We start from the raw sequence: 69806 nt of genomic DNA on the forward strand, positions 1-69806 counted from the left end.
GTACGAAAATGTCATTGAAAGTGTTGAGTTTCTGGTTGTGTCTTAAAAATGGCTGCTGTAAGTTCTCATGGGCAGTCCCAGTACACGCCTCAGTTTGTCCTGTGCTTTGTAATTCCTTCCTCCTCTCTTTCTGCCATTTCCCCACGGCTGCTTGTATCAAATTCAAAAGCCTGATGCCAATGCCAATGTAACCTTGTATTGTCCAGTTTTCAGTCAAGCTTTACACTGCAGCCCTCTTCCATCTGCTCTACCTTCCCCACTGTGGCCTGCAGATCATTCCACATTCTACTCGACGCTGCATTTGAGAGAACCGCTCTATATTAACTACTGGAAGTAAGACAAGGTACATGAGCCGGTTCTAAACACCGTCATGGCAGGAAAATACCTCCTCTGACAGGAAATGAGAGAATGAAACAACTCATCAGCGGCGATGACGGACTGCTCCATTCAAAGTAAGTGGGAGTCACAACATTGGATCATTCCGAAACCGTGTTTGCGCAATCCTTTTATCATCAAGCATCACATCAGTTCAGCTCAGTACTGACATCACCTCACATCATTTTAGGGTAATGAGAATGAAAATGTCTTAACTGCTTCTTCTTCCCTTAGCTATTTTGCAATGCAGATTTCCTGGTTTGACTATTGAAAGCTGCCGAAATGAGTCCTAAAAGTTGCAAATGATTAAAAAATGTTTTAACTTCCAGTTCCCTCATTTAAAAGTCAATGAGTTTCTTTTTTGGTACAATGCCTGAAATTACATCTGTGGTTAACAAAAGCTGAGGAGATTTTAACATTTTGTTCTACAATATAAAATACGTCAGAATATATACCCTCACAAATTTGGAAGCATTTACATGCCTTTTAAAAAAGGCTATTGCTAACAAGCGGATCAAGGAGACGACTGAACATCATCACGGTGAACACCATGTTTGCATTCTTTCATTTATCTCATGATGAAGAGTTAAGGAGCAGGAGTTACAGCAGTTCTATGAGTTCAATAAGAACTAATACAGCACGTATGCACTCTCACCTGTCATGGTTCTCAGTGTCAACTCAACTTCACTATCGCCTTCTCACATTTTTCAGAAAGGGTAGTGTTCAATCAGACACCTGAATATTTCTTTTATCAGTTATAATATACTTTTAACAGCATAACCATCACACCAGGAACACTAGCTCAGCTCATTTAATACCGCCAACCCCTAAAACAAACCTCCTTAAACATAGTTATTTTTCGTGCATTTACTGCTTGGAATTTACTTGCTCCTCATATAACTCATACAGATAATAATCTGTCATTTAAAATACAATTAAAGGCGCACCTCAGGACATTAACCACTTGACGTTTTCCTTTGCTTAAATTATGGCTGACCTGCATAATATACATCTTAGCCCTCCACTGCAGGTATCTGACTACTATTTTTATTCTGTTTGTACTATTCTGTTTGTTTCACGTTATGTTTTGCACATTTTTGTATGTATTATATTTTGTCCTTTCTGTGGATCCCATGAAGATTAGCAGCAGCTAAGGAGTCAGCTAATGGGGATCCAGTAAATAAACTAAACAGAACTATAGACGTCTATATTGTGACACGTGTGTTCCTGAAAAAGGAAAAAATATTACAGATCTTTTTTTTTCTCTTGACTTTCTTAAAAGGGAACTATGCTCCTTTTTCAACAATTCATACATGTTGCTCATATTGTCTAAGGCAGTCCAAGAATATCAGTAAAGACCACCAACTATTTTCCAAAACTAAAAGAGTGCTAAGACACAAATATATGAAGTGAAGCTTGGAGCTCCATAGACGATGAAAGATGTTGGAGATGACACCCAGGGGAGTGTCTGGGTACATGTTCTGTTTCAAAAGGGAGAACACTACAAAAGAATAAAGCTCATTTGGGTATTGAAAAGAAATAAACATTCTTTGGGGTCCATAAAATCAGTCTCCCATTCATTGTTTATGACGCAGTTACACATTTTACACTTCATGACTTGTCGAGTTTCAGACTTACTTCTCTGGATTCTGGTTTTGAAAGAAACCACCTCATGTTCTCAATTGTTTGAACGTTCCCAGGCCACAGGGAAAACTGAATTATTAATTTCGCTGGTCTTCCTATTCAACTCTGTCCCCTCTATTTTCTCCTGGTATCAGAAACCTGTAGGAGCAAACAAATCAATCACAGCTCGAGTTTGACTCGATGTCTCCAAAGCAACCGTAGCCCTAACGTTTAGTTAAATTTTTTTGATGACATCCATTTTAGCTAAATGGTGTCTATGTGCATCGGATCAGAATCCCTGCTGTAGCGATGAATCCACCTTCACACAGAGTCAAGGCAATTTACTGCTGATGGTTTGATATTGTAGCTTCAGGACATTGATGAATTATTGAAGAAGAAAAAAATTCAAGCAAGCAATGCCAACTGTTGTCTGGTTCAGCTGCACAAATATGAGAAATGCGATCTTCTCTGTTATTGTTTTTATTGTAAATTCAATGTCCTTCGATATATGTAGTTGAGCATTTAAAGACCTGAGACAAACTTTTTCTTTGACATCTTATAGCTTAAGCGATTAATAAATGATCACAAAAAAGCTACTTGTGCTATCTATCCAAGAGGCTTTTTTATCATCTTACTTTGTTTCAATAAAATAATGAAATCCCCCAGCCTGTGACATTTCGTAAGTGTTTTGTAGCACTACCAATTATTAAAAAATCTTTTTATACCTCTCCTGCAGAGAACAGTATCGAGCTATTAATTTGCTCATAAACATTCTATATAATGCTCAATGAATGGAGTGAAGAAGACTTTGTCCTGGGTTGATCGTGGCTGTTATTGCGAGTAGCACAAAAGGATCAATAAACTTTATCCGGTCGTTGGCGGCTCTTGTGTAATTTATTTCGTCACATATCATATCCAAAGATCAAGTAGAAACCAATACACTAGACACTGCACAGCACTCCCTCTTATAATATTAACTTAGTATCCATTAAAGCAGTGGTTCTCAACTGGTCTTGCTCCGGGACTCACCGTCACCCTGAATGACAAGCTGCGACCCAAATCGAGAAACATTCTTAACATCTCCAATGTATTTAATGAAAAGATGGTGCAGTTTGAACCTGAGATAGTATGGAGACAGTAGTGCTACATGCCGGGTGTGTGAAAACAAGATAAGTAACAGAACCTAAACTAACTCTGCGGCCCATGTGCAGAATAGTCACATAGGATAAAAAAAACAATATCAGTATACTCCTTTAAAGGATTTACATTTTGGGGCCATGCTTGTGAATCACTCTCAAAAACGTCTTCATCTGTGAGCGAGTGACACAACGTCCCCAAAAATGTATAAAAATAAAGAAACAATGAAACCAACGCCGGTTTTATTTTGAAAAATGACTGCGTACATCCGTCTGTGCGTCTGAGCCTCTTACTCTCGACACATGTCAGAGGCTACGCGATAACGTTTCCCCAAAAATGAAACTTAAATGTACGTTTCGAGTCTGCCGGAGTGCCGGTGTTCTGGATTAAAATCAAGGCAGAATGTCTTAAAATCGTCAGAAAGCTTTGAAAACCTGCAAGAAACATCCAAACCATGAGTGTGAATACAGATGGCGATCAGTAGTGTAGCATAATTGGTATGGAAACCATGAGTGTGAATACAGATCGCTCGGAGTAGTATAAAAGTCAGTCAGTCAGTAATTTCTGGAGTTTAAGTTTTAGAGTCAATTTAACGTATTCTGTCTAAGCACAGAAAGTAGTCGGGCCGGCGATGTCTGAGGGAGGGCCAGTTGGTGATGGAAGTGGGCCGGCTCCCAACCCCGTCGGCCCACCGGGGCAGGTATCCCCCTGGTTTGACCCAACCTGGAACAGGCTGCTGAAAACACGGAGGGACGAGCCAGCGATCAAAACGACACTGCGCTGCATAAAAGTCCCTTCAAAATAAAATCACAGCATTTAAAAAAAAGAAAAATCTTTTTTTTTTCCCAAGCAAAGGCCTGTGACAAACAGGTCCGCGACCCACCAGTTGAGTACCATTGCATTAAAGCCTTGTATACATTGTTGTCTGTATCTGCCACCTTGTGAGTCCTGTGCTGTAGTGCTTAAAAGACACAAGCACTTATTCTTTAAATTCTCTAAAGAGGTCAAAAATCATGAGGAGCAATTATTTACCTCAATTGGCACATGATTCGTCCATTTGCACTGTTTTCTCATATATTTTTAAGTGCAGCATTTTTCGCCCTTAAGAGACAAGTTGAAAAGCTTTGGCATGTTAAGATTAGCAGGAATAACAGACTTTTAGTGTCTGAGTAAAACACACTCAACACTTTGTGGTCATTGGCTAAGACTTTTGAAATATTTTGATGTGAAGCAGAACAGCCTGTTTAAACCTCCAAAGACTCTTCATTCAGTACATCCTTCACTGGTTATGCATCCACAGTAACATTTTATGAAGTGCAACTGCAAGCTGCTGCTGCTACACTAAAGGCACAACTTTCAGAAGCAATGGAAGAATTCAAGCTTGGCTGCTTCCTGGTCTCAGCGTTATTACCTCTGGAGGAAGGGGGCATCAATCGTGCTTGTCTGAAGGAACAAAAGCCTGTGTCTGCAGTCAGGGAGTTTTTTTTGTGTGTTTTTTATTTAATTTATTTATTTCCATTTTCCATCCTTTTCCTCAAACCTCCTCTTCTGACTTGTATTACGAACTCAGTCGGGTTTTGCAATGTTCCAGATTGCTTCAAAAAAACATCAAAAAGCAAAATAGAAAAACATCTCCTTTTGTTTTTGTCATGTTAGTCATATTTTTTTATACATGCATCTTGGGAGGAGGTTGTGGGATGTTCATTCATCTTGTTTCAGTTCTCTGTCGGACACAAAATTCAACAAAAAAAAAATGCAGCAGCTGATGAATAAATTATCATTGAGCCACAGGCATCAAGAAGAAAATTAATGTAATTTTAATCTCTGATGTATCTACCAGCAAGATGCTTTACTCGGTTCATTTTCTCAAATAAAGTTAATAATGGACCCACAGATTTCGAAAGATTTGGCTGAGTCATGCTACAGATGTTCCATTTCACTCGCTGTTTTTCAACTTTGTTTTCAGCCACATTCTCACTTTGTATTTGTCTCCTATTTCTTCCACCATTCTTCTTCCTCTGACATCCACTTGACCCCTTGATGACCACCTTCCTCTGGTACTCCATGCAATTATAAAACATGATGAATTTACCTGGAACTCGGGCTGGTGTGGTACATGCTGGGGCCCGATGAATATGATGCAGTCTGTGTCTCCTTTTTTCATCACTGTGCACTCCTTCTCATTACCATGCACAACAACCTTTCCATCACAAGGTTAACGTTTGCATGTCATGTACAACAGTGACTACAGTTCACCATTCCCACTCTGGAGAGATAATGAAGTCTGTTTGCAAAAAAAATGGGGCCACATCATTCTTGGTTTATTCTAATTATCCCGTCTGTCTTCCCATGAATACATCGAATCAGTATTCACTGGAGAAGTTGAGAGGGGAAGAGAAGTTGAGGTACTGGGAAGGACAGAAAGAGAAGTGGAGGAGCGTAAAAGACGAAGCAGGAAGTGACAAAGCAAGCAGACGAGTGGGAGGGTGGAGATAAGTGAAGGTGTGAAAAGACGTGGCAAGGGGAGGAGAGCGGGTTGAAAGACGGAAAGAATGACAAAACCACTGAATACTCTGAGAATCAAATGTATCTTTCTGCTAAAAACTCGATTACATTCTCATCCAAACAACTTGGCTACACAGGGTTTGGCTTATTCCCAGCACTGTACCTCCAAGCTGCTTTTTTTTCCTCTCAACATAAACTCTCCTAAACTCTCTGCACTGGAAGTAGGACTAACGGAGGGCGAAATGTTGCTCCTCCGCTGTGCAGCTTCTCTTATACAAACCCTTCTTGCATTTTGGGAGATATTTCAATAAGTAGCCTTCACACAAAGTGCCTTCAACTAGAAAGAAACAAAACAAAGCCTAACACCGCCGTGTGTATTTACTTCCTCTGTTGAATTTGGTCATTATTCTGCACGGAGCTGAGAGGAAGCCGAGTGTGGCAGGTGAGAGCTTCTCGACTCAGACAGCTGTCAGAGCCACTCCGGCTGCAAGGGCAGTGCAGGAGAGACGCAGCATCGCCGGCGGAGGCCCCAGCGGGTACAGTCGGCGTGCACAAGCCAGCACGCAAACGTCGAAGCGAACGAGTCACGCGAACGCATACACCTGCATGGGTGTTTTTTTCCCCGTTTCCATGGCAACTGGTGATTGATCCCCTGAGTTATGCAGCGAGAGAGAGAATATTAATGACAGCTGGAAGAAAGAAGAAAAAAAAGGAGCAGCGGAGGATTGGAAAGTGACAGCATAGTGGATGAGAAAACAGCTAATATACACACACAGAGGCGCACACTAATATGCCGATGGAAGGATCAAAGGAAACAGCATGTAGAAGGATTTGTGCTTGGCCATGTCTGCAAGGCAACGCTGTCACACTGCAAGCTTTCATGCTCGATTTCAAACTGCTGCTCGCTGCTGATTGTGCGGATGGCTGTTGGTACTGTATGAACTGTTGGTTGTAACCCACATATGCTTGTGGTGACTGTAAAGAAGAAAAACAAATACGAGTCGCCCCTCGCTATGATGCGGTTCACCTTTCGTGGACTCGCTTTTTTGCGGATTTCTTTTTTTTTGTTTCTTTTATTTTGTACAGCGTACAGTATGAACGCACATTGTGTTCTGTGCTCTCATTCAGCTGAGGGGCTGTACTGTACACCTTGTCAATCAGTCTCCTCCGGGCAGTGTCTCCTGTACAGGACAGAATACGTCCGGACAAAGAGGCGCGGTCACAGGACCTCGTAGATTGATCATTAAAATGAAATTTGTTAAACATGTTCAAGCTTATTTTTTTAAATCCGCGAAACTTTGAGCGTGTTTAAATAAGACAGAAATGTGAGAAAATGTTAATGCCTGTCTGAGAAAAGTGTACAATAGTGTGAGGTTAGGGGTTTTACGGCCTTAAAACATGTATAATAATGGTAAAAAAATAAAGCTGACTACTTCGCGGATTTCGTCTATCGTGGGTTATTTTTGGAACGTATCCCCCACGATAAACGAGGGACCACTGTAGATTGTTAAAAGGGCGCTACAAAGATTTTACAATGAGGAGTGGCTAACTGGCATTTTGGTTAACGTAACTTGAATACCTCGTTGAATATAGCACAGTAACGAGTCGGTCTATGTGTTGGGCAACCAGAGGAGGGGGGCGACTCCTTTGGTTGTATAGAAGATGACACTTCATGTGTTAAAGCCGCATTCTCTCTACTGACCACCAGGGGCGACTCATCTGGTTGTATAGAAGATTATGCTTAATTAGTTAAAGCCGCATTCTCTCTACTGACCACCAGGGAGTGACTCCTCTAGTTCTATCGAAGTCTATACTTCATGCGTTAAAGCTACATTCTCTCTATTGACCGCCACAGAGTGACTCTTGCGGTTTTATAAAAGTCTATGCCAAATGTGTGAATGCTGACCACCAGGGGGCGACTCCTGTGGTTGCAAAACTATAGAAGTGTATGAGAAAAAGACCCCACTTTTCACTTAATTCATAACCTCAGGAAACATTGTAAACATAAGTTCATGGTTGTACATCTTCATAATTCAGCATGAAGCTCATTTAGTAAATAATTATCTCTTTTAAAGTAAAGTGGACATTAAAGCAATATATGCTCTAGGGTGTGGCTGCCTTGTGATTGACAGGTTGCTACCACAGTGGTGTTTGTTTCTTACAATTTCAACCTTTTCTCAGTGTCTGTCCACTTCATGAAAGTTAATTGTAACGGTTTGGTCACCGACATATTTAAACTTTTTCAGCGTTTGGTTGTACTAAATCCAACCTCTTGTGTTATCTTTGTTTGCTAAATTAAAAAAAGATGGCGACGGCTAAAATTTCTAACTTTTTGCCCCAAAACTGCAGTCTACAAAACCAAGCCACTGTGACTATGTCCACTTTGTATTTCCAGTCTAGGAACAATAGGCCCATTTAAAAACAACTTCATTTTTAACGGAAAGGTGGCACAAAATCAAAGCGATAACCCTCCGGCTGTGGACGATTGTTGAAGTAATGATTATTGCAATGGCATGAAGCTGTAAGGTTGAGAATCATTACAATATTTCGGACTATTTCATCGAGGTACAGTACATCGTAATATTGAATAACATGCCTAAAACCATAATTGGATCATTCGGTCCCACACACTGGAGAGAGAAACTTGAGATAAGGACATCAACCTTTGTTTGAGAAATCTTGTTTCCTCCACAAACGCTCTTTGTCGTAACACTATTGACATAACATGTGTTATTATAGCCAAAACTTTATTATTAATCAGACAGGGGCTGAGACCATCCCAGCACAAATTGGGATATTAGCAGGGTACTTGATGGGCAGCGCGAGCCCATCACATACAAAGTTTCACCCCTCCAAGACATCTGCAGGTGCCATTTAACCTTATTGTGGAAAGACCTTGGAGAAAACCGGTAACGGAAACATTTTAACTCTGTTTCCCCCTTCGTCTGCATTTCTTTGAACCACGGCACAGAGAGCATAAAGTCCACACAGCCCTTGTTTCATTGTTTAAAGAATGCTAATGATTAGTTGGAACTTGCACATGATTCACTTTCTGAAAGAATGATGAAAAAACCTTAACAGCAGTGCTGCTGCTGACGTCCCGACACACCAGAGATGCTCTTGGCGGGTAAAAGAGAAGTCGTTTAAAAAAGAGAGAGAGAGATGAAGACACATTTTTCTCATTTAAAAAATTGATTGTTTTTCTCTTGCAGGCAAATCAATTAATTGACTGATTGTTTCAGCAGTAGTCTCCGATATTTGTCTTTCCACGTCGCATCTTCCAGGCAAAATGCTGCACATCCAGTCATTGCTTCTCTTTGACATTCATGCAGCACATTCTGTCTCCTCGTATCATCTCGCCCGTGCCACCTGTGAAGGGAAAAAAAACAGAGTTGCAACAACTTTAAAATGCAGTGAGAATGTAGTCAGCAAACCTGGCGTGGGATAGAACAAGAAATGGTGTCTGCAGATATAAGAAGTACCGGCAGAGAAGGGTTCGTACGGTCATGAAAAACCTGGAAAATGGTCCTTGAAAAAAATAAAGATAAGCGGGCATACATACGCTCATTTTCATTGTCAACTTGAATACTACATTTTCATGTATACCGGGAGTTCACAAAATCTTTGGTCATTGAAATTTGGTTTTAAGTCATGGAAATCCATTCATCGAAATGTGTATGAACCCTGTAGAATCGTCTCCCAGATGCATTGTGAAAGGGGGGCTTATCACAGAGGACTTGGAACAATTATTATTATTTCTTTTTAAATTGGGAATTACAAAAAAAAAGGAAATCTGTCAATCACCAGTCCAGGAACAGACACCGCGGTCCGTTCATTCTGATCAAACACTTGTAATCCTGTTGAAGAAAATCAGCAACACCACATGTAAAAATAACACGGGTAACATGAAAGAATTCCCTGTCACACTTTCTTTTCAAAAGGAAGAAATAATATGCATAATAATGACAGAACACTTTCTTACATATGGAAGACATTCATTATTAATGTGTGTCTTCCTCTGTGGCAATTATGGATTGATTCAATTGCTGTTATGAAGAGCACTTTTGTTGTTGTTGTTGTTGTTTTCTTCCTTGAGGACAATGAAGCTCAGTGTGCTGGAAGCTCGCTGTCCCCGTCTCCGTCTTCCAGCCAGCAGCACTGAAACCCCACGGCGCCAAACCGGACCCCCGTCGGCCCCGCATCTCGTTTAATTCTTCGTGCTGATTCGCTTTCCCGCGAAGAAGATTATTGTGCTCGTGATAAAGTGTTTAAGACGCCCACAAGGTCAACGTAATTCCTGCTCCAGATAAAGCGACACATAGAGACCTGGCGCTTGGCTTCGGGGCTTTTTTTGAAGCCCGCTGATAATACAGGATTCTTTTTAAAAAAAAAAAAAAAAAAGATAAGAGAAAGAGAGAGAAATGAAAAAGGAAGAAGGGAGAGTTGGGCGAAGATGGATCGCCAGGTCCCGTAGCCAACAGGAAGTCATCTGTGATTGCTGCAGGCCACCCACACAGGAACAGTGGCAGCGACAGGCTGTTTACTTATCTACTTTGGCCTACCGAGCCTCAGGGGTCGAGGATTATTAGAGATAAATGCTACATTTCCTCATTGATGTGTGGCACTACTGTGCACTACTTAACCATTTTATTGTGTTTTTGTCCCGCCCGTGCCTATTTTGCAAACACAAATCGGGTGTTGAATTTCAAAAACGCATGTGGCAGGTAATTAAACCAAAAGATAATGTGTGTTGACTGCAAGAACAAACAGACTAATAACACTACAGTGTCAGTTGTTTCGGCTTCAAACACAGTTTTTCACTTCTAAATTGATTGGATCTTCCTTGCTGGAGTATTCACTGTCTGGCTTTGTCACAATACAATGGGCAATACAACAAAGCTGCTCTGCCCTCTTCAGGTTAAAACCGGCATTACACAGACCTGACTTCTCCCGTTTGACACAGTGCAGTCAGGAAACGGCTCAACCGTGTGTCAGGTCTTCTCACTTTCTTTTTATAGGCCAAATTAACATGTGCGTGTGTGTTTTTATAAGGATTTAATTAATCTGTCAAATATGTCTGAGCCATTTGCATTTGTATAATATATCCATACCTTGTTCTGTACATTGTGCCATTGCAATATCAATCAAGTGTGAAGAAAAAACGCAATGCTTTTTGATAGAGTTTAATGGCTCAACTCTCAAGACTTTAAAATAGTCATAATGAATAGTCTGGTTGCGCTGCCTCTGATTTAAATGTCAATCAGACATAACTGACACAATTAATCCACAAATGTGCACATTTTACGAATGCATTAGCATCATAACGCACAGCTTGAATGAGTGTTTGATGAAAACAAATGAACGCATTCAAAGTAACTCCGTATATAGCAAGATGTTGTTGACCTCATTTGTAGGGTAGTAGTAGACAAGAGCACTTCACGTTGCCGAGCGATACAGATCAGTGGAAGTAGGGTTCAGTAAGTGTTTCAGCATCGTTCAGGGGGCCGTTTTATTTGCCATCTTGTATCAAGAGCTCCAGGATTACTGTGCTCAAGGAGCTGTGAAATCTCTTCCGACACCTTGAGCCACTGAAACAACCGGTGTCCGCCTCTCCTATCACAGAAACACACACTGGCCAGAGTCCATCCTGAATAACAAGGAGAGTCCACACACACACACACACACACACACACACACACACACACACACACAGCCATAAGAATTGGAACCTGTCCCTTTTCGACTTCTAAACACTAACCTGACATGCCACCAATCCAATTTGTGTCACCAGCGGTCCCTCCGCCCGTCCTCTCGACAACAGCAACAAAAACAACAATTCGTGTTGACAGCAGTCGAGAGAATACTTACTTGACACTTTGTCGTAACCTTGCCTAAAACAAATGTCACCATCAATAGAACGCCCGTCTCCGCTGACACGAGCCATGTCCAATCTTTCAACAGAGACATTTTAAAAACCAAAGATGACACATGGGCAGCAGAGCAGCGCAGGATTCATTTAAACCCGACAAATAGAATTCCGGTCGCGTGTTTCTGATTTTCTTTGATTCTTTCTACTAAATTACAACTTAGTGGGCTTCTGTAAAATAAGAAAAACATATTTACAAACATATAAGTCGTTCACCTTTATTTTCTCATGCCCTTAGGTCTACTGCATCCCTCGCAATACTTAGACATGAAGACGCCAACCGTACACACATGTACTATTCAGAAGGAAACATTGGGACGCTCGCATCCGGACTAAAATCAAATAGTTAAACGTGCTTTTTCATAAGTCATAGGCATTATCTTCTTGGAGTTGATTAATCTATCCTGATCTATTTTATGTCTTAGAAGTGACTAGATTACGATTTGTATTAATCTGATGACATTTAAAATGTCAGAGCATTAACATGAAATAAATTCACATTAAGCAGACTGTCAGCAGGTTTTATGCTTTTCTTACAGTTTTTTTCATTTTTATCGTAAGCGTTGAAACCTTATACCTTTTGTAACCATGCCCAAAATAAACCTTTTTTTCTGCCTACAGCACAACACACTGTTTATTACATTAGACACAAATCTCTTGCATTCATTGGAAAAAAAAAACACATCTATTCAAAATGCAAAACTTACCAGGAATTGGCAACAAACACACAAAAACTATTACACACTAATTAAGCACCAATCAGTTTAAGCTTTAGCACTACAAACAGACAGGTACAGGTAAGCACGTCAAGTTTGTGAGAGCTTTGCAAACATTGAGGCAGAAAGAGAGAGAGAGAGAGAGAGAGAGAGAGAGAGAAAGAGAGAGAGAGAGAGAGAGAGAGAGAGAGAGAGAGAGAGAGAGAGAGAGAGAGAGAGAGAGTAAAGAAAGGGACCAGATGTGACATCACTTATGATGTGGCCCAGACCCAGAAGGCGGGATCCAAAAACCATCCCCCATCCTTTACAATACTTTTATTTTGTTGTTAACCATTGCACTGCACTACTATTTCACTATGATATATTTTCTTGAGTTTAAAGAAAACATTTTATTGATTACTGCCATTCTACTTTTTTGTTTTGCTTACTTGCAATGGAATGAAAAATAGTCAAACTATATTTTTATTCTGAAAGCTTTCCATTTGTGTGTTCACTGAAATGTGAGTAGCTTTACTGTACTGGAACAATCTTTCACAGAAGCCTGTGTGAGAAAATTGACATGGTATACAAAAGATTGTTTTGTGTTTTCAAGACATATATTGATGTGTTTTGTAATAGAAATGGCATTTTGAAAAAGGTTTGTGAGGTTTTGATTGCAGAGTTTGTGTACTGCAAGTTTGTAAAAAATGGTCAAAAGCAAACAAAAAAGCTGCCATAGGGTTGAGGGGAGAAACACCCTGCCTCCACCCACACAGGTGTTTTCACTTACCATGCCTGATTGGACCTCTTGTCAGGTCTTTGTGGGCGTGAACTGACTTGATTGACGCGCATCTCCACCCAATGTCAGCCTGAGTAGAGGTCTCGAAGGGACAGGGCGGGTTAAGTTGGTCACAATGACACTACATTAAACTCATCAGCTTCATCTGACTCAACTGATGCACTCTCTCCAGACTACTTTGTCTTGAGATACATTTCTTTGAAACGAAAGGAAAGTTTGCTCTTATTGTAAGTTAACTTATCATTTTATTATAGTATTATAAAGACCTGCGCCACCCAGCTGTCTGGTGTCCTGCAGCACCTCTTCAACCTGAGCCTGAGGCAGGAGGAAGTCCCGGTGCTGTGGAAGACGTCGTGCCTGGTCCCTGTCCCAAAGAAGTCGTTGCCATCTGGCCTCAAGGACTACCGACCAGTTGCCCTCACTTCCCACGTGATGAAGGTGCTGGAGAGACTGGTCTTGGCCCACCTCAGGCCGCAGGTGAAATCGTCGCTGGACCCTCTGCAATTTGCTTACCAGCCTCATGTGGGAGTGGATGACGCCATCATCTACCTGCTGCAACGAGCTCTGTCGCACCTGGATGGAACCGGTGTCTCTGTGAGAGTCACTTTCTTTGACTTCTCCAGTGCATTTAACACCATTCAACCATTGCTACTGAGTGAGAAGCTGCGGGGGGTGGGGGTAGACTCGTCCACCATCTCCTGGATCACTGACTACCTCACAGGCAGACCACAGTTTGTCAGAATGGGCCGTGTGCTGTCTGAAACGGTGGTCAGTGATGTTGGAGCCCCACAGGGAACTGTTCTGTCTCCCTTCCTGTTCACCCTGTACACCAATGACTTCCAGTACAACACGGGGTCATGCCATCTGCAGAAGTATTCTGATGACTCTGCAGTGGTCGGGTGTATTAAGGATGGACAGGAGGAGGAGTACAGAGCAGTGGTGAGTGACTTTGTGGAGTGGGCCGGTGAGAATCACCTGCTTCTGAACGTGAGCAAGACCAGAGAGATGGTGGTGGACTTCAGGAGGAAGACAACAGCTCCGAGACCTCTGAGCGTCCTGGGAGAGGACGTGGACATGGTGGAGGAGTACAAGTACCTGGGTGTCTCCATCGACAGCCGACTGAACTGGAAGGCCAACATCAACGCTGTCTACAAGAAGGGGATGAGTCGACTCTTTTTCCTGAGGAAGCTTCGATCCTTCAACGTGTGCAGCAAGATGCTGGAGTTGTTCTATCAGTCGGTTGTGGCCAGCGTCTTGTACTTCGCCATTGTCTGCTGGGGGAGCAGCATTGGAGCCGGTGACACCAACAGACTTAACAAGCTGGTTAAGAAAGCCGGCTCCATCATCGGCTGCAAGCAGGAGCATTTGGAACAGGTGGTGGAGGGGAGGACACTAAAGAAACTATTGTCCATATTAGACAACTCGGACCACCCTCTCCACCAGCTCCTGCAGGGTCAGCGGAGCACTTTTTCAAAAAGACTCATCACGCTCCGCTGCCACAAGGACCGCTACAGGAAGGCATTCCTACCCTCGGCCATAAGGCTATACAATAAATCCCTCGAGTCCAGATCTGTGGACTAAGTCACACTGTACACTGTACATGTATATAGATATTGATGTATATATGTTATGTTATGTATGCTGCATACATATATTTTGCATTTTGTGATGTATATATGTTATGTATGCTGCATACATATATTTTGCATTTTGCACTTTTTGCACATTTCAGTTTACATTTAATTTAAATCAAACCTCTGAATACACTGAATACACTGAATACACTAATTTATCCTCCGAATACACTGCTGTGTTTTGCTTGTTGTGTATGTTTTGCACATGTGTATGTGTATATGTATGTGTACATGTGAGTATGTGTATGTATGTATGTATGTATGTATGTATGTATGTATGTATGTATGTATGCATGCATGCATGCATATGTATGTATGTGTATGTATGTATGTATATGTGTATGTATGTGTATGTATGTATATGTGTATGCGTGTATATGTGTATAGATATGTATATGTGTGTATGTATATATGTGTACATGTATGTGTGTGGGCCACGGGTGGGTGTGTATGTGTAGGTATGTGTATGTGTATGTATGTATATATGTATATGTGTATATGTATATGTTTGTATATATGTATATGTATGTGTATGTGTATATGTATGTATGTGTGTATATATGCATATGTAGATATGTATGTATGTGTGTATGTATATGTGTGCGGATGTATGTATATATATATATATATGTATCCATTCCGCTTGCTTGCATGTATGTGTATATATATGTTTATACTTATTTCTTACTTATGCATACATCTGTTACCCGCTGTTCCTGTTATTATTTATTTTATTTTATCATCTGTGTGTTTAACTTAGTTTACGGCATTGGGATGCTGCTAGTACGACAAAAAATTTCTCCTTGGAGATTAATAAAGTACTTTTCATTCATTCATTATACCTCATTAAAATTACCCAAATGATAACTTTTTAAAGAAATTATCAATAACATGTTACCATTTCAATAATGTCCATCACAATGACACTATTAGTGTCATCTTAATGTGTTGCAGGTTTTTTTTCTAACCAACAGTACAAAACCCAAAAGCTTCTTGAAAATGGACTTCCCATGATTATCAAAATGGCTGCCAATAATGTTCTTTCAATGACCTCGTCATTTCCGCTCTAGTTCTTTTTTTGACTGGACTCTGGTAAATAGCCGGCCATGCAGGATTCCACACAAAGACTTCAAAACACTCTGGTTTCTCTCTGCGCTCTTGAGCAGTGAGTCACCCGATATGCCATCGGAGATGAGTTTAGGTAAAGATTACGAAAAAACATTTTGTTCCAGGTATTGTCACGAGTCAGGAGCGGACGGCAGGTTGTCAAGAGTTTAATGGCCCATTCACACTCATGCTCAAACAACAAAACACTATTCCCTGTGATAGGAACCTGGGGAAAACTGATAATCGTGACTCAAAGACTCAAGCTGAGTGGGCATCGCAAAGTTAAGAAAGGTTCAACTTAATGCAGATGTCCACTAATATATGGTAGAAACAATAACAACTATCTGCTCCTTGATTCCTTCATATATCAGCACGTGCAGTAGTTGTGTTTTGCTCCAACTTATCGATTTAAAAGAACTTCAAAACAATAAAGATAATCAGATTTTTTAAAATTGCAATATAACTTTATCAGACAACCTGAACTGCCGCTTGGGATATTAAGTTGTTCGTCATGTGTCAGTATGGTGGCAGTGTGAAAAAATAAAACTATGTAAATTACATGCACAACACAAACACGCAAGTGTCAGGCTTGTGAGAGCCAAGACACATCCTGCCAGTCTCGATCCATGTAACATCTTGATGTCAGTTTTAAAACTACAGCCCTCTGTCCTGTAATGTTTTCTCCATGCTTTTCAATACTGTGTAATCATTTTTGGACCGAATGTCCAAAGACAATGCTTTGCACCAAAGAGAACTCAAAAAAAGAAAACAAATGTTCATGCGCAATTGCATCTTGACAGCCAATCGACATCCTGAGTCATGAGTGTAATCAAGAATAGCTGTTGGATCTGCCATGTCCTGCTGGCGAGCTGGTGATTGTCCACTGGAGGAGAAGGGGTTGGAAGGGAGGGCAGGTGGGGGGGTAGCAGTACAGCCGACGAGATTCGAGACAGCCTCGCACGGAACCTTGTGGACTGATTACACGTCCAGGAAAATGCATGCCGCAAACGGATATTAAATCAACACAGCTTATTGCCATGCCAGTGTCGGGCCGAGCCCGAGACCGGGCAGAATGCATCTGTAGCTCGCCTGTATAAGCACTTTAGGCAGTGGGACAATTACATTTCTATGGGGGGCTCCGGATGAGTTAGGCAATCCTCCTTTCCATGGCGATGATTAATAGTGATACTCCTATAAATTGTTCCGTCTGAGAAATATATTGCTGCCATAGTATCTTTTGTTTTGCACCAGAAGGCCGCTCTGCCTTTTGAGGGCAGTGGTTGGATAAGCTGTCGACAATAGAGTCCAGAAAAAAAGAACAATCCACTTGAGCTCGGCCTGATCCATCAAAACCGTTATTTGCCATGCACAGATTTTTTTAAGCTCTTTTTGATGCAGAATTAAGCTCCCAGAGACCAAACAAATCAGAAAGAAATCTGGCAGCGTTATCTCATGTTATCTGGCTGACCCCGTACGCTCGCTGTCATTGGAACAAAGGAGTCTGTATTTTTGGCTGAGTGGAGGCCTGTACTCGTTCTTGGTCACTTGTCACGCACTTCTGTTTATTTGACCATAACTTGCAGTCTAGATCACTCAAAGTTGAGTCAATTATTTATTTTCTTACTTGCACACAGTATTTTCCTTTTAAACTACACTACTTAAGTCAAGGTACTTTATTATTTTCATCACTAGCAGCAGTAAATTAATAAATGGAAACATGCCACCACTGGCAGCAAACACTAAAAAGAGAAATTCATGTATTCCTAAATTCTATTTTTTTTGACCATGATGGGTTTTTAAAAAAAAAGTAATTTAAGGTTAGTTTTAGCCTATTTTGAGACTTCATCAGTTGATAATTAATGTCACATATTTCATGGTATTTCAAGGAATATATATTTTTTACCCTCTTAAAACTGCATGAATACATTTTTGGCCACTATAGAAGAATAATGTACATCTGACAAAAGCACAGCCTGCTCATGGCTTAAAGGTTAATTTTTTTTAACCAGTAACACATAGACTGATTTCCACATCTGAGCAAAACTTAACATTATACTTGTTTATTAACTCCAAGATTATTCAAATAGCTCTACTGGTTGCAGAGACACACCCATTTTAGTTTGGGTATGTCATTTTCAAGCAGAAAAAGAGGGTCGGTGTTTAAAAGTTTAATGGATCTAACTTTTTTTCCAGCTTGCCAGAGGATAAATAAAGTAAACAATTGACAGAAATGGAAGCTTTCAAAATCCAGCACTTTGGATTTTGAAAGCAATCTCAATTCGTATTCATGTCAATACCCTCCAAAATAGATGTACAATAGACCACTGAGCATAACGTATAGAGGAGGTTGTCGATGGTCAGTTTTTTAGGAAGAGCGACGTTAGCACATCCACCGCAGTCCAGGCTTCATAGCAGTCTGTGGATGTATTATAAGATAATAAAAGTGATGAATTACAGCAAATAAATCTATTTGTACAGCCACATAGAGAAGTAGGCAAAACTGTCAAGTGAGCGTACTAAGTGGCGCAGTCCCATGAATCAGCATGAATGTTACCGTAAAAGTCAGGTTACAAGCCGCTACTACCTTCAGTGGGTTTCCCCACTGTAGCCAGCTAGCGCTGCTGCTAGCTCCCCGACAACCACCGAAGGTAGCGAAACCAGCCGCGGCTTGACGCCCGAAGCAGGGACGCGGGCAATAGTAGTAGTAGCAGCAGCAGCAGCAGCAGCAGCAGCGGGGAGCTAGCAACAGCGCTAGCTTACTACAGCGGGGACACCCACCGATGGCAGGAGCGGCTTGTATTACGGTAATGATTTAAAGGAGGGCTAATTCAGTGTTTGTACTGGGAATTTTCATGCCTTTCTTTTCTCTGTTACAGTATCCGTTAACTTCTGTTCAAATTGAAAATGCTAGAGCTGCATAGTAATTTTACTCTTGAAAAAAAAAGAGAAAACGACAGTACAGTTTTTTTTGCAGTTCATGGCTTTGCATAGGTCCTGATTTTCTCTGGCCAGAGTGTTGGCACAGTCTTGACCCCTTTGGCATTCAGCAGATTTGGAATTGGCCCAGGCCTTCCTGACTGCAGCCAGGCCTGACTGACAGTTTTCTCAACACATAAATAATTGTCGAGCCTGGCTGAAGCTCAGCTCCATTCCTGACTGAAACTCACATGGAGTGAAAAATCACAGTGACACACACTTTACTTATCCGCATGATAAGTGCTATAGATTTTAGTGTTAGCTTATTGATGAACTGACTAAAAATGAGTTATTATGCACTTTTGCCAATTGCCAGTTAAGCAGAAACTCCACAGCACTCAATCAAGCTATGGATAAGAGAACTATGCTTTAATCAATGGAGACTACAATTGAGAATTTTTTTTTGGTATCAGATTGCTTGGCCTCCAGAAACTGCGAACTGCACAGAAAATATAATCATGTGCGAAGAGACTGAGAAAGAAAGCAACTTATGACTCGCCACTTTCTGTCCTCAAAGGTTTTTCGATGGCAGAAATGGAACGATTCATGTCTTCAAGATATAACAACTTGATAGCTACCTATTATCGGCAATGATGTTTTTTTTCTTCTCCACAGGAATGCCGAGGAGGAGCACAGTGTACCAGACAGTGGGGAGAAGTCTGACTCATCATCAGTCTCACATTTCACACATAAAAAGGTGTTTGTGTGTTTAATTAAAGCTGCCAGTATGCCTCCTCAGAAGTGCTTGTCAAATCCCCCCTGCCCCTCTCAATCCGACATTCACGCCTAATTTACGCTGTGGTGAGCCAGCTCGGGTGTCTCTCTCTTTTCTCCTGATTTACGTAATTGTTTCGGTCACTTTTTATGAGGACAACCAAGTGCAATACCATGACCCCTCCACCCAATCCCCTCCACATGTTCCAGGTGTTTGTGTACATTTTCTAACAATCCAAAAGATGAAGGATTTGAAGGATCTGAGCGTGAATTGATGAATGTGACGGGTCTATTTGTACTATCGCCATGATGGGAAGGTTTCCAGTCCATGAACCAGGGGGAAAAAATAGTCCATGAACGCATTGTGATTTGCATTCACAAACAGATGTTAAACCAGAAGAAGCGATGTCAACAAAATCACCCTGTGCTGCCTCTAATTTGTCAAAGTGAAGCATCAGAGTCCTGATGCCAATGAGATGTGTAATATAGATCACACTAATGGCTGCGCAGTCTTTTGCAAAGACGAATTATCCACAGAACGACACGGAGTCCCTTTTCTGAATAACATTAGAGTTCCTGATATAGTCCGGACCTGATCCTCTAATCTATTCTTAATGTATGGCTGTCTATTAAAGCAAACTGTGTTATCTATATCACATATTAACAATTTGCACAAAGGCATATTAAATGTGTTTGGGTAATTCTGTATACGTGGATATGTACGTCTAAATCAGGAGGCAGTATAGCAGTTAGAGCGGCATTACAGATTAGATGGCTCTGTGGCAGCCAGTGGTGCGAATACGTCCACTAACAATTTGTCAATAAATTTCAGTTCCAGGTGTCAGAATTTCATTGCAGCTTGAAATGTTTTCCCCATGCCTCATTACCAATGAGTTTTACATGAGGGGGAGCGCACACATTTTCCTGACTGTGCCCAAGATGTTACACAAAATGGGATTTTTCTTACAATTCTTGTCACTTTTAAGATTATTAGCCTGTCGTTATTGTATGTGGCGGGCTAGGCTATCAGCATGTGTGCCTCATGGGGGTCTTTCTACAGCTGGAAGAGAGAAATAATGCAGGGCCAGAATGAGCTCAATGTGCCTCTACAATGACCAGTAATGGAGGATTTGTCTCTTTTTCTTTTCAGGACCACAGAATTTAATGATAAGACTCTATTCAGAGGTCAGTGAGGGGTTACTGTTGCCATGGAAACATCCGGCGAGCCAGTGGGACTCATTTTTACTCTTGCCCCATGACCAGTGTTAGGTGAAGGCACGATGATAACCCCGGTACAGGTGATGTTGGTGTGGTCTATAGATGCTTCTAAGATGGTTCAGTGTTCATTACAAACACACACACAGTTGTTTTCCCGTTACTTTTGGGGACAAACGTAGACTTACACTCATTTCCTGGAGACTTAGCGAAATTATTACCACTACCGGCCTAATACTAAGCCTCGCCATCCTAACCTAAACTACAGTTCAACTAAAAATCTAATGTTTTATGTGCATTATGTCCCCGCGAGGTCACTGTATAGACCGAATTCCACCCCAAAAAGTAATTTTCTCTCTCTCTCTCACACACACACACATGCACACACACACACAAACACACACATATACACATACACAAAATTGTAGCCCATTTGTTACGAAGAAAAAAAAACATGTCAAACAATACAGTCCATTAGTTTTTTTTACTTGCATTAGGATAAATGAAAGCAGAATCTATAAAAACTTATCTGGGCAATATAGTTGACCTCTTAATATAAATAATTGGACATCAGGGCAACATTGTCCATCACATTTGATTATATTTTGGAGCACTGACCATCATTGATGTAAACAGTCTGCCTCCTCTCGTCCCACCAGGGTACTGCGCTCTGTCCTCTGGATATCCCTGAGACCAGAACCACTACCAGCCTAATCCTAACCTGTAACTGAACCGTAATCCAACTTTTTTAAATTAAGTCTCAAACAAGCCCATAGACACACACACACTCACACACTCAGTTGTATGAAGATGATGGATGAAGCCTTCTCCCAAAAGGAAGTGCTTTCCCTTGATGTGAAAGGAAAGGTGTTACCTCTTTAAATGAAGCCAGGGAGATGGAGACTCCAGCTTGATGTTGAAGCTCCATCCAGCCTGACTAAAATAACCCAGGTTGTAGAGATCAGTTGGAACAATCCTATTTGTCTTTTATCATGTGTATCTATTCTGTGAGCCGGTATTTGAACCCGACCATTATTCTCCCCTGGCTTTCATAACGTTTCAGGATTTGTGTCGGGTATTACCCAGTCCAGGGCAAAACTGCAGATCTCTTTGATTGTGGAAATCCATTCTCACTTAAGCACTTTAAATACATATTCTCTCTTGGCTTTGAAAAAAAAGAAAGAAAAGCCAAGCAAGAATATAAAATGCTTTACTTCAAATACATATATTTGATATTCTCCTCATTACATACAAAGCTCTTCCCAACCTCGCCGCTTCATACCTTTCTGACCTCCTGCACCGACTCGCTGCAACCCACAACCTTGGATCTGTCGGTGCAAAATTTACTGTTATAATGTCAACTATCTGCCTTGTTTATATCGTTATTGCATTTTTGTTTCCGTTTTTACCATGTAAAGTACATTTTAAGAATACAATACAATTATTAAGAATTATATATATGTATATATATGTATATACATATATATATATATGTATATATATGTGTATATATATATATGTATATATATATATGTATATACATATATATATATATGTATATACATATATATATATATATATATATATATATGTATATACATATATATATATATATATATATATATATATGTATATACATATATATATATATATATATATATATGTATATACATATATATATATATATATATATATATATATATATATATATATATATATACATATACATACATATATATCAAATGCGTGAGTGTGAGTATGAGTGTGAGTGTGTGTGTTTGGATTTGAAGTATAAGTAGAATATGTCTAATTTAACATACATTAACTGAATATGCTGTGTCATTAAAACAATCTCACTTAATTTAAGTATGTCTATATTTCACTAGAGACAATTAATAACTTTACAATCAATAGAGACAGAATAATTGTATTGAACTAATATTTAATTAAACATATTTAAGTTTAGATAGGGACTATCAATTTACAGAGAAACGCCCAGCTATAAATGATACCTACCTACAATATGCAATACTTTACGCATCTCAGTCTGTGTACTCAAGGTCTAATAAACTGCTTAACGTTGGGTTGTTGACGTTGTGGGCGTGGCCTCTTCAAACTGCGGCTTGCGTCGGCAACTATTTCCGGTGTTCACGTGAGGTTAGTAGGCTTCTCCCACAGTGTAAACAGGGGGCAAAAGCAGGCGTACAGTAACAGATAGGGGTGGTGTGTGATCGCCGAACTGTGTGTACACTAACCGCATGTTTCATCCAGGCCAATAGCGCGACTATTTTTTAGCCATATTTTTTTCTTTGTCCATGTGGGCTCGAGCAGGATGTCTTCCGAGGGGGGCATGGACCGTCTGCCGAAGGTCATTCTGGCTAGCTTGACAAAAACTGATAGCGGAGTAGTATGAAGTTGTATGAATTAACCTCCCGGACAAGTAAAGACGTGCCGTTGCCATTAACCTTACCAATGCATTGCTGCCGGGGTCGAAAAAAAGCGAAGCCAACGTAAAGCTAATCCATTCACTGCCGAGTGTTTTGACGCGGTGTTAACCACGCTGCTGTGAACACGTTTCATAACAACCTTTCTAGATTTAATAGCTGTTAAATCTAGGTGGTCTTGGGAAATTGCACATGCAATTACACTTTTACAGTTCAATAGAGTCTTCCGACAAATTCGGCATGCATACAATCCAATAACAATTAATTATTTCATTAAAACAAAGTCACATTAATCATGTGCATGCCGGTGTTTGTCGACGTTAGCGGTTAGCTAACGCCATGCTAGCTCTGTTATCTTCCACCTATCCTGCGGTAGGAGGGACTTCACACACATTTATATTAAACTGAATCAAGTACAGCGAGGCGAGTCAAGTGCACATAATTTGCCATTAGGTTGTCACATGCCATCAATCATTTATAACCACGTTAAAAGAAGGTATTCATGTATGTGGTCTTGATATAGCTTCTTTTTTATGGGGTTTGCCTTGACGCATCAACATCAAATCAAAGATAATTGCTCGTGCCAGTGAAGAGCATGTGCACTCCTAATCCCGGATTACCTGTAACGCATAAACCGGACTGCAATTGTATGCCAGGCGTCGTAAAAGAGAGAGAAACTGACACATTTGAGGCGTAGTGAAATCCGCAATTGTCGACTATAACGGTGGAGATGGATATTTTCAGACCAGCAGCTGTCCTCCAACTAGACATTATTTTGATGCTAATTATTGGCCTCCAGTTTGTCTCTTCCTGTGATATCTCCCCGTTTCAGAGGTTATTGCACAAACCTGCTTTTTTTTATGGGGGGGGGGGGGGCAGTCCTGGTAGTGTGTTTGTTGGATTCAGATGTACAAGGAGTACGTCAAATACCTTGAAATGCTGCAAGCTCCAATATTGTGATTTTGTGTCTTTTTCAGAATGGGGAATTTCACGTCCTCCCCGTCTCTGTCCAGCACATCTTGTGTTCAGTATGTTAAGGTAAGTGGAGGTTTACAGATCTGTTGGCTTGTGCTGTGAATCTTTCTATAACCTATTTTTTTAATGGTTTGCATCTAATACATTTGGCATTAAAATCAGAAATAACCGGCATTCCTTAGCTTTGCAGTCAACTGTATTTCTTAGCTTCTTTCAGTTTATTCCAGTGTTACCTTTTTGTTTGGATGTTTCTCTGCTAGTCTGGTAGTCAGAAATCTGTCACGAAATGGACCTGCAGTTCTCTCACTAATTAATCATGGGAATGCTTAATTTAAAAGAAGTCACCTTTTTCTTAGTAACTCATTTGAGGTCTGTTTCTGTGTTCTTCTGCTATTCAATTAAATCTTATCTTTGCCTGACCTTTCAGGAGATGGTGTCGCAGAACTGTGTCGTGATATTTTCCAAGACCACATGTCCTTATTGCAAAATGGCCAAGAATGTGTTCAATGAAATTGGTGCGACCTACAAAGTGATCGAACTGGATGAGCACAACGATGGGAGGAAAGTGCAAGAGGCCTTAGCTCAGTTGACCGGTGCGAGAACGGTACGAGCCTCCTATTGGGATTTGGGTTATCTGAATTTGAAGTAACTTTTGCAGTTTGTTATTTCAGCGTGTATTTAAACAGGAATGAAAAATGCAGCTTGTTTGTTTTGGCAGCTCTGCATTTAAGTTAAACTTAGATGATTTGACTTGTTAGGAATTTATCCTGACTTAAAGTAGCAGAATCTGAGTTAAGATGAAGCTGCATATTTGTGAGACTATAGTGTTTAGTGATAGCAAACGTATACATTTAGTATAAATAACATTTGCATTGTACTATCTTGATTCTTGTACTCATGCTTAAATGCACTTACTGTAAGTCTCTTTGGAAAAAAGCATCAGCTAAATGAAATGTAATGATAATTTAGTTATTTTGTACGTCATGACAATGAGAACAGGTATTTGTCATGGCAGCAAAAAAAGGAAGTATGCACACCTGCACTTAACCTAATTTATTTTCTAAAAACTAATGTTATAACTGGATTTACTGTGTCTAGGTGCCAAGAGTCTTCATTAATGGAAACTGCATCGGGGGTGGCTCTGACACCAAACAGCTCCATCAGCAAGGAAAGCTGCTGCCCCTGATCGAACAGTGTGCTCCCTGCTGTGCTGCCAGCGGCTCTGACGGGTTGGGCAGCGGACAGTTCGAGTCTGCCAAATGACTAACCGTTCTTGTACTTTTTTCCAATCTTGTATTTTTAAAATGTTTGCTTGATCTCGTGCTACAAGTCAAACATTGCTTGAGCATGTTATTTATTTGTCAAATTGCATTTACTTGATGTTAGGCTATATACGTTTTCATGCAGGGATGTACAGTATTCGTATTAAAGCTGCCATCTTTTAAACCAAACCTGTGGAACTACTTCTCATCTGCATGGTGGTTTTGTTGGACAATATTACAATCATCAAAAAAAAAAAGATCACTCTCAGCGTCAAGCATTATCAAACTGTGAATGTCGTTGTTGGGTTGTGAAGTATTGCCAGTGGGATTCAGTACTCATTCTTTGACTTTATTTGAGGTCATTCATCTGTATCTTATATGATTTAAAAATAACTATGGATTTTTGTATGATTAGCACATTTTATTGCATGTTTATTTGAACATTCCATAGTATTAAAATGTTCAGTATTTTCATAAAATTACAATATTTTTCTTTTAAAATCAGTTTCAAAGCCATTGCAATGTAAATTCTTTTCTAAGATTTTTGCACAAAAAAATGTTTGTCTTTGACATCTGGAAAATGGTTTTACTGGTGTGTGAGAATAACCTAATGTTGATGCTGGTCAGTGTTATGAATGTAAAGATAAATGAAAGAGGGCGTGTATAACAAACACTCAAATGTTTTCGTATTGCCAAAAATGATTTGTATTAATAAATATGAATGAAAATCCACAACCAGCCTCCCATGGCTTTACTTTTTTTTTTTTACTGAGTAGAGTGCTGCATTTGTCTCTCCCGTCCTCTTAGGCGGGCGGGTATTATATCGAGTTCATAAGAAGGCAACTTTTAGATCATAATAGGTCATTTGTAATTCATAGGTTTTCGCTTTCCAAATGTTGATACGTGTATATTACGTAAATGGTGGTTGTTTTAAATAATTAATGTCAATATATGTTATTGTCCAACGGTATGCGCTGTGCACTAAAGCGCGTGCACCCCAGATTGCTCACATTGCACAGCATCACGTCGAGGTCACTCCAGTGCTTCATTGAAATTAGCTTGACTAGCAGGCACTGCTAAGCTAGGACATTAGCACCTTGTATATGTGCACCGTAGGTTGAACAAACGACATTGTAAACAATGGCCGGCAGCGCAGGAGAGTGGTGTCTGATGGAGAGCGACCCAGGCGTCTTCACGGAACTGATAAAGGGTTTCGGTGAGTGACCGGTTCTCTCAACGCGGAGCCAGCTGCTCCTTCCCTGCACCGCGGCTCCCGTGCAGCGCGAGCTAACGTTAGCTAGCTTCTGCCATGCTAACGGCAACTTCTAAATTAGCTGCTGTGGATCTTCCTACGCTTGAATCAGTAAAATACCACACTATTGAAACCAGAATACTCCAAGCGATGTAGTATAAATGGCCACCCAATCGTTGCATTGTGTAAAAAAAAGTTTGATGTAATAATTGGGCAGCCTGAGCTCACCCAATTAGACGAGCTAACTAGCTAGCATTACTCAGCGTTCAAAACAACGGCGCGTGAAAACACGTCCTGGCTCCTGAATGACATTTGTTGTGGTTCGCTCCGCCGACTAACCCTCCAGTGGGAGAACCGGCTTACTTATAGTTGACGTTTTGTCATCCCTGTAAATGTTGTACCTGACTTTAACATTTGCCATAACAAAGTGTGATTACTTATTTGTGTGCTTTACTTGTCCTCGTCAGGTTACAAAGGCGCCCAGGTGGAAGAAATATGGAGTATGGAGCCGGAGAACTTTGACAACTTGAAGTATGTTAATACCCGCAGTTTCATTGTAATGTACGCTCTGTCTTAGTGCGTGTATATAAATACGCGCGCGTACACACACACACACACACACACACACACACACACACACACACACACACACACACACACACACACACACACACACAGTATATTTGACATGTGACCTGTCTACTCTGTTCCAGACCAGTTCATGGGCTGATTTTCCTGTTCAAGTGGCAGCCAGGTGAGGAGCCTGCAGGATCCATCGTTCAGGATTCTAGGCTCGACCAAATTTTCTTTGCAAAACAGGTAAAATATGTCCTATATAATTTTAGCAAAACGCCTGTTATTTTGCTGCTGTAGAACATCTCGGTTACTCCCTATACACACACACATACTTCTGTATGAATAGCATTGTGCCAGCTTGGGTATCACCATATGGTTTTGTGAATTTTTAAAACATAATCTTTAGTGTATAGTTCGTGACAATGAGTTTGACAAGCTGGATAATGAATAGCCGTGCTTCCTAATTAAATGGCATTACTATAACATTCAACAAACAGGCCACAGTTGGCCAAGATGCTTCACGTCATTCACTCTGACATGTTTTCTTACATTATAAAGGTTGATCCATCTTTTATATGGACATGCATATTAACATACCATTCTCAGGTTTTGCACTTGACACAGACTTGCAGAAAACTAGTGATTCATCAATCTTTTTAAGGTTTGATTTATTCATTATATTCTAGGTGTAATGTGTGGGCTCTCTACAAACTATCTGCATCATTAAGGGGATATTCTATCTGTTCAACTCACTGTTGTGTGTTTCATCTGTGTGTTTCCAGGTCATTAACAACGCCTGTGCCACCCAGGCATTAGTTAGTGTTCTGCTCAACTGCTCTCACTCTGACATGTTGCTTGGAGACACGCTGACTGAGTTCAGAGAGTTTTCACAGAGTTTTGACGCTGCGGTACGTTTGTGGTATTTTTCTCTTGAATCCAAAAAAGACATCCATTATGTATATATATTTTTTAAAACAATGAACGTTCCCTTTTAACTTAAGTGGAGCCAGTATGTGGCTTGCAACTCCAAAAATAAGTAATAACTTATTCATGCATTCAAAGAAAAAGTTAACACTGCTTTCCTTTTTTGGAGCAGACATATATTACGCAACTTGCAGTTATTTTCTCTAACATTTGTAGCACAGACAGTTTCATCCTCTTACCTTGATGACTACGTGTTCTGTCCCACAAATGTTCAAAAGATCCAGACTGAAGTGACTTTTGATTCTCAACTTCTTTGATTTGGGAAAAGTTCCATGTAGAGAAGCTTCTTATGCCTGGACTGAGATGCTTTGTGTCTTTCTATATATTTATTTGAGTCTAAACCAGTTTAGAAATGGCAACTATTAATGAAGCAGGAAAACTAGAAAGAGTGGACTCACTGGTTTGAATAATTTATTTTTCTAATCAAGGCGTGGAAACAACAAAATAGTAATTGTTTTTTTTAATATTGACATTTGAAACCCATTGAAAACAAATTGTATGCATGTGACGAGAAACAGGAATGTATAATGTGCTCCATACAGCCTTCCATAATGCTCCTGCATCTTTGAGGGTTATACAGTCATCATTCTAATCCTGCACCTCCCGCTCTCCTCAGATGAAAGGTTTGGCTCTTAGCAACTCCGAAGTGATCCGACAAGTTCACAACAGCTTTGCCAGGTAAGCTGCTGCTCATATCATATCCAGCGGGAGAAAGTCTGTTTGAATGGCTTCATACTATTTTTAGCTCCTCATTCTAACTCCGTAAAAAGTGAGTGGCCCATTAGTTGCTCATGCATCTGCCTGCTTTTGTGAAACAAACTAATGTGAGGTTATTCAGTGGTCACCCACATAACTTTGTCAGAGCTGACTCTCTTAAAATCCTTTAGTTTTTGTCCCACGGTTCCTTCACTACATGCTCAGTGATGCCGTTTGTAACAGAATATTCTGTACGTCACATTTCTTCATTGATCGGAGTTATAGTTTTTTTGGAACAGAGGGCATTCCTACATCCCTACATGTCTGATAGACAAAACAGCTACAAGTGTTTGTGTGATTGATAATAAATATCTTTGACGTTTATCTTATAACTGTGCATGTTTGTTTTCTTTCTGCGTATTTCCAGACAGCAGATGTTTGAATTTGATGCAAAGTCGTCAGCAAAGGACGAGGACGCGTTTCACTTTGTGAGCTATGTTCCAGTAAACGGGAGACTATACGAGCTGGATGGACTTCGAGAGGGTCCCATTGACCTGGGTAAGCAGAATAAAAGTCATTTGTTATTTTTCTTTTCATTGCTTTACAGTTTCAGCGTGATGGCAGTTATGTCGTCCTATGCACAGCTGAATTGTATCGTCGGCCATGGCCCATTTCTTTTTTATGGTGACATAATGTGCACTTATTGTGTATACAGACACCATCAGTATTATTTGTCCCTGTCTGTGTTTTCACCAGGTACATGCAACCAGGATGACTGGATCAGCGCCGTTCGCCCAGTGATTGAGAAAAGAATACAGAAGTGAATGTCTTTTTCTTCTTGCAATAATTTGAGATCCATCTTATGTTAACCAGATGCTTTCTGTCACAGTTGATGTGGAATGTAAATGCGTTTAATGAATCCCTTTCACTTTCTTTTAGGACAGTGAGTAGTGAGACAATTATTATCGATAATAATAGAAAGCGGTGGTGCAGAAATAATTTTTTAGATGAGTTCTTTCATCCGTCTCATTTGATTTATTTGCATTTTTTTAATAGTTTATGAAGCAAAGATAGTATTATCTCTGTATATACATATATTAGATATTTGAATACATTACTGTACTACCATGATTTTCTGGTCGGTGTCTCCTTTGACACTTATTGAAACTGTATTATTTTACTCTTCAGGTACAGTGAAGGAGAGATCCGATTCAACCTCATGGCCATAGTGTCCGACAGAAAGATGATATACGAGAGAAAAATTGCAGAGCTCCAGACCCAGCTTACTGAGGTGAGCTGAATCCAGTGCAGACATAACAGAGAATAATATATATATGTCTCTCCATCTCCCTGTGAGGCTGCATGTGAAATGCATCAGATGTCAGCACTCAATGTGTCTGATACTACTCCATTTCTAATTAAATATAGTGTAATGATGCAATCTATAACGTTCTGTCCCAAATGGAAGGAGTTTGAGGTGAATAAGATGTAACCATAATAATTGAGGTCTCAGAACATTGTGAAAAATAAGTATTCGAGACCAGGAAGTCAGGGAATTGGGTGAATTTCTAATAACAACTCTGGAAATATTTACATAACATTTTTTTTAATTTTTTTTTTACAATCAACACTTGAAATGCTGCCTCTCTCTCTAAACCCCATTTAGAGAGAGGGGCCACAAGTTTTTTTTACCCCAAGCAAAAAGTAGTTGCTTCACCGACCTGTTTTTGCCTGAAAGGTGTCGGTGTCTTGTTACACCTGACGCCACACCTGGCATCATTTCTGGGTGTTGTCAGAAATGAGCTCTGCTGCACCTGGCACCAAACACAGTGATGTCAAGGTACACTGATCACACCCTGACCTCACGTTACTGCAGCAAGGTGAAGCGTTCAACCACTAGAGGTCAGCAAACACAAGGCTGAACTTTAAACGGAAAGCCCTTATGCAACCATGTGAGAGTAGTGGAGTACTTTTGCTGCTTTATATTCACTATTGCCATTTGCACAAGTCCTAACAATGGCAGCTCTCCTTGTGTTCCCAGGATGAGCCGATGGACACGGACCAAAGCAGCACGTTTCTTAGCTCCATCCAGTCTGAGATTGCCAAGTACCAGCTCCTTATTGAAGAGGAAAACCAGAAACTTAAAAGATATAAGGTGGGTTTCCCCAGCGCCACATTCACTACTATGCCATGCTGCAGAAAAATGGCCCATAAGGTTGCAGTGTATGTTTCCCGCGGGGGGAAAAAAAATACCTTTCAAATAACCACGAGCACATTATGAATGTAGAGGCTGTGCTCACTGCAGCCACCTCAGAATGTAAGAGGTCTTTTTCATTTTCACTCATGCCCAGTTTTCCTCCACTTGTGGGATTTCTGTCTTTTTTTTTTCCTCACAGATTGAAAACATTCGGCGAAAGCACAACTACCTTCCTTTCATCATGGAGCTACTGAAGACACTGGCCGAGTACCAACAGTTAATACCTTTGGTGGAGAAGGTATTTGCTCTTCTCTCAATGGCTTTCTTCAACAACTACTTGCCTTCTTTGCATGCGTGTCGTGGCATTCTGAAACATCGTTGGGTATTCCTCTTCATTATTTTTAATGGGATCTATTGTAGTTTTAAGGGACTCTCGTGAATGAATAATAGATGACTTTGGTCAATGTCGACAGTCTCAGTAAGGAAAAATGATCAACAAGCACAATGAATATCCTATTACTTTTCAGCTCCAGTGATTATTCTGTCCGCTAGTGGGCAGAAGTAAATGTTGTCATGAATAAGACATGGGTGATTATTTAGTTTTTACAATGCTTTAGGTACGTTTGTATTAACTACAGTAATTAAAGTTAAATGCAAATGTTTTTGTTTTGCTTTTCTCACCAGGCAAAGGAGAAACAGAGTGCCAAAAAAGCCCAGGAGGCCAAGTGAACAACGAAAACAATAACAACGACGACGACGACACACTTCCAATAGAGAAACCTCTAATCGCACTCATCCAGAGCGACAGTCACCCTTTCATCACTGAGCCACATACAGATACTGTTCATTATGGGTCTTATTCATGTTACTGGCCACAGGACAGCCTGCAGCACTTCCTCACCGTGGTGAACCATCCTGACATTAAGAGCTGCACCGCAGGTGTAGCAGAGAGACTGTACCACAACATGCCGCCTCCATGTGTGTCCGTCAGCTCTACCGCATGATAGAAGGATGTTCTAAAATTATGTTCTTATTTTCATAATAAAATGTCTAGATGTTTGTGAATTTGTGTTTACGTGTTGTGTTTATGTACTAAATTCTGACACTGATTCATAGCGGTTATTTATGTTTCAATGTGTTCAGTTATTTACTTTATTATTTGCAAATTTCTATTAAATAGTATTAAATGCTCCCCACGGATGAATCTGTTCTGCAATCAGACTTGGTGGTAGAGCACTGCCGCCACCAACTGGTAAAGCAGGGGTAATGCAGGCTTGCATTTACAGGACGTAACAAAAACATCTGTTAAACCTTTTTCATCTTCTTTCTGTCCAGTGTAATATATTTAACAAGATGAATATCAAACCTTTGGAAACATTGTCGCACTCAAACCTGTGCTCAACCTTTTGTCCCGATGAACGCTTACCGACAACCTGCCCAGTACGTACAAGTGCATCGTTAAGACTGGAACAAATGTCATGACTCGTGTTCTTTTGGGATGTCTTCCAGCAGCAGCATGTTGATGTTTTGAACTCGAGCCTCCGTCCTGTATTAAAGAGCCGTACTCTGCTGATTTACGGGTACTTGAACACAACGCTTGTCGTAAAAGTTCTGCGTAGTCTGACGTATCTGCAGTCTGATGACCGAAGTGGAACGTGGTCCTTTTTTTTTTCTTTTCTATTTTGGGCTCCTGTGTTTACACACACACCTTAAGTACTTCTTGGATCTGGTCCCACTAGTATGTTGCCAAGCGCCTTCATAGCAACCAATGGAAACCTTCAGGTTTTACTACCCGCCTCGGAGAGCGAGAGAGAACAGGATGTGTTGTATCAGATGAGCAAACGGGCGTTCAGGGTGACTGTTCCAGTTCTGCAGGGTGTTCATAAATACCTTCACCGCCTCACTGTACGTGCTGTCATCCGACAATTATCCCATTGTGTCTTCATTATTATTTCTGATCTTTTTTTAAAAAATTTTTTTTTGCTGAGGTCACAAAAACGTGGAGTGTGTTGTGAAACGCAGCCAGAATTTTCCGACGCTCCATAAAAAGAATGACGTTTTAAAAATAGCCTTGATTGCATGCGTACCTGAGCGTGGGCTGCGCTGGAGTGCTTTGAAGGTCATTGGAGGTTTATTTGTACAGCTCATTATCACACAGAGTCTCTCGGTAAAGGGCTTTCTGTAGAGGCCGTGTGAGCAGCAGGTCCACACCAGACAAGCAAAAGGTTCCTGACAGATAACATCAAGCCTGCAAACAATGTGTTTTCTTGTAAGTCGTTTTGTAGTATAATAAAATGTCAGGAAAATAACCCAAGATGAAATTGCTTGGTGTGTAATTTAAAAATATTCAAATTTACGATGACTTTAGAATGGAGGCATTGGTACAGCTGTCTATTCATAAAGCATTGATATGTATAGTCATTGGTGGGCCTTCTAAGCCTAAACAGAATCACAAAGTTATAGCTATTTTATAATAAAACACATTTTAAAAGTTTTTTATGTGGACTATATGGCACTCATTGAAGGCCTAGGTCTAAAACCACGGCCCGCCACTGGTCTATGTATTGTAATTGTGCTTTTGTATGTATTTTATTGTATTTAATGTCTTGTTTTATCTGGACCTGTGAGTCTCTAATAAAAGTTTGATTGATTGATCTGACTGCTATACAGTAAGTGTGAAAAAGACAAAGAAATATAAAACTGTTCATACAAAAGCATTTAATGAGGGGTTTGTAACACAAACAAAACCAAAGTGCAGGTGTAATCATCACCCTGTTGAAGCCGTCGCGGTTTAGCAGGTCCACATGCCAACGCCAATTTTGCAGGTTATTTGGTCGTTAACCAAAGTGGGACAACGTGACATTTTGGACGTGATGGTCGCACCACATGAAACGTTGAGAGGTCATCAAAGGTCACGCAGCTCATTCTGAGGAGCAGGTGGATGTCTAGTCTGGATTTATTGACAATCCTTGTCAACGGAGTGTTCTGACACTTCATTTCAAACCCCATGGTGGTGCTGTGAGAAATACATCAGGGGGATCGTCATGGTCCGTAGTCTTAATCCTCATCATATCTGTGCAAAACCTCATGGCAGGCCGTTATAATAAGCAGCGTACTGGGATTATCATTGTTCCAACAACAAAGAAAAACACTCTTTATGAATGCAGCCAGCATGCCTGCATTCAAGATCACACAAAACCCCTCCTTTTAACTCGAAGGCCAGCAGAGGGTACAGTTCCGGAGAGCCCCGCTGTCGAGGTGTAACGGGTCATCCTCTAGGATGACCCGTTACACCTGGGCCCTTGGGCCCCTGGGCCTCCTGAGGAGCGAGCCGGAGTGTGGGCCTGTCAGGAGCAACACCCTGGCCTCTGTCAGCCTCGGCCTCGGGTTCACGGCTGGAAACGGCCTCTTCATAAGAGAGCAGATGCACAGCGGGCCGGAGAGGATTCCCTCTGCCGTCTGCGAAGGTGCTCGCCACACAGAGTCCCAGAGGGGGAGTCGAGCTGCGAAGAACACAGCTGCACGGAGAGGAATGAAATGTCCCCAAAAGATGAGGAATGTTGTTTTTGTTGCGCAACCAAACAGCCAGCGCATTGTCTCCCAAAAAAAATACGTCTGCGTGTGCGGTATGTGGATGTGTCTAACCTTCGTTAAACCAAACACACAGAGTGCATGACGTGCACGCTGAACTATTTAACATGGCTTTTTGCGTTTCAAAAATATTGCTTCACTTTGCTTTAACAATAAACACAAACGTCGTGGACCGGCTGAGCCACACATTAGTCATTAACAAGCAATTAGACATTTTATTGGTATATATGTAATCATACTTTTCTATTAATGGATCAAATAACTAAGGTCAGACCTCTTGAATTTTTCAATTTTTTTATTTTGCAGCATTTCGCTCAATTTTTTCAAAATTTGGGTTCTCTTTATCAATCAACACTTTACTTAAAACAGTGGCGGGCTGTGGATTTTCTACCTGTGCCTTCAGTCTGATGCCACATTTACACGTAGTCGGGTATTTACGGAAACAAATATTTGTGCCTCTCTGTTTTCAAAAATAACGTTGTACACACATGATCGTTTTCCAAAAGGTTTCTGTTTACATGAAACCGCATAAATACGCCACCGAGCGCCATGATCAGGAAGCAAACTGTAAACAGAGGACGCTCATATATGACATGATGCATTTTTCGACGTTTGAGGACCTAAGACTCCGTTTGACCGAGCGCCCACGCAAACACGAAAACGGAGTTTTCATATATCTCCGGAGTTTTTTAGAAATAAAATCATAAAATCTCCGGTTTTGTGTCAATGAAAGGCAAAACCGCATGAATATATATGCGTTTTCTCCTCGTGTAAACGGGGCATGAGTGCAGGCCCTGATGACCTGCCACTGCACCAAACCCTTGACAGGATTTAAATACAAAATAGAAAAGTGTCACTCGACATGTTTAGCTCAGGCTCCTCCCATTTCTCTGGGTGACCTCGAGGCGTCCCTGCACCTGGATTGGAGTCCTCTGGTGGTCAATCAGACTGAAGGGACATGATTGGGAAACTCACATGTTGATTTAAAGGCCGAGGCGCGATGAGATTGTGTCAAGGCTACAATTTTTTTTTAAATAATTACTTTATAATCCTCTCATTTTATTCCCAACAAGCGTCATTTTGGTTTCACGGCTCTCACCTTCACTGTTTTAGTCACTTTCACGGTTGTCATCAACATTGTTCCCTGCAGCGTGCGGCAGTAGTACCGGATGACAGACAGACCAAGATGGTGACCAGTTGGTGAGGCATTTGGCGGCCATCTTTGTTTCATTGTATTCATGGTGGAGAGCGTAAAGTTAAAAAAAGAGTGAATGTTGAACTTTAAGGTTGACGGGGCCCAGAAACATGACCCCAAATGAATGCTAATGTTGTTCCGTATCCGCTGGATGTGTAAACTACTAACATGTCTTATGCAGTGTTGTGTATAAACTGGTTTCCACTGCTGCCAAGTGGGCAAAACAATCTGCTGATGCAGGTTCTATGTAACCAGTTCAGTATTCACTCCGCAGTCTGGGAGACATTTGACGGGTACGTTCGGAGTAAACTAGAGCATGTGATGTGGCTGAAACTTTCAAAATCTATCAAGCTCCCCGAGTTAAATGGCTTCAGTTCCAAACACTGTTCCCAAATGTCAACAATTAACTTCCGTGCTTGAAGAAGTTTGCCAGCTTTGCATTTATGTCAGAATTGAACACAACAAAGGCCTCTCATAGATGATAAAAACATTTTATTTCTTGAGCAGTCCAGCTGCCTGCCGACTTCATTTCACATTCAACACAAGATATTTACAACACATAACGTGATCCCAGCAACGTTCGGCCCAAATACAAATATTGCGCACCACATTATAAAAAGTTAAAATTGCACTTTTTTGTGTAAACAGATCCCAGCAAATCCAGGGTCGCTTCATGACAACTGAGCAAAGTCTTCAAGTGGATACAGAAATACAATCTGATGGCGTCGTCGGCCGAGTGGAAAGTGTCTCGACAGTCATCTCCGCTTTGGATGCGGCGGCACATCATGAACGCGTCGTTGCCCAAAATTCTTATAGCGTGGTGTAAAGAAAGTGCAGGTAATGGCCCTGTGAGGAAAGTGTAACAATAATCCCATCTCGTGGAAATGCTGCTGTGCGCCGCCTAGAGCAGCATGTCGCATCCTGATCGGCTCGCGAGCGCGACGGACTACAAAAAACACGGCTTCACTTCGGCAGTATCCGCACCCGGCGTTATTGTTTATGCTGAGGATTTGCATTTCGGGGTCTATTATCTCAAGGCGCTGCCCGGGATGAACCTCATCAGCGGTCTATTCATACTGTCGCAGCGGTAAACAAATGACTTCAGGAGTGTGTGTGTGTGTGGGGGGGAGTTTGACTAGGACTTAATGTGCTTGCCCTCTCCCCTGGCAGCAGCACACAGTTCTTTGTAGAGGTCTGAGTCGATAAATCTGGGGTACGAGTTGTTCTCCATCAGGCTGTAGACTTTTCTCTGCGCTGCCAGGAAGCTGGTCACAGTGGGCTCCAGGAGGTCCTGGACGATGGCATTTTTTGTGTGGAAATCCAGATTTATCTGTGAAGGAAACAGACATGATGAGCTTCTGACTTCCATTTCCAGAATATCTTGTGTATTTATGGCATTCAAGGACAGGAATTCAGATTTGTTTTTCTCTGTTTGTTTGTTATTAAACGCTACAATGGCAGCTGTTACCTCTTTGGGAGCTTCGTTTTTAATGAACTCCTCGTGCATGCTGTTGGCCTTGGATGCCAGCTCTTTGTGCGACGTGATGTTCCTGAAATCCTCACAGGCTGTCCAAAACTCAATGTTCTCTTCGCAGAACTCCGACTTCAGAAAAATACGAAACACAGTTTTTCCATCTGTGGGAGGGAACGAGAAGAGGACGTGTCAAAGAAAGAGGCGGGTGATCGCGTTAATGTAAGGCCGAGTACGTGAAAAAGCCATTACAGCTTTCTTTTATTGAGGCCGATAAAGGGCCTTCGTTTAGCGCTGAGTGACCGTGTGACCTTTGAGACCCTTTTATGTGATCGTGCGCCAATAGTGCGGTGAATAATGCTTACGTTTATGACTGAGTAGTTTGTCAAGTGACTGCGCCCATTGCTGCACGTCATCAGCAGTCGGCCTGAGGGGAGAAGACAGGAAAGGAATGTGTTAGGAAATTACAGGAGAGGAAAGACTTATCGTACAGTTAGATTTACAGATGGAGACGCAGATGGATAAAAACGACACACCTTTGCACACACTACTATAAAAAGTTTATTTTTCCATTGAAGTTACTTTTAATTTACTATGTAGGCTGCAATTAATGTTTCATTCAGAATTAAATTATTGATTTTAGACATAGTGATCTGGTTTGTTTTTATTTAGTAACAAAATGTAAGATATATGACATGCAAAAAATACACAATTAATTAATTAAAATAATAATCATAAGTCACATTAACCAAACTTAAATTCAAAGTAATATACAATTTAATATATTGTAATTAAAAGTAAATAAACATAAAGCCCAATCAACATGTTATGCCAAATTATGACCTAATCCTCAAAATAAAGAGATCTTACCTGTAAGATCTGTTTTTCTTGGGATGTAATATCGACTGGGAAGTGTTTTTCTTCAAGAAGAATCCTATTCTGTTCCTCCAGTTTTTACTCCTGGAAAAAGCAAATCACGTGTTAGATTTACGGCAGTGTAAGTCTCAGCAACATCTTTGTACAAGGTCATCATAACCGAAATCATTCTCATTAAACAACAACTTACTTCATCTCCTTCCTCTCCGTGCGCAGGTCAGCGGGTGTCGTATAGTAAGTGAACGCCATGTTTTCGGATGCCACACAAGCGAGGTTCTCTCGCATGGTTCAATCTCCTCTCCTACTCCCTCTTGACTTCTCAGCCAACTTTATAGTTTCTCTCTCCAGTCAAGATCCGGAGTTTGACAGGCGGGGGAGGAGGCGGGCCTCAACGTGATTGGCTCGTACTGTGTAAACAGTGACTCGCCCGTTATGACTCTCAGGGCCTGAGGCATTGGTAGGTTGGTCTGAATGCGTTCCCTCCCAAAGTGTCCTGCAGGCTTCCATTAATAAGTGAAAAGGTCAAGATCTGACGTACTAAATGTCCTTATTCCTTGAATAAAGTTGTAGCAGGAGTTAATGGAACTTTTCTCTATTTCCAGTATGTTGTTCTTTCCTCTTCTGCATGTTAAGAGCATTTTGCAAAATTGCAGCTGCTCTAATATGTATCCCTCAACAATGCTCTAAGCAATCGATGGTTTGATACTTATACTTTTTTTTTAACCTGTTTTACAGGTTAAAAGCAAAGTACACTCTTCAGGGATATAACTACAAAAACACAGCACACACTACATACACCCAGCCTTGAATGAGTCGTTTCTCTTTTCCTGTCACATGTCGCCATCGCGGATGCACAATTGATTCATTTATTTTTTTCCTACAGTGATCATATTGAATGAATTGCTCACACAGGGTGTGGATGTCATGTTGAAATATGTCAGGTTGCCATAAAAATGATGATGCAATATTGTCTTGCCTTGATGGGTGTTTGCGGAAATAAAAGAAAGTTGGCACTGTTGAATGCATTGTTTTACATTCCTTATATCTTCACTTTATAAAAAAAAACTTTCTTAGGATCATTGCTTTTTATTGGTATTTAAGTCCACTTGTGATTTTTGGTACACAAGATGTTGGCATACTCGGGAAAGACAGGGTTAAAATGGTTTAAAAGATAATAAAAATATGTCGGTTAACCAACTTTCAACAGCACCTCAAAAACTATATTTCAAAGTGTGAGCTAAGACCGGAAACCTTGACATCGCTCAAGGTCTTGACCATTTATAGCAAAGAGTTATCGTCCACAGTTAGATTTGGTGGAAAAAAGCGTTGCTGTTTGAGGTAACTCAACGTTCGCTGCTAGGAGAACTGATCCCCCCGTCAACAAACACGCGCACGGACATGAGATATTACGAAGGTCAATGATACTAAAAGCTCCAACACCATAGGAGGAGGTTCAAGGGAGCTGTGTTGGCACGAGGGGGGATCAGCCGACACAGTGAGACGTGTCAGGATATCAAGGTAGGCTACACCTGTGGGAATGTGACTCAGATTGTAAAGAATAAAACAGCTGATACTTCTCAGCTGATGTCAGAGCACATTCAGTACTCTGTCTGAAATCTTCCAGTTTCTGACAGGCTGTCGAGAAGTAGTTTTATGTAACGCAGACCTCTAAGAAATGTAACTGTCAACCGGTTCTAACTTGGCTTCAACCTTGACACGCAAAAGTCTTTCCGCTGTGTCGTTAAAGCAGCATGTTTCGGCCACTTGAGGGCTGGAGAAATCCAAATTCTCATACATAAAGATATTTTTGGCTAATGGAGACAAGAAGCAACATTTCAGTTACAAATGGAAGCCTACTGTTCACTCATTTTAGTTGTTGTTTGGTCTCTTAAGCCGGGAGCTAACGTGGCTATGTAGCACACAGTTAACAACGTATGAGAAGGAAACGCTCACCAAGTTGAAGGCCAGTTTGTCTGGCTCTCATAGGACCATCACCTGACATGCCAGACACACCTTCCGGCTCATGACGGAACCTTTTGGGACTCAAAAAGTCTGTTGCATACTAACGAGCCCAAAAGAAAAAGTCAATGGATGCTAGCTTGTGTCCTAGCTCGCTTGTGTTTATTCCACGACTGACCATGAGCCACGTCGAGGATAAAGAACAGAAGTTACTACACGCCACAACTTCACTACGGAGTACATAGTTAAAGAACTACCATTGTTTATTGACAGAAGGGATATCGTGATCGTTGGTAAGGTTAACATCCAGCAGTTAGATGAATTGGCTAGCTTAGGGTTAGCATAGCTGAGAGTTACAAGAGCTGTAATCTGTCACTTCTTCTCTTCATTCAAATTTGTCAAAAACGGCACTTCAAGTTCTCATCATTATAGTTAAGGGACTCCAATTCACTTCAAGGTCAAACTAAATAATTGTCTGTCTTAAAAATATATAGGTCATGAACCAGTTCATATTGAATAAAGCATATGCAATTACAGTTTAATAACTTAAACACACTGGATGGTCATGTCTGTGTTTCAAATTAATCAAATGTGCAATTGTGAAGCTGAGACCTGCAAGTCCGCTTTTTGTGCCAATTGGATGAGTAAGCCACATAATTTTCCCTTCGCACCATTGTTTTTCTTTCCATTGCGGGTCCAATTTGTCTGCGAGGTGATTAGACTAACTGCATACAGTCTTTGTTATGTGTTCTTTGTCAGCATTTCAGTAACAAAAGTGAAAAAAAACACGTGACAAATGCATGCTCTGGTTTGCTGATCAATCTTCATATCACCTGAACACTGTTTTTAAAGTCATGTCGTGTCAGTCTCTGTTTGAGACCATTTAAGCACCATGAAGTCTTTATTCCAGTAACAAGGCAGTTGGACATTGACATCATATCCCAGAATCATTAAAAGGGCATTTATTTTGAGGAACAGGACAAGCATATGTGAAGCATAATCACAATTTGTTCAGATTATCTGTGCCATAATGCATGTGCGTCACCTGCCATGTTGTGTTGTGATCATCACTGGCCTCTCTGCTGGCTGAAAACATGGCGTTCACCCTGTGTGTTTATTATGATGTGCAGACTGTGTGTAAGCAGCCGTCTGTTTAGAAGTGGATGAAGAGCAGAGCCAAGTTTCCACTGAGGCACGAGGTCTGTCCAGAGGGCCGTACGGCGTACGCAGGCGGTGATTCCCAGCACCAGCTTGCAGAGTTTGGGAGTTGTGGATCAGAAAGTCCTCTCTGCACTTTGGTTTAGCAGCTACTGGCACCATGAACAAGTGCCTAAAGTAAAAGGTGCACACATGTCTGCACAGCCACTGTGTGTGTATGTGTGTGTGTGTGTGTGCATGTGTGTGTGTGCATGTGTGCACTACAAACTGTAGAGAATACCGATATGAACCACTTTGGTTGCTGCACATGCACTCAGCCCAAAACCATTAAGGATTAAAGTTCAACTAATAAACATGAGATAAAACCCCAACAGGAGCGCTGCGCCTAATCTCTGCACTGGGTGCTGGCGGGCTTTCTCTGAAACACCTGGCTAAACCTCTGCTAATTTGACAAGGGAGATTTTTACGGAATTGTCTTGAAATAGCCTGACTTTTTTTTTATAATGATTTGATTAAGCAAATATGCAATGAGAAGAAGGCGGCCTTCAGTCACAATTAATTAAAACTATTAATAGAGGGAGCACAGTCCAGGAAGACCACACGAAACAAACACAATGTTGTTCTATAGTTGTGCAGAAGTTATTCAAATGGTTTTGTTTTACCATTTCCTCTTAGTTTAAAGTGTGAACAACGTATATTTATACTATCATAATGTAAATGTATTGTAATTATGTACCTTGCCTCCTTCAGCCTAATGTGAATTGCGATGACCTTGACGATCTTTTTCCTCCTGGCCCTCCTTTCACTGCCTGCAGCGGTGAAAGGTTGTGTTTTAACTTGACGTGACCTTGCTTTCATGTATCTTACAATGTCGGGCAGGTTAAGACAAGAGCCGAGGGCGCTTTCTTCTGCCAAGGATTTGTCCTGAGATGGCAACACATCTCCATAGTGTCTAATATTAGGTTGGAGAGCGGGGGCGGGGGGAGCAGGAGGGGGTGCGTTAGCAGGCAAGTGATGGGGGTCACAGCACGTATAAACTACACGTCATTAGCTCTTTGTTTATTCACGCTCTCATTATCTTCCTGAAATGATACAAAAATAAATAAAAACATAATGCGGCCTACAGTGATAAAACAGAAATGTGAAGCAAATACAAGAGGATATTACATTCAGATCCAGTAAAAGTGACACCAATAAAATGAAATACCAATAAACACAGAAACATTCCCTAAGTTAATGCAACACAAGCCAGTAGTCAGTAGTCCATCTGAGGGAACAATGGACTTACTGTTCTCTGAAGAATCTATAACTGTTTATTCAGTCCTATTTTTATATTTAATTGTAATGTGGTTAAAGAGATAGCTTGACAATTCGGGTCCGAGATTAATCTGCTTTCTTGCAGGGAGTCACACGAGAAGGTTGATGCCAAACTCACGTCTGCCTCTTAAAGCTGCAGTGTGTAGGATTTTGCGCCGTCTAGCGGTGAGGATGCAGATTGTAACCGACTGAAACGTCTTTCGCGTGTCGAGCGTGTCGGAGATTCATTTCCTCTCCCTTGGTTTGGTTTGGTTACTTTATTAGTACCTGTAGGTAGACTTGATTTGCAGTAGTAGAAAACAGTAGAAAAACTATTTTAAAAAATCGAGGCATCCATCTTAAAATACATTACCACAAACACAGACAAACATGATAAAAAGTACTCAAAGCTCCAGAACTGCGCTGTTATGTCTCCTCAGATAAACAAAACACATTTGGGTGGCGTAAACAGGCTCTAGCTTTAATTGTTTTAACCATTAAACAGAAAGTTTGCACGCCTTTTATATTAGATTTAATGACACACGTAGCCTACAATTATGAGAACAATGAGAACATTCAGGCTCCCTCATGTGGGTCAATACATTGTACTGCAGATGTAAATGTTAGATGATAGGTTATGGACATCATTATAAAAATGTAGTAGGTAACCTCAATAAAATCTCTTGCGATTGACCTTGAGTCTTTGGAAATAACTGGTTCTCGGCGATATAGTCGTGTTAAAGGCAACGTAATAAGGGACAGCGGGGCCGGAAGGACGACAAAACACCACAATACTAACACGTCATATTTCATTATTGATTGGAAACATGTCTTCTGGCTCCATGTTGACATTTCAAACGCATCTGTTTTTGTCGATATCAGAAATGATGGACAAGTACTGTCGACTGTCAGTCATTATATGGGTTATAATTAGGCACGTCTAAGTCAGGGCATTAAGTAGCAGGCATTTCTTTTCACAAGGCATTCATCATGTGCTGGAGACAGATGCTCATTCAGCTGAAGACACTCTTAGCGCTACCAAGTCGTTCCAGGGCCTTGTTTTTGGCCTCCCTCCTGCTGGCTCCAGCCAGTCGAAATATAAATTAGCAAAGAGTCTAATACAAAACCATCGGCTGCCACAGTTACTGTAAATTGGATTTGAGTATGCATTTTGAAAATAATGGAAACATGATTGATTGACAGGCTTAATTTCCCTGTCCTCCTCTCTAACGGCGGACAGTATGGCCAAAAATGTGCACGCCGTGGCGCAAATTTATGATACTACCCATCAAATGCATTATTCCTGATTTTCCTCAATGTGTTTCCTGAGGTTGGATGGGGAGTTTTTGAATGCCAATATTTCAGTAGCTTTGGGTAAGCATATAGAGGCATTTCCACCACAGTCCCCGATGTGAGGCTCATTTGTTTTCACTCATTCTCACTCTTTTTTAAAGTTACTTCGGGATAACGAAGGTTTTAGGGGAACTGTATCGGAGTAAAAATATCAGTTTTCTTTGCAAATATAGTGTATTAAAAGTGAAAGTCAACAGAAATATAATTAGTAAAGTACAGATATCCAACAAAACGGTAAGGAAGTATTTCAAAGTATTTCTACTTTGTGACTGTACACCACTGACGATTTCTTCGAACTTGTAGCATGCGCGTTTCTATGGAGAACTGCAGATCTAGTTTTGGCATAAATTCCCGATGGGGCCAAAATTGCACAATAATGAAGTCACTCCCTTTTAACAGAAGGTGACATGAAGGAACGCCCAACACACAACGACTGGGTGATCTGTCGTGTAGATGCAGGCCACACCCCTCCAGTTACGTAAGCCCAGCAAATATAAGGATGCACTGCATAACAATGAGCTTTTTTTGTCCAAGATTTCGGCTCTACAAAGTGTTTACCACGATGTGAGGCGTCGTCCCGGTCCATTCTCATTACCAGGGCGTTACACACCAGCCATCCCAGGACCCTCAGCGTCTGATATTGACGTGCACATTAGACAGTGACACTAAGGGTCATAACCAAGTGTCTGTATCTGACGAGTTGGTAACATTAGCATGTGACACCTTGGGATGTGTTTGTTTTAATCCAATCTTGCCGACAGAGCCCAGCCAACAGTAAACCTATAAACACCTATATAACAAGTACATAATTAGGTTAACGCCACGTAAAATCCATCAAAGATTGCAGCCGCTCCTCAGTAAATCACCTGCAGCAGTGTTGACTGCTAATAGTGTAGCAAACACACACGTTGGGAAAGAGAATCGTTGCTGTGAAGGTGATGAGTGTCGCCGCTTTCTTAGCTGCTGTTGAAAAGTCCGACAAACAATTGCAATCAGAAATACTTTGTGTTCTACAGTAAACATGACCAGCCTTAAGGATAAAGCTAGCGGGCTAGCAAGTGTAAGTCTACTCACTTTCTACACAAGCAAGTTGTGTTTTTATTGAGAACACGCCGATCTACCCACGGCGTACAACTACCATTCTAGTGACAATTTGCTCTGCTATTTGACCTCAGCTGGCATGTGGGGTGAGTGGGGGTCACGACGTGATCGAGCAAAAATACCGTCACCGTCCTAAAATAATAAAGTCATTTTTTCAGGTTTTTCAGAAAACTTAACCAAATGTTACATGGGTGCACAAGCTGTGTCTGGACACCGCACAACAGGCACACTGTAATACCGGTCAAATTATGTTTTGATTACATATATTATATGTTTGAGTGAGATTTTCATTAACAAAAATGCTCGCAAAAATGCTAACTACATTACGAGCTTAAATGCTAGCTTCAAATTGACATCTTGAAAAGCTTGTAAAATTGCCACATTGTCACATTGGCCATTTTATTTTGCTGAAGTCAAAACACAAAGTTACACTCTCGACATAGGCCGGTATACAACAGGGGTAGATCACATGATCTCTTCAACTGAGGATATAAGACATTTTACCAGAGCTGGCCAGTATCACAAGGAGATGATTTAGAGAATAATCTTTGTCAAAAAATGACTTTGCCATTTCACATAATGTCCCCTTCCTAAGATAATGGCCAAAGACATCTTTACAGTGCATCACGTGGTGGCAATTAATATGTTTAAGATGATTGTGTTGATATATTTCAAGTATTTTACATACCTATTTTATTGCTGACATGACTACACACTCCATTGTTCATTTCTGTGAAAACCTGGTTTCAATAAATTACTCTTGTTTTTTTTAAAAAGTATAAACCGTGTGGACGACCTTTGCATGTTACCGCTTCACCTTCAGCATTGTTCACTTGGTTGTATGAAAAGGTAAAATAGGTATTTGTTCCAACACAGGTTGCACAGTTTCTATAACAGATGGTAAACTTCACATTTGGAAGAAAAGTCTCAACAGAGATTTTTTAATTATTGGGTGTTGTGGAGAACCAACATGAAACACAGGAAAACCTACTATCAATAGGCCGTATACTCTGCTCCCATTGCCAGTATGAATTATGTATTTATTTTCTGCTCTGTCACATACTGACACAGACTGGCACTTCAAGCAGGGTTGGTAGACAGCGAAAATTTCACTTATTATTAAAATATTAAAATTTTCAAAAACAGAGTTGGTGATTGTTGGACCAGTGGAAAGACGAGCAAAGACGCTCTTGATTGAGTTTTATTTTGTTTCTGTCGAGCGAGTTTTTCAGCGATCGGCAGGGTAAACCTGGTGTTGTCTGACTAGGGCATATCGATTGTATGTTTTTACGTTAACATGTCCAAAACCAGTGTTGATGTTGTGTTCGTAATGTGTCTTTATTATGTTGCGTGTCTACATTTCGGAGAAAAATCTCAACGTTCACAATGACTTATTACGAAACTGGCAATCCAGGCCTTCCTGTTTCTAAAACTCACTTATAATAAATCACTTATGTACTTCTGTGATAACAAAAATGAAACTGCAAGCACCCAATATTCATAGTTGGATACCACAGGAATCATTTTTGCATACAAAACCAAAACAAAACACATAAAAAAAACATTTGAATATTAGCATCCAGGAGCTCTATTTACTGTACTGTGTATATACTCAGTCACTCTGTGGGACGGGGTGTTGGGTCTTGTCAACAACTGTCTGTAGTTGCTTCTCTACTACAATGAACATTAGTCTTCGGCCCACCAGATCTTGGCACAGCCTGCATGTTTCCATGCTAATGCGGTGGAGCGTTGCTTTAAACATACAGCATTATGCAAACATGCCAAATATTGTGTAACGCGATGCTTTAAGAATCTGTTTCTCTGAAAGTGTGCCGGTCTCTTCTTTAAACAGCCCTTTTGACTAAAATCACTAAAAGCTGTAACGTGACAAATGAGAGATCAGAGACTCGTGTGCGTATGTGTGTGTGTGTGAGACTAAAAAAAGTTTCACCTACCAAAAAGGCAACTTCAATAATTTAATGTCGTTCAAATGACTAACATTTTAACAATCACTTCAACACGGCAAAACACTTTGTACTCAAATGGTGATGATTAACAATAAATAATACATCGATTCACTTTTAAGTTAACTCAGCATTTCACCCTTAAGAATACAGTCAAACAACATGCTCTGGAAAGCAAGACTAAGGCATATTCTCAGGGTTTCAACATCCTATCATGCAAGGTGAAACATCCTATCTCTATACTAGTTCCACTCAAAGAGTTTAAGAAAATGAAATCACAACTCTTGACACTTGTGCAGTGCGGTAAGAGGTTGGTTTGGAATAAGACGACGGCCGGTAGTCGTGTGTGAGGAATTAAATCATACGCCACCGGCTGTGAAAAAAGGGAGCTTCCTAGTTGCCGTAGTGCAGAATTTGGTTCAGATTCCACACAAGAAAATATATTTATTCTGGATTATTTTTTAAAACACCAGCTACTTTTTTTTTAATATATTTGAAAATAAGAAATATATTTAATACGAACACAAATATCTCCAACAGGCAGCTTAAATCTAAAGACATTTCAGTTTTTAAAACCCCATATCAGTCCAATCTAAAAAAAATAAATTCTTGAATTCTCCCTGTGAAGTGTCCCAGAATGCTTTGCAGAACTAAGTGGCCTTCTGAAATATCACTATGGAGTCCACTCTCTGCGATGGATTTGTTGTCCTCCCTCGTGCTGTCACAAGATAATTGTCCAACTTCTTTCGTGACATCTTATTCAGTGTCCGTGGCAGTTAAACGCTACAACTAAATACTCACTTTCACCCTCACACACACACACACACACACACACACACACACACACACACACACACACACACACAAACACACAACTAATGGAGTGTGACCTTTGCATTTTACATCCTCTATCTCAATCTGCACAGGAAGCACCTCCGCAAAAAAGGCCAAAGGAGAGTCCGCTGCATGGTTTGCTGACGCGGCGCCTCGGTCGGGGCGTTGATCCCCTCGCTGATTCGCTCCTTGTCAAAAGTGGTTTCCGATTGGCCTGCGTACACAGGCTTATCATCCAGTGCAAACACACGCTAGAGGGTCATTATCATTGAGGCCGGTCACGTTTACTCTCTGTCTTGGGACACAGTCCTCTCGATGTGTCATGCCCGGTGTTTCCATCGTCCCGCGGCGCAGTTGGCGCCTGGAGTCCGTGGCAATGGCGAGGCGCGAGGCCTCTGTTGACCCCTCCTCCCTTCTTTGTCGTCGGCCCTTCCTCCTGAAGAAGCTCAGACATTCCAGTTATGGGTTTTATGTCCTTTCTCTCTCTCTCACTCTCTTTCTCCATCTCTCTCCCCCTCTCCTTCTCTCTCTCCCCCTCTGACTTCACTTTCATCCCTTCGTGGCGTCAGCTGCGAGGTTTTCAAGGAGAGTTCTATAAATGTCTGAGCGGAGGAACCGTGGGTACGAGTCTCTTTCCATCAGCCCGTAAACTATCTTCTGAGCGTCGTCAAAGCAGTGCATGGTGGGAGTCTTGACGTTCCTTTTGATCTGCTCTCGGGTGTGATAGTCAATGTTGATCTGGAGTGAGGCAGACAGATAGGAACGAGGGGATTTAAGCCAAGAGCAAGATATTTTAAGCTCAACATGTGAACAGGCACTTTTTTTAATATCATAAGTGTTTATAAAGCAAGTGCATGCGATGGGGTCTGTGCATGAATGTGTGGATACTTCTCAGTTGGATTTACCTCTTTAGGAGATTCTGCTTTGATGAACTGCTCATAAATCTTCTTGGCTCTTGAGGACATTCTGAATGAGGACTTGATCTTCTTGTAGTCTTCACAGGTGAGCCAGAACTCAATATTTTCGTCGCTGTATTCAGATTTCAGAAAGTTGCGAAAAGTGGCCAAGCCATCTGAGGAAAAAGCGCAGAAAACACAGCCAGCGTGAGGGCCAAGAAAACACCCACGGTCAGCTTTACGAACCAAATATTCTCTTTAACTCTCATTCTCACGGACGGAATTTACTGTTCGAGCCGTTTTCTCATCATCAGGGGAAAAAGCAACCTACATTTAGACTCCAGAAGCCGTTCCAGTGACTGTGACCATTGTTGGGTATCTTCTAAACTTAGCCTGCTGGGAGAGAATTCAAGTTAGATCACTCAAGCAAAATCAAATTTGGGTCAAATGAAGCCCGGGTGAACTGTGAGGGCTTGCAGGGAGACAGAAGCGGTCTAATCGAGGAAGGAGAGCAGATGTGCTTATCAAAATTGCGCAAAAATGTCCAAACCATGGGATATGTTGGCGTGCTGTGCTGTGCTGTGCCAAAGCAAACATGGAGACTCTACTTCATTTGAATCCTTTCGTGATGCCATAGATGGAAATGATGTGGAGCAGGCTGGCTATTTTAAAACTGAAATGTATGCAAAACACTCCATAAGTCCCCTTACCTCTCAGAGCTTGATGAGTGTGAGAACATGCACTGGAGTCGGCACATAAAGTTCTTTCCGCTGTGTAGAGATAAGAAATGCATCAATACATCCCTATTGGATTTACTGCTTGTTATATTAGTTTCCAGTGGATCTGTCAAAGCATGTTGGGCATGTTAGTAATTAGAACAGAGCATGTGCTGTTGTAAAGTTAGAGGACATTATTGACTTAAGCTATTTTCAGGAGATGCCATAAAGCATCCGTAATATTCCTAAGTGTGCTAAATGTTTGAAAGGTTTGGCGTGAGAGCCCCCAAACAAAAACAACTTTGCAAATACGTTGAATAAATGATAGAGAGAACTTTTCATGGAGCCCCAAGTCGGCACGTTTACTGGAAACCCCACAGACGGCGGTAAAATAAACGTTTCACTCACATGTTCTTGTTTCTCTTCCTGTCATCTCGGTCCATGATGAAGTGTTGTGTGTTGGGTGGTTCGGCGGTTAGGCTGGGCATTGTCTTGTTAAGTCCACTCTCTCAGGCTCTCGGTCCGGGTCATGGTGCGGCTGAGAGACACTTAGAAGGGTTCCCCCTGCGACGCGGCTTTTTATACCAAGGTTTCCTGTTGCTACGGACTGGGGCTCCTAGTATACATCAGCAGTTCAGCCCAGGCTGAAGAGGAAGCACCCCTTTTTCCTCCTCCTCCTCCTCCTCCTCTTCCTCCTGCCCTTACCCCTCCCCCTCCTCCTCCTCCTGCCTCACTGTTAGAAACGACACATACTCACACCGTACTGCATGTTCGCCTCCCCCCTCTTGCCTATTATGTCTCTCTGCTTCCTTTTCTGCGAATCCTTCCCTCCTTCTGACTGGACAAGCCAAACAGACAGGGCATGCTGTGTTCACATTATTTTTAGTCTGGCCAGGACAGATGCAAATGACAGTAACATTGTTCTTCGATAGGCAAATTGTGACCTCCGCACTGTGTTTTGGAAGAGCCCTCTGAAACGGGGCTCAGAAGCGACGCTTCTTGAAAACAAACGGGAAGAGAGCTTGTCCGCTTTGATGAAATGTCAACTTCAAGGAAATAATTTTGAAAAAAAAGTGGCGTGAATTCATACAACACAAGGCCACAGTCCTGAGCGAGAAAGAGGAAATTGCAAATTTATTGCAACAGATGGACTTGACGACAGGAAGTCCCTAAAAAGTTGTCAGAACGCCACATCATGACCGCACTCTGGTTTCAGACACAACGTTACTGTCAAAAGCTTCCTATATTTTCAAAACTGTCGCCAGAAAGCCTTATACGGAGGGCAGAACATGCAAATCTGTGTGTATTTTTATTCTAATATATGTATCGTATATAAATATTGTCATATTTATGAGGAATAAATACCCCTACAAATATTGAAAGGCTTTGGGGACATGTTGCCAAGCACCACATCCTCTAAGACCAACATTTTGGGATTTTTTTTTACAACACCATGGATTTAATAAGATAGAAGTTAAAAAAATAAAACCTGTATGCACACTCTCACATTTCGACGAAGCTTTAGACGAAGATGAAACATTTAGACCAAGTTGAAACATTTTGACGAAGATGAAGCTAATTCTCCCCAAATTGAAGAGACTGTGTGAAACTGTCACACAAGAGAGTGATGGCCAACAGGGTCAACTATTCCCAACGCCGATGTCAACACCGGCTCGTATACGTTTGACAGAGCACAGCCTCTAACATCTGAGTCTGTTTGCTCTTCAAGGGACCGGGCGCAGACAGGAGTGAAGAAAAATAACCGGCCTTGGCCAGAACTCAAGTTGTGGTGTGAGAACTTGTGGTGAACTGGACAGTTTCTTGGCGATTGACTAGCGTTAGCTGTGATTAGCGTTTGTAGCACTGAACCCTTTGACCTTGTGTGTTTCCTCGGAATCAGTGCAGCCCTTTTACGTATTTAGTCTGGCGTTGGAAGGTGGATGACTTAAACGTAAGAAAGAGCTGTGGGAATTGATTTAACATATATATTATATCTTAAAAGAAAAGGGCATGCTTGAACTGAACTAGCGTGAAGTGCTATCCAGGCAAATAGCCACACTCACTCTGCTGTCATGGAGAGACGGCAAGACGTGATGATCGTCCAAATTTAGAAAAACAACACATTTTCTGACATCCTCTCCTCGCAGTCGTAGAGCTGCCAACTTTTCGAAAAACCTTGGAGGGAGTTTTTGTCGGGGGTGACCCAAATTGCCAAGACGTTGACGGGGTGGGTGCGACGACAATGACGACAAGAAATCTCCGCCGCCGCACAGCCGTGTGGCGGGAGGGCGTGACTTAAGACCGAAATGAGTGACAGTCACGCTCAATGCGTGACACTTGAGAGCCCTGAGACCTTATTCTCTCTGCTCCTCCTGAGTCTCCTCCGCTCCTTAGCACCATCCATCATCAGGGAGTTTGAAAAGAAACGAACGCACCCCAGCCCAAAATCCAAATTTTTTTTGCCGTGAGAAATTGGCTGTGTGGCGTGAGTGCATGTGAAAACATGCAAATGCGTGTGTCACACGGCGAAACCGTGGGAGTTGGTAGCTCTGCAGTCGTTCCAAGCGTTGCACTTGGTTTTACACACGAAACGTGGCGGTAGTAGACGTGTAAGGCATTTTTTAAAAAGCTTGAGAGAAAAGTTGAAACCCAGCCAGCTTTCACACCTCCAAACTTCTAGCTAATGTCAAACAATCAGTATTAGAAATGATCCAAAGCTGTCAATCAATTCCCACATTGATTACAGCTTACTGACTTTCGCATTAAAGTATCACGAGGAGGATTTAAGTTCAGGCCTCGATTTACGTGACGGCTAAAAGCGGCGCACACCGTAGCAATACAACGACCATTGAGCCAACATGGCGCCCAGCATTAATGTAGGGGGTTGATTCCCTGTGAATACAAGTTATAACAAGGAGCAGATTCTGAATGGAAAAGGAAAGAAATAGGATTCAGACGGTAATTAAAAATACCTCACAGGAGTGCTGCGATATCATGAACCTGACTGAATGCCTCTGTTGTTTTAGCCTATCGCCAGCTGCTCCTGCTCACCATTTGATACCCCGGGCTATTCTGTTACAATTTGCCCTTTGGCTCGGCTTCCTCGATGCGGCTCTCCCTCTTTTTGCCCAAACACGGTTCTTAGTGCTGAAGCGTTACGAAGAATCAACAAACCCTGTGAACGGAGAGCTTTCCCTTTTTTTTAAAATTTCATCGAGTGTTTACGGCTACAGGTACAACGAGGAACAGAGCAGTTAAAACATTATTAGCCTTTGGCGTCCAGATCTGGTCGTGAAGTTCCCCAAGTGTGTATGGACGCCGTGCCATCGACAGTACTCACTTCCTTTTTGGCTACCATGGTAACTGTGCCGGATTAGTGGACAGATCGTGCGTGAAGAATAGTGCACCACGTGATAAAGATGTGAGACCTTTGTCATGTATCGGGAACAACCCCTGACATCCCAGTGTGTGAGGAGTTACTGACGTTTGACATCAAAATAACGCACAGATAGTTTTAGCTTTCATTTCCTGCTTCCATACAACAGTAAATACATATTAGGGCGTCCAGGATTCTATTTTTTTATCAACGTAATTAAGATATTTTACTTAAAAACTGATCTGCCACGTCACAATACTGAATGTATCAGCAACATTTGACAAAGTCCACTCATAGCAACTATAGCATCCTTAAACTTTGTCATTATGCGTAGACCCTCAACACTTAGCCGGATTAGTAAAGATGTTTTATGTATGAAATGTAACCAAACCTAATACTTCCTCTTCCTCCACACGTTCACACTTTATATAACAGCATACAGCACATTCTCGTGCTCAAAATATCACACGGGGGTTTCGTGGCTACAAAATGAGAAGAAACAAACCTCATATTTCACATTTTCTTTTCGCTTACCGCCATTTATTACACCTCAATACACTGCCTCGGAGGAGACAAACAAAGCTTCACCCGTAAGATATCAATCTTGAATCTGAAATACATTCTCTCAAAGTACAGCACTTGTGGTGTATCTCTGCCATCGTTGTCTGTGGGCGATGAGGTTATTCCCCTAACAAGGCAGCACATACAGCCTGATCTGTTACGCATCAGGTTGTCGGATGACTCCAGTGTTGTCGTTTAAGCCCTCTGGGTTATTATTAGCTGCCTCAGTACTCCTTTTTAAGGCACAATCTCTAAGAATAAGGCCATTTACAGAACAGAGTGAGATCAAGGGTTACCGCGGGGTTACTTTTTTCCAGTTTGGTAAACCCTTTTGCTGGTGTGTGAAGTCATCTCTGCACCTAATTAAAGGATATATCAGACATGTGACCAAAGACAGAATCTCCTTGCTGGGCGAGCTGTGGAAACTGTTCTCTCTTTTTTCTTCTTCTTCTTTTTCTTTGACTCATGCCCATCCCCTAGTCCACTTCGATTGAAGTCAGATGAATATAAATCTGCCTCAAACGTCTGACTCCATGGAAACTAGTCATAATAGTAAGAATGGTTATAGATGTTGAGTGAGAACTTCTCATCTCGGGAAATGTTTCCAAAGATGGTCAGGAAGTCATGACTTTGTAAAAATGTACATTAATAAAAAAAAGGCAGGTCATTTTTTTTCTCCATGACAGAAAGCCATTTATTTAGCATTCATCATACTGTACTCTGCACCTTAACTTCTTCAGACTTTTCCTCTACACATACGCTACGTCAAACAAGTCTAAACTCTTCACAATTATCTAAAGTACTGACACATACCAACCGCATTCTTCCCTCCCTACGTACACATACATTTGTCCCTCAATCACATTACTTTTCTCTTTTCCTGCTTGATTATTTTCCAAATCATTTTATCAAAACATCATCTTACTATCCTATAAGAAGTTAATGTTGCATTATAGTAGAACATTTCTTCTCAAAAAAAAGAGATTATCTGGCCTTAAAAGAGTGGTTTTCATCCAAGCTTGTCATACAGCGTGAAATAACTTTTCCATTCAACCAAATAGCAAGAAAAGACAAACCGTGGGGATTAAAAAAAACTGTTTGGATGCTGTGTTCTGAGCTAAATGTACCAACGGGTCCTGGATTGGTACTTTAGACTCAGGTAGGCATTTGAGAGCAGGAATCTGGGGCAAGAGTCTCTTTCCATCAGCAGGTAAACGTGCTTCTGGGCCTCGTCGAAGCAGCAGAGACTCGGCTTCTCCAAAGACTTCTTGATCTTCTCCTTAATGTGGTGATCAACATTGATCTGCGGAAGAAACAGAAAGCCAACGCATTGTAAATGGTGTTGAAAACAAATCCATCTCCAAGATAGCTGTGCTGCACAGAAACAAGACCGTCCAAAGTAGTATTTTTCAACGCGGGAGGGCGGGGGGGAGGCGGTATCGTTCCCCAGGAGGCGATCAGAGAACGGGGAGAGGCGCTGGGATCAATATTCTTGAGGTGTTCTTGTCGGGGCGTTTTTGTGCGACAGTTTTTTATGCCAATTTAATCCTACATTGGAATACACATTGTCACAATTGTATCACTAGGCTTGCATTTAGCATCGTCATCTAAGCTTTTTTTTCATCCAGGCTTCCCCTGCTAAAGACGAGGCTTTCTTCTGAATCGCTCGCACGCAGCTTGCCAGTTTTCTAAAGGAACGACACGCTCCTCTGACTGGTAGCTTTGTGTTGCTATGTGTGCTTGTGAAAAGCTTTGGGAAACAGCTTAGAGCTACCCTCTATCGGAGGTGGTGAAGTTAAGATTAGCATGTACAATATGCCACACGCTGGTGAGATTTAGGCCTGATCAGAAGTGTTTTCTGTTAGTTTCAGTTTTCCACTTTCGATGAAGAGCAGCACACAGCTGCTTCTCTGAAGTTTGTCTCACCAAGAGACCAGAACCCCAATGAACTCTAAAAGGAGTTGTGTGTGTCTAGCGGACCAGACACACACAGTGTGACTAAATGAAATATTTTTGTTTCTGCCCAGAACAAAAACAATGCCAATGGAAAGTCAATTTGCATACATTTTTTTTCCCCCGGTGGATGTAAATTAAAAGGCATCAATGTGACGATGGCTGGCGTGAGGGCAGGAGGACAGGTCCAACAACCACCACGCTGATGTATCAATGTATCATTGAGGTGAAAAAATGCCACATGCACATATGAATTGGTTATTTCTCCAAATGAAAGAAACAAAAGGGGATAGAGGAGTAAACAATGCCTACACATGTGGTCACTCAGCAGGGATAACATACGAGAGACTTTCTGCATTTACAATATATTCTATATTTTGAATTCTCACTTGCTGCCTAAATTGTATGTACATGAAGACACTTTCCCTCTAGATTGTTGCACAATAATTCACCATAATTGTGTTGACTTCCTTTACTCTTTTTTTTTGACTGCATGTGTAAAAATAATGACTTCAATTGCTTTTTGTCCTTGTCGTCTGACCTCGTGAAAACCCAACATGTAGGAAAGCAACAATTCCCTCTGCTACAAACTGAACACAAACCTGAAAACAGTTGCAGCGAGCTAAACACACACTGTTTATCTTCTGTGGATATTATTTTGAATACAATCAAATCGTTGGGATTCTCCTTTTTGGCAGGGGGGAGGGAACAAATGGGGACAATTGCACATCACCAAAACATAAATCATTACATTTTAGTGTGAAGACTTGCTCCGGGTAAGTCTCCAGGAAATCCATTTTGAGTGAATGACCCCAAAAGTCCTGAAAACACACAACTGTGTGTGACCCTCACCTGTCTTGTCGGGACTTTTCGTCCTGATGTCCTCAAAAGTCCCGGAAACAGAATTGTGTGTTTGTAGTGAAATGCGGTCCTTCACTTTGAATGAGCATAATGTGCAACATATTGATCTAATGCTACAAAACCTGAACGCCCCTTTACCTCAGTGACCAACACTGGCAGTGAAAGTTATGACATTTAGTAGATGCAATAATACTTTATTGCATCTACTAAACGTCACAACTAATACCCTGCTCTATTATAAACATTTTGTATTGTATTTTTCTTTCTGAAATCATATTTAAGTGTGCTAAAGGGGAAGAATAGTTCGGAGTTGATTTCTACCGTCTGCTGGCCTTTCATCCATCTCTGTCTCCATCAACCATGAACCATTAACCCATATGTCACTGAAGAACTGACCTCTCTGGGGGCCAGAGGCTGGATGAACTCCTGGTAGATCCCCTCTGCTTTCCAGCGAAGGTCTTCCGGTGAAGCAGTCGACTTAAAGGCTTCGCATGCGAGCCAGAACTCAAGGTTTTCTTCACTGAACTCCGACTGCAGAAAGCAGCGGAACGCTGCTAAATATTCTGTAAAGAGGAAGACATTCAAACTATTTAAATACCATTGGACACGTCATGGGGGTCAATGTTGTGCACACAAAATCAAAATTGTGATTTCCAACAGGGATTGATGTTCAGCAATCACTTTTTTGAAGTATTTTATTGTCTCAAAACATTTCGTAACGTGTTACTTTTATCATGTAGCATTTTTTCCAGAGTCGGTTGAAGTTTATGATCAGTCTGCCAACTGTAATAAAGAGATATTTGAGAATTCATTTTCATAGTAATGAACAGCCGGAACATGAATATATATCTATAATATTGCCACACACACGACCTGGGTTTTGAAGGATATGTCGCATCATTTATTCTTTGTCCCATGAGCCTTTGGATGTCCTTCTTACGCCCACTTCGATTAAGAACAATATGACTTCTGCAGAACAGATGAAATTCAACTTTTAACACAATTTAACAGTGAAATTAAAAAGTAAGCCCGTCCATCTTGCTCAAACCGTGACTCAGCCTGGCTTACCTTTTGGGTTGCTTCACATTGTTCATCAGATCCTTGATTTCATAGAGGCGAATCTTTGAAAAGAGAAATTTTGGCATTTTAACATCCCTGGAAATGTCCTGTAAGGAGTTACAGACGTCTGTTGTGGTGTCTCTAAACAGCACTGCTCCCCAAACAGTACTGTTGCCCAACTGCCTTTCACCTTGCAGGGAAGGCGTGATGCCCGTGACGCCGAGGGCCTGCTGGTACAAGTATCTACATTCCTTTGGGGTAAGCAGACCGACGATTGCTGCTTCTTCAGTTACAGTACTGACTCACAGCTGTAAAATTCCAGTTTGCGATTGTACCATGCACACGATATGTGTTGAGACACCGAGACCATCTGAGCACAGAGGTGGACAGTCGCCTAAAAACATGGCGTTAATAAAGGGTAGGCCTTCCATATACACCGTGAGCAAATACATTTCTGAGCCTTTTGTCGTCCCCTTTATGCTGAGGTAGCTCTTTGAGCATCTCCACCAAATTGTACAAAAGGATAGCTTGAAAGGTCCAAATGACTGAAATGCATGAACTACTCACCTTTTCTTTGGTCAGAAGCTGTAGTCTGGTTATTGTATTCAAGTCCAAGAACATATTTCAAAGCCGTAAAGAATATCTAACACGTTTGTCTTCTTTCAAACTTCTCAACACTTGGCCCGCAATTGGTCTCAAAACAACATATATGTCATAATGGGTCGACTGATGTCAAACTATTAACGAATTATTTTTGAAAGATTGCAACGATGATATGAAAATCAAACCAATAGCCTTGCAGTGCTTGTTTACGCAGACATCTACCGAAAGCTTTTGACACATGACCTCTTGCTTGTTCACGGTCAGCTCTGTGGTACACAAACCCAACAGCGGTTGTGCCCAAACAGCTTAAAGAACACCGTTTTTTTAAAGTTTGCAGAACGGTTACCTTGCGAGTACACCACAGGACAGTTGGAAAAGTAGGGTGGGAATTGCTGAGCAATAGGAGCCAAATAATAGACTAAAAAACATTTGGATTGTATCAGTTGCCAAAAATGCCATGCCATTCAGCTTGAAAGGCCAGAAACACATGAGTTGGACAACATTTGTCGAAACACCAGCTTTACAGAGAAAAACAAACTATAATAGGCTGGATATTGCACACAGACATTGAAACATGCTTTGACTAATGTAAGGAGACAGGAAGTTAGTGAGGAAGTTTCTACATGTACTGATACTAAGCAGAGCGTTTTGTGTGCGTTGGGGGGTGTAAGTGTGTGTGTGTGTGTGTGTGTGTGTGTGTGTGTGTGTGTGTGTGTGTGTGTGTGTGTGTGTGTGTGTGTGTGTGTGTGCGGTGCTTTTCAGGATTCCCTCAGGGGTCTGACCATTTTGTTTGTGGTTAAGAGAATGCTGAAGTGGGCTTTTTCTCAAACTTTCCACACTACTACACTAGTCCTAGAACTACAGGAGCTGCAGTTGATGTTTGTGCAAGGTCAGCGACTTCTCTCACGGACGACGCCCTTAATATTGTATGCTTGGTTGGACAGTAGTTTCATCAGGAACATGAGAAAGTACAGAGAATGCAAAACTACACCGGCATTCACGGCGTCATCATGATCACTTCACTGAGCACATGTGAATACGACCACTTGATTGATTTTGTGCAATGTTTGTTCTATAAAAGCGGCTAATGAATATATTTTTTTTACAATACAACAATACAATATGTCCAATAACAATGTAAAGCTGAGGGGAGCTGCAGGTTCTGTAGGTTTGTCACTACGAATGACTCCTTTTACATAGATAGGCGACACTTTATTTATCCCCATGGAGGAATTACCGGAGGTTTCGAGGTAGTTTCGGCTTATCGTTCAGCTATCCATCCTTCTTTACTGCTTTGGTTCACTCACTATTTAAAGAATAAAACAAACAACAATGGGAAACTGCGTTAATACAACAAACAGGATCTTACCTAGTGACAGTCTGCTTTTTATTCAGCCTGCGATCTGAGTCTGACACCGGGGACCTATTGTTTGAAAAAAATACTCCAAATTTTGAGTGGTTAATCTGCCGTCGTTATCCTTGTAAACGGCATACAGGCACTCTCAGGATTTACTGAACAGCCAATTACTAACGCCAGACTTTGCTTTGGTTTATTTGCCATATGTCCTCTGTGATTCTGAAGGTCATCTCTGCATTCCCCTCACATTTAGTGCTGCGTCTTCCACTTAACGAAGATTTTGTTTTCCAATTGGCTTTATTGAAACACTGAAACATTTTAATCCCGGAAATCCTGAATCTGAACCCTTATTGGGATTATTATCTTCGCAGCGTTCCCGTGAGAAATGTTCACAATGAGGTATGTGTATGATCTTGAATAGCTTGTTGTGGTTCTTCTGTTGACACCTATTGTTTCACTGCATTAATAATGGCAAACCACAAACACACCCTCATATGCATTTTGCATTTTGCATGCGGCTTGTCGCCTTCCTTTTGCGGCATGTTACATCAAATATCTTACGTTGTTTCTCAATGTAAATATGCAAATGGCAACAGAGACGGCAAAGGAGAGCTGACAGAAGCGACAAGCAGCTTTTCTCAGTGATCCACATCCATTTTGTCAAACTGTGTTTTATTTAAAGTCGACACTGGATGTTGTTTGAGTCATGTGTTAGGGTATTTAGACTGTGCACTGTACATATTATTCCATCAATATACTTTGCTTGTGACCCGGTGAAGCCATGCCTACACGTTGCATTATGTCTCCCAGCTGTGACTCAGATTGTTTCAATTAGTTTAGAGTTCTCAAGTGGATTTATACTCTCCAGCATTTTACAAGAAAAACAAGCAAAGATTTGAAAAAAATAGTTTAGTGTAGATTTTTCTAGCACTGTTGCTAACCCTGCGCTAGCTCCCTGCTAGCTCCCCGACGACCACCGAAGGTAGCGGGACCGGCCCCGGCTCGACGCCCGACTTGGGTTGGCGGGGACGCGGGCAGTAGCAGCAGCAGCAGGGAGCTAGCAGCAGCGCTAGCTTGGTATAGCGGAGTACACCCACCAAACCTTTACGGTAATTAACTTGTGACTCAGTTTTATCTTGGGTGGTTAGGTTGGCTATCGACCAAAGCTACACTTAGGGTTACAACTCGCCAAATATGCTGCCACTAGCCTTTCTTAGCCAGAAAACCTGAACTAAACTGACGGACTCTTGAATAAAAGTGGATGAGTCATCGGCGCTCATTACTGTGTGGGTTGATTTCCTCTCATACGGTGGTTGACACACGGGTGGAAAACCGTTGATGACTATCACTGATAGCAGATTGCTGCAAGTACAATAAATTTCACTTAACAGCAAAGTGTGCTTCTCTCAATACCACCCTCATCATCAGACCCTCAGGTGAAGGTGGCAGAACGCTGTGAATGAAAACGTTTAAATGGCCATTGGTTCAATTGAGCAGCCAACATTACACTGTCAAAAAATATTTTCAGGTATGTTTCATGTATATCAGTCATTTGTATTCCTTTAACAACTCTTGTGACGTCCATCTTTGATAAATGTAGTAACATGACAGAGGTCTTAACTACAAGTCCGATGATGGCTGACAATATGTTATGCAATCTTAACAAAAGTAGTACATACTGTACCTGTTTATACCTGGTTTACTCATGATCAAAACATTTACTAAATACAGAATCCCTGTGGTGTATTTATGTTTCCTACTTTTACTGTACCATTTAATTATGTGAACTTTAAGGGGCATATTGTAAATTGAAATAAAGTCAAAAGCTTAGCTCCTATCTACTATTGTCTCTGTAGCATTCTATTTAGAGGAAAAAATAAATAAAAAAAGCAGTATATTTTTCCTATGATGGTGTCTACTATTTAGAATGCGTCAATAGAGGTTTCCTCATACGGTCGCGATGAGCACCGCGTAGAATTTAGCCATCAATCTCGAGCAATATCCGTTTGGTACGATTTAGCATGTACGCAACAGCAAAATTCCCCCTGATTGACAGTAAGAACCCACTTTCATCAGGCTACTGGACAACACCAACTTCTGGATAGTTTCAAAGGATCTGTTGTGACATTAGCGTTACAAAAAAATGGAAAATCAGGAACTATTTCACCAGATGAGACCTGCCTGATTGACAGGAAGTGTACTTTGTAAGCTATAAAGGCTTACAGCAGCAATACTATCCTGCAAGGCCACTGAAAACCATAAGAGAAGTATGACACTTTCAATTTAGTTTGATTTGTTTCTTGTGTACCTCTCAGCTCCACTGTACAAACACATTATAGGTTAGAAAAAAATAACAGGCAGTGTGATCACATGCTGGCTGGCTTAATTAAGAAGTAGTGCCTTCCCAGCACTTTACAGTTTGTGTGTGTTCTGACTTTTATCAAACCAAGGGAAGACTATTGTCTTCTAAAATTGGCATTCCCGATAGTGTTTGTGAGTCAGGGAAATCGAGACAAGTCTTTGTGATCTGAGTCGTTGTACACAGGCTTATCATCAGGAAGAGGCCTTTTAAAAAGCCACATCACACACCAGTTTTCCCCCCTGAAGAGATGGCATGAGGACACTTAACTCTTCAATTCCAGAATCTGTGTTTACTTATAGACATTGTTCCTGTAAACCATCACGAATGCCCCGGAATAATCATTCACCCAAATTCCCATCACGCTCATGGTCACGCATGAAAGTGCTGTCGCTGCAGCGAGAGGTGGTGGAAGAGCACACAGAGAAAAAAAGGCTGTTGATCTGGCTGAGGTTTCATGTGGAATACTAGCGGCAGGATTTATTCTGTTGGTTTGACTTTGTGTGGTCAGTATCCCTCTGGTCTCTGAATTATTTTTTTTTCCCATCACGCTGGGGCATGTGTGTGTGACAAGTGGAAGAGAGTGACCCAGTGAAGGGGAGGGAGCGAGGACTCCCACTTCACTTTTCGACATCAAGGCATCACATTTCCACTGAAGTGAATGTTATTTTTTTGTAGTATAGTTCTTAAACCCAACAAATGAAAAGAGGGATGTGCTGTAAACAAGTGTCTGGATGGAAAATGCCATATGTTCAGATGAATCATAAGCCACAGGAAGTCCTTGTCTAGGTTTTTGTTCCTCACGGATCAGAGGCCTGATGAGGAATGGCTGAGTTACAATATAAAGTATGATGTTGTCACACATGCTCGAGAAGTGTGAGGTAGATGGTCATAAATACACTCTGAAAGATCACATTCAATGCCAGTGTTTACTCTCAAGGTTGACAATTCAGCAACAGAGAAGTGTTTTATGAGCAAAACGAAATAAATAACAAGCCCCCACATGCTGTTCCAGTTCCATTCTAGGACTATTAACCCAGTTGCTCCAGTCGAGTTTTAGAATCTGGTAACTTTGATTATTGAAGCTGTTGTGGTGGCCTAAATCCACACTGAGACCTTGCATTAAGGCGTCTCCATTGTCTGTGATTGTATCATAACAAGAGGAAGCAGCCAAAGCAAAACAAAAATTTGCATTTCAAGCATGTAAGAACTGTGACACGAAAGTGACGTGAAAGCAGAAATGTAAATGAACATTATGGACAGTGTTAGCCACTAGTATGTAGGTTCCGGACATCGTTTCTTTTTCCGTGAAGCGACTCTCTCGGTCGTCTGTTATTGAACTTGAGAACCATCGCTGTCCACACAGCCCGACAGGGCGAGGAATCAGTGTTGCAAGCATTGCACCAGAAGACTCTGTGGAAGTGAAACAGCTTTTGGTATCTGAGGGACGTGATGTCTCGGGGTGTGGGGGGGGGAGTCCAACTCACAGGTTCCTATTATGCCCTCGCCCTCTATCCGCAGACACAAGTCCCTGCTTCGAGCGTCATACTTCCGGTTTTGCTCTGTTCGTCAGCGGGAATCTTCTAGACACTGCACAGACCACATTTTCCTGGTTTCATTCTTAGCTATAACAAAGGATGACGTTTATGAAAAGTGTAAACCAATCCAAAAAAAAAAAAGAAATATCGATAAAAAGCCCCAGCAAATATGAAAATAAGTTTTTTTTTATGACTAATTACAATTCAGTATATAATTAACCAATATATGGATAATAATACTTTAATTTCATATAGCGCTTTTGAAAATGCTCAAAGATGCTTTACACAGGACAGAAACAAACAGAACAAAACTATAGAAAGACAATGGAGCAAACAATCAGAAAAAGTTTGATAAAAAATAAAAATGAAGAAGCTGCAACTGAACGAGTCCTGTATGATTTATGGATAATACTACAATACATGTTGAATATAAGTCATAATATAGTGTAAGTTCACGTCAAAGATACAAAAAAAAGGAAACCAGTGACCCTATGCTAGTTTCATTTCAAACTCCAGCGCTTACACCGGTCATTAAACCTCCCGAGCAGTTATGCTGTTTTCCAAATAAGGCTTTTGCTGTACGTCTGCTTAGACCAGACCTCTGTCTCCATCTAGTGGTCATGTGTACACACGTTCATACACATTATCTTCTGTAAACCGTGAGTTAAGAGTTGGAGCAGGTCCAGAATGAGGCAAGGCTACGTTTATGTTGTCAAAGTTGTCAAAAAACAGGAAACTACCCGCAGACCGCCGCCCACCAGAGGCCCAATTAATTTCCCCACTTGATCAAAAATCAAGCTTACTTTACATTATATTATGCTTATGAGCGGTGTATTCTTTAACAAAAGTTTGTTTCATCAAATTATTTTTGAGGATAAATCAATAAGATTGTGCTTACGAAGCAGCATCCAGTGCTCCACTGTTATATAATTACGGCTGCATCTATTTCTTGTTGATTAATCTCTTCACTCAAAATGCCAGTAAATTAAAAAAAAACAAAAAACAACACAATCTCCAAGAGCCCAAGGTGACATTTTACAATTGCTTATGCTCTATTGGATTTAGCATGATGTAAAGCGGATACAACAAGCCAGTTCTCGCATTTGACAAGCAGGATAGAGAAATTGTTTCTTCCTCCTGATAAATGACTTCAACAATTAACCGATAGCTGATTTGCTTTGTGGCCATTTTCTTGCAGTCAAACGGAAATACTGTCAACTTTAACAAACTCTCCCTAAAAAGTCATTTTGTGTTTCATCAAGGTGTGACGCTCTTGGACCATGCATTTCCTTCCTCACAAAACATGTGCAATGACTTAAAGCTGCATTGTTTGTGTTACTGGTTTGAGTTGCACGCCTCTTATGCAGAATACAAACATACGATTGACCCAAAGCTCCATGGCTCTACCATTGCTGTTCTGATAACATTACTTTAAAATAAAAGTATGCAATGCACTAGATTTTACTTTAATCGATTAATCGCAGAAAAATCATGCGATTATTCAGTTAATATATTTTAAATGACAAGTCTATGGTTGTCTACACACAGACCCTAATACAAGTTAAGCTACTTCAATAAATATGGGACTAAAGTTAGACATTATTGTGATGTTCCAGACCTTTCCATGAGGAGATTCTCTCCAACTGGTCTCAGTTGAATTTATACTGAATAACCCTGAGCTAAAGTATTCAGTATACATATTGCAAGAGGCTTTATCTGACACTACTGTGTGAAAGAAGTTGTAATTGAATGTGATAATAGATGCGTTTCTTACCATATTTTCTGCGTTGAAGACAATGTAAAATATTCATTACAGAATGATACACTATGGCTGCAGGGTCTTTCACTTCCTGCCTTACACAAACACACTCGCAGCCCAGTGGCTGGGAGGAAGCTGGAGGAGAGACACTGTTGGTTCCTTAGATCATAAGATAGTAGAGGGTGTGTGTGGGAGGGTGGACGCTCTTTCATCACTTTATACCTTTGGAGCCCGATTTAAAGCACCAGAAGTCTGCCACAGGAGGAGTTAATCTTTGGGAGTTTCAGCGTTGAGGCGGTGTAAAGTTTTCTCCTCCCGAGCCAGGAAGAAAGAACAGGTTGTGGCAGTCAGCAGAGACTTCGTTGCCTTATCGCCCACCCACCGCGAACTCCGCCACTCGCATCTCCCCGAGCCTGAAGTCCTGGGGCATTATCTCAGTCTCTGCTGCTCACATTATGTTGACCTGCTGGGGCTTTGCTGCCTCGGCGTTCTCCCCTCCATCCATCCATCCTACTGTGCTTCTTTTCCCCTGTTCCTTCCAACCCGTCTCCCTATGTTTGCACTCTGACTTAATTTACGTCTTAACTCCATCCTTTCTCTTTTTTATTTTCCGCCACTCCTAATACCCTGACTCCTCGACTTGTTTTCTCCTGTTGTCCCTGCTCTACAAATCCTTCCCTTCTCATTACAGACTACGTTCTTTCCTTTTTCTCTACTTCTCCGTTATTTGTCCAGTGATTCCAACAGTTCTTTTCATCCGGCCTCCGCGCAATTCTTCAAATGACATATTGTTTATTTTCTTTCCTTCTGCTCTTGCCGCTTTTTGACCTTCCCCATCAAACCCCTTCTCATCCTATCCTGAGTATTAAGCCCTTGCTGACATCCAGCAGGGCCTGAAATACAATCAGATAAAGCTGGACCACCAATCAGAATGGCAGAAGTTAATTCTCTGCAGAATAGCTTGCAGAGTGACTACACTCTGCAGACACACAAACAGCCTGTGAGGTTCAAGAAAGATGTTACGCATGTAAGCAAGAACAAGGTGGTCTGATCCAGCAGATACATTGGCAACGTGTACATTTAAACCTACACAAACCCCCTCCCATAATGCACTAGCACTGAACTGAAAAGTCTTAATTCTCGTATCACCTGAAGCTTTAGTGAGGATGTATGTACATTTTCCACCATGCTACTGTGTACACATATTTTGACTATTTCTTTTGTGTGAATAATTCACACAGCTCTTGTTATCGTTATGAATACTTTCAAACAGAACATAAATAGTGTACTGTGAAAAAAAAACTCTGTACTTTTCTGAATGAGGTTGAGTTTTCGGAGCTGCCGGCTCATGAAACGAGGCGTCGATGAATCACGTTGTGTGGAATGAAGTACATATTAACAACACGGAGGCTCTGCAGTCCGGACTGACACAATAAAGTTCATTATTGCTTTCAACCTTGACGAAGGCAGCTCATACCTGATTGACTTCTTCCGTTTGTACCTTTCACAATAAAAGCCCTGGACATTTCAGGATTTTATTGTGAAGGGTACAAGCATTTGTTAAAAGGATACTCAAAATACCTTTCGGCTACACTTGACCTCAGACAGACTGCCAAATGTTGCTAGGGGAGTTGATTGAAATGGATCTTCTCATGTTGTCGGGGTCACGATTGTGCGGTCTACATTAGCAGTAATTCATTGTTGTTTACAGACAACAATTGTGCTGACAAGCGAAAGCCTTGAGACATTTTCCCTTCTCTGCTGCATCCATCCATTCCCAGGAGGGTACCCCAGTTCCCCTGGTCTGGGGGCGAGGTATCTGAAGACCGTGGGCTGCTATTCATGAGGGGCTTTCTGAACTACTCTGATGCTGTGTTCACACCGAACGCCTCAAGATTTTGACGCACGTCGAGATTTCATGTAAAGTCAATGCACAGCCGCGTCGAAGCTGCGTAGGCGCGTATCCTCCAGCGGGCAGCGCGTCAGACGCGTAGAAGCAGCACGAACAGCCCGTCGGCGAGGCAAACTCGGGTCGACGCGCGAGTTGAAATTTCCCAACTCCGGCTGCAAAAACGCGTGAGTCGTAGTTGCGTCAGCCAATCAGCGTTGAGATGGTCCGCTCGTCACCGCCGTCCTGCTGGTGCTGAATCAAACTGCTGCCGGTCACCCGGGAGGAGCGCTGATAGCGGCTTCATTCAGGCGCTGTTGTGGGACTGCGGATACGAGTATGAACCCAGACACCATGGCGTTTGATGTTCACTCGCTTTTGGGACTTCAACAACAAGTATGAAGCAGATCTAGTGGTGATTTCATCTATAGTCTACAACTGAAAAGATCGCTCTTTTCAAGGAGAAAAGCGGCAGAGATAAGCCACGCCCCCTTTGTGTTAATAATCTTAATGCGCGTGGAGAATTTTTTTGACGCGTTTGGTGTGAACGCACCATTAGTCTGGGCTCTTCCCCGAAACTGCTCTTACCTCAGGACAACATGGCTCCCAGGATCACTAAGCCACTCAAACTCCTCCACCACTCTAAGGTGGCGATAAACGAAGAAGACATTTTCACTATTCCCTTGCAAAAAAAATCGTATATATTATACTTCCATGAAAGTAAACCTAGCTCACTTTCAAACTGGGACGCCTTGCTGAGATTTTGTAGGCTGAGGAACGGATCTTATTTTTAAAGTGTTTGTGAAAACAACCCCTGGAGTTTTCCCCCCTCTACTTTTGTAAATAAAATGTTCTTACTTTCAGTAGCAGGCATAGCAGTGGTTAGAGGAGGGTTCAGCAGCTCAATCAATAACACTAAAGACCCCCATAGAGTCTTTTCATCTTTTCGGTGATTCTTCCATCGTCAATCAAATACTTCTGCATGAAGTCATATTACTATAGGACACTTGCAGTACATCAGCTTATTATTTGTTTACCTTTTTCTCCACATTTTTTTCTTGACAACTTGAGTGTTAAAGCTACTGTCTCTGCCTTGATGTTATGGTCCTTAAGGGAGCAAGAATATATATGATTTGGTAGATTTTAAATGATAAAAAAACAAAGCATAACAGCAAGGCCAGGCAGGTATAGAGGAAAAACAGTTAATATGTCCGTGTTAATAACACACTTTGTCAATAAGCCCATCAGAATAGCTAGAGTAGTCAACAGGAGATTCACATAGACTCATATACGCCTGTTTTGAAGAAGACGTTTGACCCGTCACGTTAGGAAACACAGGTGTGAATAATTAAAACAATGAGCGCTGAATTCCACTGAGCTGCTTTGGTTTCAGGGTCCGGGGATTGTGCATTCTGACTCACTGTCACAGTATCACGCTTAACTGGGACTGATGAAGAAAATGGACCCATCGGTATTGGTATTAGTTACACCTGGGTCAGGCCAGTACTGGGGAAACTTAATGAAGAAATGTGGAGCAGATGTTGTTTGTAATCGAGGAGGAAGCACACTGGGGACAACTTCTGGCGAGAGAGGGAATGGCAAGGTTGAAAATGAGGAGAATAGGCTTGTTCAAGATGAGGCGGTTCTGCACAAAAAAAAAAAAAAAAAGATCACCGGCAATCCCGGCAGAATGCATGTCGGTTGGATTTGTGTCCAACGTGGTCAACAATAACCCGATGAGATCAAGGTTTTAGAGCTAGGCTGCATGACTAAGGGCGTGATTATGATGATGTCACCAGATCAGAGAGCTCATTGGCTTTCGGATTTGACAACAAACACCATAAATAGTATAACAATGCTATTTTTCTGCTTAGTTGAAAGACTTCAGTCTTGATTGCTGACTATTAGTACCACGTTGTTCAATGAATGTTTAATCTAAAGACATATCGTGTGGTTAATAATAAAGCTTATTTAAACAGCACATCAAATTGATGTGCAGCAACGTGTTTCATAAATTAGATAAATATACATTTATAAAACACAGGAATAAATCCGAACGAGGTCTGTAACCTACAAGTAGCCGACAGATCGGATCTAACGGGACGTAACTGATTCTGTGACTTTCTGTGTATTCGCTGAAAGAGGCGGAAAACTGTCCGACTTCACTCCAGTTTTTTGTCAACGCCCCCTCATGACACCATCTGCTCTCATTTATTTTCCAGCCCAGGCGCAGTCCGTCTCCAATGAGCCTAATGGCCGGTCGGTGGATTGAGCGACTTTTGACGGTCATATTTCACGTTGAAGACATGGTTCCCTTTTTGCTTTTTCTTGCTTGAAACCAGATTGTTTTTCAGAACACTACCGGTTAGACTCCTCTTGCAGTTTTCATCACGTCTGTTCAGGTCACAAAGCTCAGACAGCTAGCTAACATTGTCCTGATGGTGGAGCTGTAGTCAGTCAGCAGCAGACATTGTGCCAAAGAGGCCAGTCACGTCCATGTGTCCAAAAACACACTTCCTAAACTTCTCAAAATATAACTTGACCCCCAAACTTAGTTGAAGGCTGACACTATACCTTTCAGGACAATGAAGCTGTGCCATCATGTGTATTTGAATTTGAGTTGTTTTAATAACCTCTGAAGGAAACTTTCACAATTACACAAACACGTGATGGGTTTCAGAATGGAGTAAACATCTTGACAGTTGAAAGTTTTAAGAACCGTTGAAATTAAATGTACAGAAAATATATTTGATCGTTAAATCAATTAATAAATTACAAAAACAAATAGTAGATAGTGGAGTAGAGACTTTATATTTAGCGCTTGTTCTGCTTTTGGATTCCTGACAAAGATGTAAACACTTGCAGTGCAGTGTGCGGATCTGTTTTTTGTTTTTTTTGCCTTTGGTTTGCTTTTTGATACAGTACCTGCAGGAGTTTCTTGGACGTGGCTTAGCTACACAGTGTTGGTCCTTAATCATCATAATCAGCCA

The 69806-nt window shown here is 41.3% G+C and overlaps 5 protein-coding genes across 12 annotated transcripts; 2 read left to right on the forward strand and 3 right to left on the reverse strand.

The window, feature by feature from the left end:
- The first annotated feature begins 22841 nt into the window (after window positions 1–22841).
- Window positions 22842–26122, forward strand: glrx2 (glutaredoxin 2). 6 transcript variants are annotated; one of them, XM_068589792.1, is made up of 4 exons: window positions 22842–22863; window positions 24128–24188; window positions 24553–24729; window positions 25224–26122. In XM_068589792.1, exons 2-4 carry the CDS (start codon window positions 24129–24131, stop codon window positions 25386–25388), a joined length of 402 nt encoding a protein of 133 aa, XP_068445893.1. In that variant the 5' UTR covers window positions 22842–22863; window position 24128; the 3' UTR covers window positions 25389–26122. The 6 variants fall into 6 exon arrangements, with proteins under 6 accessions (XP_068445893.1, XP_068445894.1, XP_068445889.1 ...); XM_068589793.1 differs by lacking the exon at window positions 22842–22863 and adding an exon at window positions 22871–22929; XM_068589788.1 differs by lacking the exon at window positions 22842–22863 and adding an exon at window positions 22878–23984.
- A 291-nt stretch (window positions 26123–26413) lies between these two features.
- On the forward strand, window positions 26414–32686 carry uchl5 (ubiquitin carboxyl-terminal hydrolase L5). Its single transcript, XM_068589663.1, has 11 exons — window positions 26414–26603; window positions 27107–27170; window positions 27353–27458; window positions 27998–28123; window positions 28816–28877; window positions 29323–29453; window positions 29652–29715; window positions 30084–30186; window positions 30937–31050; window positions 31292–31390; window positions 31777–32686. Exons 1-11 carry the CDS (start codon window positions 26528–26530, stop codon window positions 31819–31821), a joined length of 990 nt encoding a protein of 329 aa, XP_068445764.1. The 5' UTR covers window positions 26414–26527; the 3' UTR covers window positions 31822–32686.
- A 3718-nt stretch (window positions 32687–36404) lies between these two features.
- On the reverse strand, window positions 36405–38513 carry rgs2 (regulator of G protein signaling 2). Of its 2 annotated transcripts, XM_068589710.1 has the most exons (5): window positions 38416–38513; window positions 38220–38309; window positions 37715–37776; window positions 37347–37513; window positions 36405–37208 (listed from the first exon to the last, which is right to left on the reverse strand). In XM_068589710.1, exons 1-5 carry the CDS (start codon window positions 38508–38510, stop codon window positions 37014–37016), a joined length of 609 nt encoding a protein of 202 aa, XP_068445811.1. In that variant the 5' UTR covers window positions 38511–38513; the 3' UTR covers window positions 36405–37013. The 2 variants fall into 2 exon arrangements, with proteins under 2 accessions (XP_068445811.1, XP_068445810.1); XM_068589709.1 differs by having other exon boundaries at window positions 36405–37513.
- Window positions 38514–47068: 8555 nt separating this feature from the next.
- On the reverse strand, window positions 47069–50127 carry LOC137793681 (regulator of G-protein signaling 21-like). Of its 2 annotated transcripts, none has more exons than XM_068589980.1 (5): window positions 49911–50127; window positions 49497–49556; window positions 49118–49179; window positions 48796–48962; window positions 47069–48628 (listed from the first exon to the last, which is right to left on the reverse strand). In XM_068589980.1, the coding sequence occupies exons 1-5, from the start codon at window positions 49988–49990 to the stop codon at window positions 48440–48442; spliced, it is 558 nt and encodes a 185-aa protein (XP_068446081.1). In that variant the 5' UTR covers window positions 49991–50127; the 3' UTR covers window positions 47069–48439. The 2 variants fall into 2 exon arrangements, with proteins under 2 accessions (XP_068446081.1, XP_068446080.1); XM_068589979.1 differs by having other exon boundaries at window positions 49118–49182.
- Window positions 50128–54128: 4001 nt separating this feature from the next.
- si:ch211-117l17.6 (regulator of G-protein signaling 21) lies at window positions 54129–57446 on the reverse strand. Its single transcript, XM_068589857.1, has 5 exons — window positions 57322–57446; window positions 57127–57222; window positions 56981–57036; window positions 56650–56816; window positions 54129–54742 (listed from the first exon to the last, which is right to left on the reverse strand). Exons 1-5 carry the CDS (start codon window positions 57396–57398, stop codon window positions 54557–54559), a joined length of 582 nt encoding a protein of 193 aa, XP_068445958.1. The 5' UTR covers window positions 57399–57446; the 3' UTR covers window positions 54129–54556.
- Window positions 57447–69806: the final 12360 nt, after the last annotated feature.

Source organism: Clinocottus analis, unplaced genomic scaffold, assembly GCF_023055335.1.
Source record: "Clinocottus analis isolate CAN_PGR_092001 unplaced genomic scaffold, fCliAna1.0.p SCAF_23, whole genome shotgun sequence".
In the NCBI taxonomy this organism is placed as follows: Eukaryota; Metazoa; Chordata; class Actinopteri; order Perciformes; family Cottidae; genus Clinocottus; species Clinocottus analis.

What these genes read in the sequence shown, in the direction of transcription:
- glrx2 (XM_068589788.1), top strand. Translation starts at nt 23,881, where the DNA reads ATGGATATTTTCAGACCAGCAGCTGTCCTCCAACTAGACATTATTTTG. An exon ending in GATATCTCCCCGTTTCAGAG is followed by an intron (nt 23,985 to 24,127) that starts GTTATTGCACAA and finishes TGTCTTTTTCAG; the next exon opens with AATGGGGAATTTCACGTCCT. An exon ending in AGTTGACCGGTGCGAGAACG is followed by an intron (nt 24,730 to 25,223) that starts GTACGAGCCTCC and finishes TACTGTGTCTAG; the next exon opens with GTGCCAAGAGTCTTCATTAA.
- uchl5 (XM_068589663.1), top strand. Translation starts at nt 26,528, where the DNA reads ATGGCCGGCAGCGCAGGAGAGTGGTGTCTGATGGAGAGCGACCCAGGC. An exon ending in ATTGAGAAAAGAATACAGAA is followed by an intron (nt 29,716 to 30,083) that starts GTGAATGTCTTT and finishes TTTACTCTTCAG; the next exon opens with GTACAGTGAAGGAGAGATCC. An exon ending in AGAAACTTAAAAGATATAAG is followed by an intron (nt 31,051 to 31,291) that starts GTGGGTTTCCCC and finishes TTTTCCTCACAG; the next exon opens with ATTGAAAACATTCGGCGAAA.
- rgs2 (XM_068589709.1), bottom strand. Translation starts at nt 38,510, where the DNA reads ATGCGAGAGAACCTCGCTTGTGTGGCATCCGAAAACATGGCGTTCACT. An exon ending in AAGAAAAACAGATCTTACAG is followed by an intron (nt 37,777 to 38,219) that starts GTAAGATCTCTT and finishes TTCTCCCCTCAG; the next exon opens with GCCGACTGCTGATGACGTGC. An exon ending in CAAACTACTCAGTCATAAAC is followed by an intron (nt 37,514 to 37,714) that starts GTAAGCATTATT and finishes TCCCTCCCACAG; the next exon opens with ATGGAAAAACTGTGTTTCGT.
- LOC137793681 (XM_068589979.1), bottom strand. Translation starts at nt 49,990, where the DNA reads ATGCCCAGCCTAACCGCCGAACCACCCAACACACAACACTTCATCATG. An exon ending in CACTCATCAAGCTCTGAGAG is followed by an intron (nt 49,183 to 49,496) that starts GTAAGGGGACTT and finishes ATTCTCTCCCAG; the next exon opens with CAGGCTAAGTTTAGAAGATA. An exon ending in AAGCAGAATCTCCTAAAGAG is followed by an intron (nt 48,629 to 48,795) that starts GTAAATCCAACT and finishes GCCTCACTCCAG; the next exon opens with ATCAACATTGACTATCACAC.
- si:ch211-117l17.6 (XM_068589857.1), bottom strand. Translation starts at nt 57,398, where the DNA reads ATGCCAAAATTTCTCTTTTCAAAGATTCGCCTCTATGAAATCAAGGAT. An exon ending in AATGTGAAGCAACCCAAAAG is followed by an intron (nt 57,223 to 57,321) that starts GTAAGCCAGGCT and finishes TCTGTTCTGCAG; the next exon opens with AAGTCATATTGTTCTTAATC. An exon ending in AAAAATGCTACATGATAAAA is followed by an intron (nt 56,817 to 56,980) that starts GTAACACGTTAC and finishes TCCTCTTTACAG; the next exon opens with AATATTTAGCAGCGTTCCGC.